Source organism: Lactuca virosa, chromosome 4, assembly GCF_052849685.1.
Source record: "Lactuca virosa cultivar CGN04683 chromosome 4, Lactuca_virosa_CGN04683_v6, whole genome shotgun sequence".
Taxonomy (NCBI): Eukaryota; Viridiplantae; Streptophyta; class Magnoliopsida; order Asterales; family Asteraceae; genus Lactuca; species Lactuca virosa.
Window position 1 is genome coordinate 185,974,504 of NC_136429.1, and position 72,089 is coordinate 186,046,592.

The 72,089-nt window shown below is 39.0% G+C and overlaps 4 protein-coding genes and 1 long non-coding RNA gene across 7 annotated transcripts; 2 read left to right on the forward strand and 3 right to left on the reverse strand.

Annotated features, from left to right (window-relative positions):
- The first annotated feature begins 22,510 nt into the window (after positions 1-22,510).
- LOC145107830 (putative CCR4-associated factor 1 homolog 7) lies at positions 22,511-23,996 on the forward strand. Of its 2 annotated transcripts, XM_079044787.1 has the most exons (3): positions 22,511-22,571; positions 22,697-22,855; positions 22,941-23,996. In XM_079044787.1, the coding sequence occupies exon 3, from the start codon at positions 23,031-23,033 to the stop codon at positions 23,838-23,840; it is 810 nt and encodes a 269-aa protein (XP_078900913.1). In that variant the 5' UTR covers positions 22,511-22,571; positions 22,697-22,855; positions 22,941-23,030; the 3' UTR covers positions 23,841-23,996. The 2 variants fall into 2 exon arrangements, with proteins under 2 accessions (XP_078900913.1, XP_078900912.1); XM_079044786.1 differs by lacking the exon at positions 22,511-22,571 and having other exon boundaries at positions 22,595-22,855.
- A 3,097-nt stretch (positions 23,997-27,093) lies between these two features.
- On the forward strand, positions 27,094-29,935 carry LOC145168654 (uncharacterized). Its single transcript, XR_013741988.1, has 2 exons — positions 27,094-27,226; positions 29,766-29,935. It is a non-coding gene; the product is annotated as an uncharacterized LOC145168654 (long non-coding RNA).
- A 2,080-nt stretch (positions 29,936-32,015) lies between these two features.
- Positions 32,016-32,962, reverse strand: LOC145168655 (uncharacterized). Its single transcript, XM_079087408.1, has one exon. It carries the CDS (start codon positions 32,901-32,903, stop codon positions 32,556-32,558), a length of 348 nt encoding a protein of 115 aa, XP_078943534.1. The 5' UTR covers positions 32,904-32,962; the 3' UTR covers positions 32,016-32,555.
- Positions 32,963-36,055: 3,093 nt separating this feature from the next.
- LOC145168656 (large ribosomal subunit protein uL30z-like) lies at positions 36,056-37,728 on the reverse strand. Its single transcript, XM_079087409.1, has 6 exons — positions 37,641-37,728; positions 37,080-37,291; positions 36,858-36,955; positions 36,626-36,763; positions 36,438-36,522; positions 36,056-36,360 (listed from the first exon to the last, which is right to left on the reverse strand). The coding sequence occupies exons 2-6, from the start codon at positions 37,260-37,262 to the stop codon at positions 36,145-36,147; spliced, it is 720 nt and encodes a 239-aa protein (XP_078943535.1). The 5' UTR covers positions 37,263-37,291; positions 37,641-37,728; the 3' UTR covers positions 36,056-36,144.
- A 250-nt stretch (positions 37,729-37,978) lies between these two features.
- Positions 37,979-40,208, reverse strand: LOC145107832 (uncharacterized). Of its 2 annotated transcripts, none has more exons than XM_079044789.1 (5): positions 39,905-40,208; positions 38,937-39,290; positions 38,801-38,850; positions 38,633-38,685; positions 37,979-38,567 (listed from the first exon to the last, which is right to left on the reverse strand). In XM_079044789.1, the coding sequence occupies exons 2-5, from the start codon at positions 39,182-39,184 to the stop codon at positions 38,289-38,291; spliced, it is 630 nt and encodes a 209-aa protein (XP_078900915.1). In that variant the 5' UTR covers positions 39,185-39,290; positions 39,905-40,208; the 3' UTR covers positions 37,979-38,288. The 2 variants fall into 2 exon arrangements, with proteins under 2 accessions (XP_078900915.1, XP_078900914.1); XM_079044788.1 differs by having other exon boundaries at positions 39,855-40,208.
- Between the last annotated feature and the right edge of the window lie 31,881 nt (positions 40,209-72,089).

Genomic DNA, 72,089 nt, shown 5'->3' on the forward strand with positions numbered 1-72,089 from the left:
CAGGTACATAAGGAATCTTCGTAGATCCTTAGTCCTAATCTAGCATGCAATTATCATACACATATAATAGGCATATAAGGCATCCATCCTAGATCCTTAGCCCTAATCTAGCATCCATTTATCATAATCATATCATATCGTAACATAACATGTATGAGTATCTTGGGAAAACTTACTTGAGATCGGCCGGTTGCACGCATCACACACCTTGTTCTTTCACAAAACTTTCTATTTTAAATTTTTGGAAAATTATTTTCTTGTAAAAATCTTTTAAACTCTCGATTTGAGTCGAGACACCCCTGAAGGTGTGTCTGAATCCCTCAAACCAAGGCTCTGATACCAACTTGTAACATCCCAAAAATCATGACCAAAGATTTTGTTTTTAATTAAGTAACTTATAAAACCGTTTACTAAAAAACACCATCGATAGCATATCAACCCATAAACCCATAAGTCAAATGTAATAAAACATGTCATGGAATAATAATAATGTCAGAGTACAATCCCAAGAACATCATAATGCGGAAATCATGTGTGTGTGTGATGCGCTGCTACCGTGCCGGCTCCTTCCCCTTCGATGAAGAGGTACCTGAAAACAAAATTGTAAACTGTAAGCACGAAGCTTAGTGAGTTCCCCCCATCATACCACATACCACATAACAAGTATACTGCCAGACAATTCTGGGGTGCCTGACCTACCCATGTCGAGCCATTCTGGGGTGCTCGACTTACCTTCCCAGGCCATTCTGGGGTGCCCGGCCTACCCGCAGGTTTATCTCAACTAGCTATGGGGACTATTTTACCCCTACTACTACCACATAATATCATAGCATAAATATACTGCCAGGCAATTCTGGGGTGCCCGACCTACCCTTCGGTCCTTACGACCGTGACACGGGGACTATTCCCCTCATACTACTATCACATATCATCATATCATGCTAACACATAAAACATATCAGGTAGCAGAAAACCTAGATAATTATCACAAAGACAATCATCTAGCAACAACTCCTATTAGTGGGCCGGAATTGTGGCCGTAGACCCACTTCTACTGGAAGGTAACTCACCTCAGTGTCGTGCAGTAACTGAACTGTCCTCGGTGCTGGAATCGACTCCTCTCAAACTCTTACACATAACAACCTTCCTTAATTACCCTTTCATACTCATAACCCTTTCAAGGGTCAACTCAGGTCAAAGTCATAGTCAAGGTCAACACCTTGGTCAAAGTCAACTTTTGGTCAGAGTCAACATCTGGTTGACTCAACTCGCCGAGTTGGTCCACCAACTCGTCGAGTTCCATAATCCACAAAACACTGGAACTTCGATCCTACTCGTCGAGTCTTTCAGGAACTCGTCGAGTTCTCCTTCATACAGAATCATGACCTTTTTGCTTTTGACTCGCCGAGCTCATCCATGAACTCGTCGAGTCCTTCTTCATGCAAGTTGAAGTGTTTAGCCCTTGACTCGTCGAGTTCTTCCTTGAACTCGTCGAGTTATTCTTCATATAAGTTGGGACATTGCCTTGAACTCGCCGAGTTCATCCTTGAACTCGTCGAGTTCTTTGATCTTCAAGTCCTTATTCACGTTCATCTTGTTGAGTCCTCTTCTAGACTCAACCAGATCGATCAAAAACAGAAAAGGTTGGGGAACCAATACACGACTCGCCGAGTCCCATGAATGACTCGTCGAGTCCCCCAAAGTCTATGTCTATCCAGTCGATTTCAGTTGAGCTTAATGCATCCAGAACGTAGATCTGACCTCCTAGGGTCGATATAGCACATAAAGTCACGAACTTTACGTCCATGCATGGGTCTTCAAGCTCAAAATTCCCAAAAATGTAGTCTACAAGATGCATGGGGCTCTCATGGCCATAAAGTTAGCACCTTTATGCCATGAGAACCCTCCAAGGTCCAAGATCTGAAGTCATCACTCTCCTATACAATCTACACCCGAATGTAACTTAGAAATGCCCTAAAAATGACAAGATTCAAGCCCTAAAGAAGATCTAACAAATGGGAAGTCAAGGTTGAAGCTTTTTACCTCAGACAAGCTGGAAATGTAGCCAAGACTCTGGATCTACTGCCTTCTTCTTGAACCTCTAAGCCTTTCCTTCCTTCTCCAAGCTTCAAATCACAAAAATGGCACCAAAGTAGCTCAAGAACACTCACAACTGATTAGGGTTTCGAGAATGGGGTCTAAGGGTGATGGAGGCTGGAGTGGAGGCCACTTAATGTGTTTAGATAGCGTGCAAACCCTCAAATTTAGGGTTTCATCCAGACATGTCTACTCGTCGAGTCGGGGCTTCCGACTCGGTGAGTAGACTCTTCCACCCGCGTTCAATCCTTCGCATCTACTCGACGATTTGGGCCTCCATCTCGTCGAGTCCCAGAGAAAAATAGAAAAACTTATAATAAAGAATAGATACCGAGAACCGGGTGTTACACTATACTTGTGGGTCGAAGGCACCAATGCCGGCCCATAGGATTATGTATCATGGTATATTGAATTGATGTTATGTTGGTTCTGTATTAAACTGGTAGATCTGTATGATTACATGTGCTCACTGAGTATGCGTTAGACTGGTAGGTCTATATGATTACCTGTGTTCACTAAGTATGCGTTAGATTGGTAAATCTGTATGATTACCTGTACTTGTTGGTTATTGATTGTTATTGTATATGTCGACATGTTATGGTTTGTTAGGTTGAGGTGGTCGGGCTTTGTGCTGAAGGCCAAGAAACCCAGGGTGGTCCGAATAGATTGAAGGCCCGAGAGTCGGTCTAGTCAGGTCGAAGGCCCAAAGAGTGGTCCAAATAGGTTGTAGGCCCTGCGAGGCGGTCTAGTCTGGATGAAGGATCATATTATGCATGATGTTATCCGTTTGGTTGTGTGTGGTACTTTAAGGGAACTCATTAAGCTTTGGCTTACAGTTTCTTGGTTATGGTTATAGGTACTTCAGAGGATAGGGGCAAAGCGAATGCTTAATCGTGCATATCCTTCGGATTTTTTGATATTGGATTTTAGGAAACCCTGATTTGGGATTTTGACTATTGGAAACTATGTTTGTAAACAATTATGGTTTTGGGTATGGTTTTGAAAAATAAAAAATTTACCTTGATTTTTACGATGATATAAAACTCCGTTTTCGACGTTCTTTATATTCACGCGTTCATATCGACGACTAATAAAACTTTCATGTTGAGCACTTTGGCTAAAAGGCAATATATTTTCACTTTTATTTTTAGAAACAAATGCTTATATTTATTAACTGTTATAAGTGAAAATAGGTGTTACAAAGACACTTTGGCTAAAAAAACAATACATTTTCACTTTTATTTTTAGAAACAAAGGCTTATATTTATTAACTGTTACAAGTAAAAATAGGTGTGACAGAGACACACGTGTACCGATACCAAATGGAAGATGTATCATTCTACCGAAGGTTTTTCCTTCGGCTATATGATTTGTCACCTCCATTTTTTCAGTTTAGTTTCATGACTCTCTAACCCCTTGATGTAATGTAATGTAATGTGTTGTACTTGAAAACTAACCCATATATAAAATCGTGTATATTCATACTCTCTATCCAATATCAAAATTAACTGAAATCATTGTTGCCACTAATATCATATACAATTTGCATATAAAATGCCGTGTTTAAGCTGACATTTTTTCCAAACATTCCACAACATGTATTTTTTTAATCATTATTTAGCAATGAGAAATCTCCGGTAAAATATTAATATTTCATGTTAGCTTACGGTGTAATCCTAAATTAAATTTTGTTTACAAAAAAACTAGTAACTGGCTAAAACATTAGAATAACGTTTTTTTGCTGGTTTCGCAGATTTAACCAGTATCCTGTCTTTTTTTTAATTCGGTCAAAATATTAGGATTTTTTTTAAATATTATGTTATTTTTAACCAATAACAAAAATATTGAGATATTTATGAAAATTACTTTTGAACTAATGAAACATCCCAAAAATACGGTCCAAAATTTTCGCTTTAAAAGTCATTTAAAAAAATCATAATTCATCATCATCACAATAAAGATCAAAGGTTATGTATCTCAAATCATCATAACAAGTACTGTATCAAAATCATGTCTTAAAATATCAGAGTCTAAATATCCTAGGTTGAATAATAGTGTGTGCACTGCAATCATCCCGAGCTCTTTCTTTTGCTACCGGAAGTACCTGAAATCAAAACTGAAAACTGTAAGCACGAAGCTTAGTGAGTCTCCCCAAACTACCCCATACCATACACATAGCATATAACATGCAACTAGGAGATACGAGCCTCACCCACACTCAAGGAGATACGGGCTCCCACCCACACTCGACTAACTATGAGATACAGACCTCGCCCACACTCAGCTATCTCAGAGATATGGGCCTCGCCCACACTCTGCTAAATAAGAGATACGGGCCTCGCCCACACTCTGCTATCCGGGAGATACGGTCCCCCGCCCACACTCCGCTAACTAAACATACATAACAATATCACGCAGACAACAAGTATATCATAATCTACCAGTTCATAAACATACTCAGGTAATACTAAGATACGGGCCCTGCCCACACTTAGCTACTAATCATAAAAAAGTCTAAGGTACGGGCCCAACCCATACTTAGCTACTAACATAATGGTTATAAGATACGGGCCCAACTCACACTTAGCTACTCTACACGGGACGGTATTGGTGCCTTAGACCCGTTCCTACTTAAGGCAACTCACCTCTCAAGATGACTGATGAAATCTCGTGTGAGGAATCTCCAACTGCTGCTCCAACGACTTCCCCGACTATCATTTACATTAATTACTTAGTGAGAACCTGAGAATCCTTCTAAGGGTAAAATGACCATTTTACCCCTGGTCAAAGTCAACATTATGGTCAAATTCAACATTCTAAGCTGACCCAACTCGCCGAGTTGATCTATCAACTCGTCGAGTTCTATAACTCAAAGGTCCTGAAATCGCGATCCAAATTGCCAAGTCACCATCCTGACTCGCCGAGTTCCCCGGTAGCTTATAGTCGTGATTTGGCGAATCAACTCGTCGAGTTCTACCTTGAGCTGAAACGAGGCAACACGACTAACTCGTCGAGTTCTTCTATGGACTCGACGAGTTCCTCTGTCTGTTAGGGCCATCTTAACAGATTATGCCTCTACTCTCCAGATCCAAAGTCCATACTTCATCTACACACTGGAAATGCCTTTTTAAGGGTAATGTTTCCAACTTTACCTGCCAATAATCCTACTTAGTGGGTTTAGCTAAAACCCTAGTTCCTTAAGACATAGATCTTTGTCCAAAAGCCTTATTACTCCAACCCAAAGCATGAAAATCGAGATCTAGGTCCAAGACACCAAATGAATACGTAAAGTCTCGGACTTTACTTCAATGCATGGCCTTTTTGGGGCTTAAAAGGCCATACTAACGTCTTTAAGCTTGCATGGGGCTTCCATGGTCACAAAGTTTGCACCTTTATGCCATGAAACCCCTTCTAGATCCCAGATCTGAAAGGTAAGCCACTTGGTGTTGGATTAGGTGTCTAAGTTCATAACTATTTCTGGGATGTACTTGACCCGGTTGGCATGGTCCATTTGGGTTGCATGGCATCATGCATTTGGATAGACTAAAATGAGAGAAATAACACTTAAGGTTTATTAATATATTATAAGTTCTAATATATTAATAATATTATTTAATTAGTATTGCTCAAGAATTAATTTGAAATTAATTAAGTGATCAAAAGAAGACTAATTAAATATGTGGGTTGATTGTGTAAATCACCCATACTTGTATAGTGGGCTAATGCTCCATGGATTATCAAGTTGGGCTAAAACCCATAGGATGCTCCATGGTGTCTTTGAACCCATGGATCATGGAAATGAAGAGCTATGTCAAGTTAGGGTTTACATGGTGTAACCCTACCTATGACACACTATAAAAGGAATATGTGAACAACCAAAATCGGCACTAGTGTGAGAACAAGAGGGCATAGCCGATTATAGAAGTGTTCTATTTCTCTCAAGGTTATTTCAAGTGTATTTGGTGTTGTGTGAGACATTTGAGGCATCACACTTGAGGTGCTAGGCTCACAAGGTTCTCAAGGAATCAAAGCAACTAAAGTAAAACATAGAACCAAGGTTTCTAGGGTTTCATGTACACCTTAGGAGTATTAGAATGCTCAAAACCCAACAGTGGCATCAGAGGCTAGGCTTGTTTGTTTGATACTTGATGCAAAATTGTGAAAAAAAACTCAGTTTTTTTTGCACTCTGCAGCATGAACTCGCCGAGTCCATGGGGGGACTCAATGAGTCCATGAGTAAACTCATCCTACTCGTCGAGTAGGTTCATACACTCGACGAGTAGGAGCCCCAGAATGCAGTTTTTCGACTTTTGCTGCTGGAAATGGACTAGAAACATTACCCTAAACTGTTTTGGTCTTATAAAACTTGTTTTAGATGGTGTAATGGTTATGCTAATCCATTTTCAATAGCTATTATCAAAATTTCAAGTTTTATATGGTTAATTTTATGATTCTTGAAATTGTTAATATGCATGTTCATGAACTTATGAGTTTAGAAGATCATAGGAATTATTTGTAACTTGCTTGTTAGTTTAATTCTTGATCATTATGTGTTTTAATGGAATCCATAATTTGTCCTCAAGTTATGGATTACCAAAAGTCATTCTTTTAAAGTCCATTAAAGAAACACATAGGTTACATAAAATGAAAAGTCTCTCATTTTAATAAACCATTTAACTCATAAGTTATGAAAGATGAAAAGTTTTGAAAGTTACAAAACTTGCCCTCAAGTTTTGGAACATGTAAAGTCTCTTTAAAAACTTTAGTTCCAACCCCTAGAATTTTAAAAGTTAAAATTCAACCCTTATACTTTATAATATTATAAGTTAATAATAATTATATATGTATAAGAACAAGTCGTTTTACCGTTATTAGGCCTCATTCATGAAGCCGGTCTATAAGGGGGGGGGTATAAGGTTGCTGCCTATAAAATGGCAGTTTAATGGGTGTCCACTCTCACCCACCGCTTCCTTGTTCGGTGGAGGGTCGTTAGCCGAACGGGTAAGACAAGGACTTTAAATCTTCATTAAAAGTATGATGATCATAAAGTAACTAAATGTTTTTATAAATTCTCAATCTTAGTTACTTTAGGAAAAATGTGAATAAGGTGCTAACCCATGAAATTACACTTTGCACTTTGCTTAAGTCGGTTAGTGGAGCGCGTGTGGTTAATCGGCACACTAGCTGGACTTAACAAGGTAGGAAAAGGGTAACTTAATGTTTATCGTAGTATCGATGGAGCGCGTGTGGTTAACCGGCACATCGATGGAGGGGTAAACATTAAGGGTACCAAGTAATTTGCATGGTTACTTCACACCTTGTTTTGTGATCCTCGGCATCCCAGTCACAAAATCTGAAGGGCACACTCGAGATTGAAACATGCCATTGAAATTTCAATGAATCTCAAAAGATCTAGGAGTTTCAAATCCAATTAAAACCTAATAATTTATTTCGTTTTTCATGGTGGAAATTGGTGAATCGTCATTCACCTACCTTCAAATATTTTATAGCTTGGATTACGGCATCCCTCTTCCAAGTTATAAAATATTGTGTTGGGTCCTAGCCTTAATATTTCATATTGGGTGTTATATTAAGGACTTTAAATCAACTATCTTGAATATCTCCCAAAAGATGTCTGGTTCAGACAATTATGATCTTCCCAAAACTCTTGGAACAAGCTTTCCTAATGAAGATGATGTCTCGAAAATCATTCTTCACTCCCTCCACCTCCTCCAATAATTCTCCCTAACCCACAAGTTCAAGATCACTCAAGCCCTATTGGCAAACAAGGTCTATGTGTGATCACATCTTGGAGATGAAGTCACATATTGACAAGCCGGGAGAGTTGGGTGTCAAAGTCTTGAGAAAGTTGGTTGTTCAATCACTTTCTAAGTCTCATAGTGAGTGTCCTTTTGGGACTACTATGTAGAAGACTATGACATGACCCTTAACGATCTTATCTATTTGCTTGGTGCTGCTCAATCAGCAATGATTTGGAGCATTGGTAGAGCAAATTTGATTAAGAAGATCAACTTCCCAGACTTCAATGGACATTGACAATTGGTAACATTGGATATCCAGAAAAGCTTTCTCTTCCCAATGGAAAGGGATCGGCCATAGTCAACTCGGTTGACCAAATGGTAAAAAGAAAGGGAAGTCTGAGATAGTCCAGTGCACCATTCCCAAAGGGTCCATATGTTTCTGTTGCCAAAGGAAGGGGCATTGGTTGCGAAGCTGCCTTAACTACCTGAAAGATATGAGAGAAGGTCTAGTCAAAAAGCTTGACTCTGCTTCAGGTAAGTACACTATCTAACTCTCTTAAGTTCCTATTTGAAGATTCTTAATACATTTTTAATGTATGGTAGGATCAAGCAAAGGGAAGGGAACTTAGAGAAAAAGTATGTTGAATCTGATCGCGAAGATGGATTTCAATCGCATGGTTCGAAGATCGGATTCTTGAGCTACTACTTAGAGAGTTATGATAGATTGCTAGGAAATATGTAATAGCATAGTTTCCATTTAAAGTTGCTTTGTAAGGAATGTTTTTCCGCATTTGATAAATAAATAAAATTTTGTTTTATTTTATATGTCCTTACAATGGCACTTATGGAAAATTGATGTTTGTATATTTCTAGCAATAATGGAAATATGAATTTGATTCTTTCATTTGTGGTAGTGTCTAAATTTACCAAATAAGGAAAGATTCTCATCACCCAAGTTTTCAGTTGGATAGAAACTTGGAATCATACAAGTTGTATAGTATGATGAATGAGAATTTTCATATTTGGAAAATTAAGACTAATTCCTTGTTCACATTTATATGTGAGTCAAGTGAAGGACTAAGGGATCGAGTACACATTCTTGTGCACTGGTCAAGTCCACTACAAAAGATCGATAAGACTATTCGTCATGATTTACTAAATTTTAGTAAATATGGTTATACTTACCAGTTTAAGTATAATTCTGAAACATTGGGAAAGTTTTCAATGTTTTGCAGGACGAATGAGAAGAATCAAATTAGGCAGAAAGATAAAATTTTCTCAAATCTGAAAAGATGGGAGAGTACTTTAGTATCATGTTTTGTGATCATCTTAATGATTAAGAAACCATATCACAATTGGTCCTCTAAGGACATCTTAGTGCATTCTTATGGCTAAGAAGAGGAATCATGAATTGTTGAAGTGGTTAAATCAAGAAGATGAGTCATACTTTGTTCCAAAACAAATCTTAGAGTCATACTCCAAGATTGTAACTTGAGTGACATATCTTAAAGAAAGGTTTATAACACTTGTCAAATGTAAGAGTAAAATGTGTCCTACTCTTGTACATTTGAAATTGGTAAGTTGTGATGTTTTGGATAAAACAAAGACCAACTAAGGCCAATTGTGTGAAGTGTTTAAAGAATCCGCAATATCTCTTGAATATTTGGCAAGTGAGTCTTATATGTCAAGAGGACAGTGAGAGTCTTAAAGATCTTGAAAAAGCTTCTAGATCTAATCAAGAAGAAAAACCTATAGTTTATCACTAGCACACAACTTGAGGTTTATAACCTATCGTGTTGACATATTCCTATTTTTGTGCCCATTCCAGTTAAAGTTGGCTTTGCATATGAGTTCTGAGAGTTCTCAATTGGTTGCATAACAACTTGGAAGCAATGGCAGGCCCTTGTGCTGCCAGGTGGCAAGAAGTTAAGACTGCACAAGTTCAATCCATAAGAGTTTGGATTTATCACTAACCTTGTCTTGTGATTATGGTTTTGACAAATTCACATGGATAGGAACACATACACCATAAAATCTAAGTGTCATAAGGTTTCTCTCCGATTCATGAAAATGATGGTGAGGAAACACTTTCACTAAGTAGATTTTAAGTAGATAACAATTGTGATATTTGCATTCTCAAAGTCGTTAGTGGAGCGTGTGTGGTTAACCGACACACTAACATGGACTTGTGAGAAATGGCAAAGGTCTAAATAATTGAGACTATGATTACGGCATCCATTTTCATAGTTCTGAAATTGTTTAGACACACATGTGTGCTATCTAAGGAAAGGTGTATGATTTTAATAAAGTTTTATCAAAGCATCTTGTGTCAGAAATATGAACTTTGGTAAGAAGGTCAATAAAGTATTGACTTCTAGAAGTCCAGTTGATTCCTGAGTACATGTCAAAACTAGTGGGAGCATAAGTGTTATGCTAATAATCATCATGCAAGTGGGAGCATGATAATTATAATAAGTGTTGCAAGTTAGCAATGTTAATTATAGAAAAACAAAGGGTTTCAATTGGGAAAAAGTTGTTTTGCTATAATTAAGGGAGAGGAAACTATACTTCATTTCAATTCTAAAAGCTTAGATAGAGGTTTTAATCATCTTTAGTCAAGGATATATATATATATATATATATATATATATATATATATATATATATATGAATTTTATGTTGGAATGGCTCAACATAAAGAAATTCTATATATGGGTCCATTATTTGCGTTCTAAAATTCGATTATGATTATGGCATCCCTTTTCATAATCTGAATTATGAGAACTTGGCAAATAGAAATAGAAATATTATAGCAAAAGACAGGTCTAGTATCATGTCTTTATGAATCGTGTCCCATATGCTTCGGATATAGGATCTATTGCATGTGCTATAGTATTCACCTGTTCTAAATTTTTCCAAATGCCTAGTGAATTAAGAGGGAAAAATTACTAAGAACTGGATATGACTAATTTGATTAAGAAATTGTTGAGGACAATCTGAGGTTTACCAAAGATTGGTTGTTCAGGGACAGTTGGAAGTATAGTGTTAATTTTGGAAGGACCATATTGACATATTCTGGAAAGAGGAAACTCTTGTTCAGGAGTAATAGTCAAAAGGGGAATATGGAAATATTCCCATAGGTGGAAGTTATTCATTAAATCTGTGTAAGATTAGGAAACTTAATGCAAGAAGAATGTTCAAAGGCAATGAACTTTGAATATGAGACTTCTGTTCCACGGAGTTAATCTCCATTGGAACACTCTGTAATGTCTGTTGACAAGTCTTTGTGACTTTGTTCATAATCATTACAAGAGGACCAATGCATATAAGTTTAGAATCTAACAGATTTAGGTAAATGGCAGGAATTTGGAATTCTTGCATTTGCGGTAAGGATTTGGGATTGTGAAATGAGTATCATTGGAATTATGTTCAATCGGTCTAGTTCACAGAGTAAATATCATAGACAAAATTAGTGTGCATACTTGTTGTATGGCATAACTAATGTTTGGAAAAACATAGTGTGCATACTTGGTGTATGTCATGACTAGTGTTTAGAAAAACATAGTGTACATGCTTGGAGCATGGGACAACTATTGTTTTTAAATTCAAGTATAAAGTTGATAGTTTGAAACAGTATGCAATGAATGATAGGTAATCAATATGGTGATAAATAAAAGATGTTTTATTTATATTCATAAGTTCTGAGACCATATTGGATTTGATTATTCTTGTGTTTCACTTTGCATGTTTTGACTTCCAGAATAACTAAGTCGCTCTTCCTGAATGACTAAGTTATTCAAACCATCCACAGTCGGTCATATGTTGGAAGTAGATATGAATCAAGATTGTCATGAAGTTGGATTGTAGATGTCCAAGGTATGGGACATAACAACGATTGCTGCAACATTCATGAGTGCTCATAAGTTCTGAGTATTAGATTCAACCCACGCTCACTGGTATCACTTCATGGAATTTATCTCGAGTGATCATGAGATGGTAATATCATATAAGTCTTCAAACCTAGAGATATGACTTGTTGCCTATGAGTTGGTTATACATTGATTGTACGTAAATGCATTGGTAACTCGATGTTATGAAACGTGCATTTGTGTATGATTCAACAAGTAGTAAAACAAGCATATGAGTCGAAGTTTATCTGTTCCTTCTTGGATTAGAAGCGATATCTGGGCCCCTCGATGATTTTGTGTTGACCCATGTACCGGGCCCAGTCAGAACTAAGTTGATGTGTTCAAATAAGTTCTATGTCAAACAAATCGGAAATCGGGAAACAAACTGCTGGAAAATAAGTAAGACATTGTTCCATGTATTTGTCCGGCTGATATCTAGAACAGAGGATTATATGATCGCTTATCTTAAATGGAGTATCATCATCATCTCAGTTCCGCGAGACCTTCAAAGAGCTAAGATTGTTGATCGGTTCCTGAAGTTATTCTTGCAGATATAGTTATTAGACTTATACAAGTGGGAGACTGTTGGATTAGGTGTCTAAGTTCATAACTATTTCTGGGATGTACTTGACCCGGTTGGCATGGTCCATTTGGGTTGCATGGCATCATGCATTTGGATAGACTAAAATGAGAGAAATAACACTTAAGGTTTATTAATATATTATGAGTTCTAATATATTAATAATATTAGTTAATTAGTATTGATCAAGAATTAATTTGAAATTAATTAAGTGATCAAAAGAAGACTAATTAAATATGTGGGTTGATTGTGTAAATCACCCATACTTGTATAGTGGGCTAATGCTCCATGGATTATCAAGTTGGGCTAAAACCCATAGGATGCTCCATGGTGTCTTTGAACCCATGGATCATGGAAATGAAGAGCCATGTCAAGTTAGGGTTTACATGGTGTAACCCTACATATGACACACTATAAAAGGAATATGTGAGCAACCAAAATCGGCACTAGTGTGAGAACAAGAGGGCATAGCCGATTTTAGAAGTGTTCTATTTCTCTCAAGGTTATTCCAAGTGTATTTGGTGTTGTGTGAGACATTTGAGGCATCACACTTGAGGTGCTAGGCTCACAAGGTTCTCAAGGAATCCAAGCAACTAAAGTAAAACATAGATCCAAGGTTTCTAGGGTTGCATGTACACCTTAGGAGTGTTAGAATGCTCAAAACCCATCACTTGGGACGTCCAAATCCAAAAGATCAAGATTCTTGAACCAAAACCCTCATAAAATGGAAGTAAGAGGATCTAATGAACTAATAGCCCAGCTAGAAACTTGATTACAAGAAAATTAAAAGGATGGAAGGAAGTCTCTAGATCTACTATCTTCTCCTTGAACCTTCTAGCTCCTTCTTCTTCTTCAAGCTTCAATAACACATAAAGGTTACTCAAGAATGGATCACATACTCACAAAATGCTATAGGGTTTCATGGATTACGCTTTAGGACTTGGAGGCTGGAAATGAGGCCATAAGGTGGGGATTAAGATGCTTAAATAAGGTGCAAAATCCCGAAATTAGGGTTTCATTCTGGCAGACCTACTCGCCGAGTTGAGGGTCCCAACTCGTCGAGTAGATTGCTTAAAACCCGCGTCCCTTCTAGTCTCTACTCGACTAGTTTGGGGGTACCAACTTGTCAAGTTGCCTTGTAAAAATGAGAGATTTAATAATTAATGCGTACCAGGAACCACGTGTTACAATTCTTCCCCACTTGTCTTAGACTTCGTCCTCAAAGTCTGTTGCGCCGGGAAACAACTATGGGTAGTGCTCCCTCATCTCCTCTTCGGGCTCCCAAGTACACTCGGAAGCCTTGCGGTGCTGCCATTGCACCTTCATGAGTTGAACAACCTTGTTCCTCAAGGTTTTCGTCTTGCGATCCAGAATCGCCATCGGCCTCTCAATGTAGTTTAGGCTTTTGTCAAACTGAATATCCTCTAAGGGTACAATTGCTGAATCATCCACTATGCACTTCCGTAACTGAGAAACATGAAAAGTGTTGTGGATCTGGTTGAGCTCTGCTGGAAGATCCAATCGGTATTCCACCTTGCCCACCCGGGCTATAACCCTGAAAGGACCGATGTACATGGGGCCCAACTTGCCCCGCTTCCGGTACCAGATGACACATTTCCAAGGTGAGACCTTCAGGAGGACCATATCGCCCACCTGAAACTCCATGTCTGAACGCCGCTTGTCGGCGTAGCTCTTCTGCCGACTCTGAGCAGTCTGGAGCCTGCTCCGGACCTGTTGGATCTGCTCTGTAGTCTTGAGTACTACCTTAGTACTACCCATGACTCTCTGAACGACTTCTCCCCAACAGATTGGGGTCCTATATTTCCTCCCGTAGAGCATCTTGAAGAGAGGTCGGTCTATGCTGGCGTGGAAGCTGTTGTTATACGAAAATTCCGCTAACGGAAGATACGTATCCCAACTGCCACCGAAATCCAAAACACATGCACTAAGCATGTCCTCAAGAGTCTGGATTGTCCTCTCGCTCTGTCCGTCCGTCTGGGGGTGGAAAGTGCTGCTGAAATGGAGACGAGTACCCATCTTGTCGTGGAACCGCTTCCAAAATCTGGAAGTAAAACGGACATCTCGGTCTGACACCACCGAGACAGACACTCCATGTCGTGCCACTATCTCACGCACGTAAATCTCAGCCCACTTCTCGGCTGATATGCTCTCCTGGATCGGAATAAAATGAGCACTCTTGGTCAATCGATCCACGATGACCCATATCGAATCAACTCCATGTGCGGTCCTGGGAAGCTTAGTGATGAAATCCATCGTGATATCTTCCCATTTCCACACGAGAATGTCTAGCGGATACATCTTTCCGTGTGGTCTCTGGTGCTCGGCCTTAACCTTCCTGCAGGTCAAGCACCGCTCTACATACCATGCTACGTCCCGCTTCATGCAGGGCCACCAGTAATCAGGGAGAAGATCCCGATACATCTTCGTCGCCCCGGGATGGATGGAGAACCTCGACTTGTGGGCCTCATCCATCAGAACTTGTCGTACTCCGCCCCAGTACGGAACCCAGACCCTCCCATGCAGGGTCAACAACCCACGACTATCATAATCAAATGAGGCCACCCGACCTACGATCCGTCCGCACTTCTGACGCTCTTCCTTCAGGCCCTCGACCTGCGCCTCTCTGATCTGCTCCAACAATGGAGTAATCACTATCATCCTTAGACAGACGTCTCAAATCGGGGCCGCTACCGCCTTGCGGCTCAGGGCATCGGCCACCACATTGGCCTTGCCCGGGTGGTAAAGGATCTCATAGTCGTAGTCATTCACCATGTCTAACCACCGACGCTGCCTCATGTTCAGATTCGGCTGATCCATGAGGTACCTCAAATTCTTGTGATCCGTGAAAATAGTACAACGGACTCCATAGAGGTGATGCCGCCAAATATTGAGGGCGAAAACCATAGCTCCCAGCTCTAAATTGTGCGTCAGATAGTTAGCCTCGTGAGGCTTCAACTTCCTAGAAGTGTATGCTATCACATGACCCCGATGCATCAATACCGCACCCATGCCTGTGATCGAAGCGTCAAAGTAAACCACAAAGTCATCGACTCCCTCCGGCAAAGTCAAAATCAGTGCCTCACGTAACTGTTGTTTGAGAATCTCGAAAGCTGCCTGCAGCTCAGGCCCCCAGCGGAAATTCACTGACTTCTTGGTCAGTCGGGTCAAAGGAACAGCGATCTTGGCGAAATCCTGGATGAATCTCCGATAATAACCCACCAGACCAAGAAAACTCTGAATCTTAGTTGGAGACCTCAGAATCTCCCAATGCATCACGACCTCTATCTTGGCCGGATCGACTAGAATACCCTTCTGGTTGACAAGGTGCCCCAGAAACTGCACCTCGCACAACCAGAACTCGCACTTGGAGATCTTTGCGAAAAGTCTATCCCTCCTCAATGTCTCCAGCACATCCCTCAGGTGCTCCTCATGCCGCTCCTGAGTCTTGGAGTAAACCAAGATGTCGTCGATGAAGACTATCATAGACCAATCAAACATCAGTCTGCACACGCGGTTCATGAGGTCCATGAACGCGACTGGAGCATAGGTGAGCCCAAACGGCATCACCACAAACTCATAGTGACCATAGCGAGTCCTAAAAGTTGTCTTCTGCACATCCTCGTCTCTGACTCGCATCTGATGATAACCCGATCGCAAATCAATCTTGGAGAACCAAGATACACCTTGTAGCTGGTCAAGCAAGTCATCGATCATCGGGAGGGGATAACGGTTCTTCACCGTTACCTTATTCAACTCCCGGTAGTCTATGCACATCCGGTGTGACCCGTCCTTCTTCTTCACAAATAGGATCAGGGCTCCCCATGGTGAACTACTCCATTTGATAAATCCCTTGTCTAGCAGCTCTTGCAGCTGCATAGATAACTCCTGCATCTCGGGAGGAGCCAACCGATATGGTGCCTTGGCTATCGGAGCCGCACCAGGGACTAGGTCAATCCTGAACTCAACCTGTCTCTCCGGAGGTATCCCAGGGAATTCCTCCGGGAATACATCCGAGTACTCTCGCTCTACCGGTACATCATCCACTGTCGCCTTACCCTTATCCCGTGTATCCATCACATAGGCGACATAACCCATGCAACCCTACTGAAGGTAGTGCCTCGCTCTCGCTGCTGAGCATAGAGTCAATCCACACTGCGACCTCTCGCCCTGAATCACTAACCCTCCCCTACTAGGATTCCGAACCCTTACTAGCTGTTGGTCGCAGTCGATCACTGCCCCATTGGGTCTCAACCAATCCATACCAACTATAACCTTATTCCCTCTCATGGGAATAGGGACTAGATATACAGAAAACTGGTCATCAAATAACTGCAGTGTACATCCTCGGTGAACTCTCGCAACTTTGATGGTCTTATCGTCTGGTATCTCCACATCAAGTGGGCAATCCAGCTCCCCGGAGCCCCTGTGAATCGCTTGCTAAGGGCGAGAGACACAAAAGATCAGGTAGCACCCGAATCAAACAGTACCAAAGATGATATACCGTTCATTAAGAACGAACCTGTCACCACGTCGGGAGCTGCTCGTGCCTCCTCTGCTGTCAACTGGAAGGCCCTGCTCTTCCCCACAGGCGCCTCACCCCGGCCCTGACGGTCGTCTGTAATCCTCAATGTAGCAGGAGCGGGTGCTGCCACCTGTCCTGCTGCTGCTAAACTCGGGCACTGGGACCGGTTGTGTCCCCTCTGATAGCACTGGAAGCAAATCAGGTCTGATACTATGGTGGTGGTGTTAGTAGTCGTACAATCTCTGCTCAAATGTCCAGTTCGGCCGCACTTGAAGCAACCCGAACTACCTGCCCTGCATACCCCATCATGTGTCCTACCATACTTGCCACAACGGCCTCGGCCTTGCTGGCCCTTCCCTCGGGAATCTACCTTGGGCTTCTTGCCCGCACACCCTGACTGAACCCCCTTTAGTTTCCTCTTCCTCTCCATTTCTAAATCCAAATCCCTCTTTCGAGCCCTAGCAATCATATCTTCCAGCGTCTTGCAGCTGGACCGGCTCACAAACTGGCGGATATCACTCCACATCATATCATGATATCGGGAATTTTTCATCTCCTCGTCCGCAACGTACTGTGGAACGAGAAGGGCCCTCTCTCTGAATATAGCGGTGATCTCGGTCACCGTCTCCGTAGTCTGCTGGAGATCCTGGAACTCCCTAGCAAGCTGCTGCACCTCAATCACAGGTGCGAACTCGGCTCTGAACCTGGCCGAAAAATCACTCCAGGTCATCGCATCTAGAACTGCGTCATCTCCAATGGCTCGTCCGACCTCCTCCCACCAATCTCGTGCCATGTCCTTTAGAAGACAGGATGCAAGTCGAACCTTGTCCCACTCGGGACATTTGCTGGTGCGGAATGCGTTGGCGACATCAGCCAACCATCTAGTGCTCGCAATGGGGTCCCGAGCCCCATGGTAATCGGAAGCTCCAAAAGCTCTGAACTCCCTGAATGTCAGTGTGTGTGACCCCATCATGGCCGACACCTCTGTGCGAAAGCACTCAATCTCTCATCCATAAGCTCCAAAATACCCTCCTTGATCATGTCGAAGATCACATGAGTCTGATCCAAAATACTGTGTGTGATCTCAGAGGAGATGAACTCCCTCGTCTGGTCATCTAGCTGCCAGAATCCAGAGCCCGAGCCTGATCCCTCACCGGCGCCTGAACTGCGAACTGGTCTAGTGCGTAATACCACCATTCTGTAAACACATCATAACAAACACCAAAATACTAATCATATCTCGAGGGATCACATATACTACAAGTTCCCTGGATTCATATCAGCCTTCCTTGATTCGAGTACGGATCATCTGCTTTTAGTATTACTGGCCCATACTACCTTCCACATCTACCCATACTTTCCTCAAGAACTGCCTTGACTTCACTAAGTCCCTTCTACTACTACTGCTTCATGCGCTACTCTCATCGTAGGCTTGCCCTAGGGTAATCACCAACCCATTCTCCGCCATCAGCTGCATAAGAAGCTCATGTCACCTCCCCCTAACTAACTCGCGAATATCATTACATATCACTAAGACTAGATAATTCTTCGAATGAGAGGTTCTACCCTACAACGGTTGGAATCAGACAAGAGCTGCGAAATAGAGCTAGAATAACCTTCTGAAATTATTTAGTCCTCTTAATATGTAACTTAACATATTCGTTTACTAGATAGTTAAATAAAATAGGACTCCTAAAAGCACAAAGCAAGCCGCATTCGAGCATTGAGTAACCATAATCATGCATATCCTATTCAGGCCATCATATTACTGACTAATCAGTTCTAGCATACAGTTCAATAAGCTCATACAGCAGGCATATAAGGCATCCTTCCTAGATCCTTAGCCCAAAACTTGCATGCAGTTCTTATACGCATATAACAGGCACACAAGGCATCATTCCTAGATCCTTAGCCCTAATCTAGCATGTTGTTCTCATAATCATATCATAACATAAACTTGTATGGGTAATTTGGGAGTACTTACTTGAGCTCGGCTGATTGCATGCACCACACCCTTTACTCTTTTCAAAGTTCTTTTTCTCTTTTTAAAGTTCTTTTGATAAAAAAATGATTTTTCTTTTGAAAATTTTCATACCAATTCCATAGTTTGAGTTCAGACACACCCGAGAGCATGCCCGAATCCCTCAAACCAAGGATCTGATACCAACTTGAAACATCCCAAAGATACGGTCCAAATATTTCGCTTTAAAAATCATTTAAGAAAATCATAATTCATCATTATCACAATAAAGATCAAAGGTTATGTATCTCAAATCATCATAACAAGTATTGTATCAAAATCATCTCTCAAAATATCAGAGTCTAAATATCCCAGACTGAATAATGGTGTGTGCACTGCAATCATACCGAGCTCTTCCTTTTGCTACCGGAAGTACCTGAAATCAAAATTGAAAACTGTAAGCACGAAGCTTAGTGAGTCACCCCAAACTACCCCATACCATACACATAACATATAACATGCAGCTAGGAGCTACGGGCCTCGCCCACACTCAAGGAGATACGGTCCCCTGCCCCACACTCGACTAACTATGAGATACGGGCCTCGCCCACACTCAGCTATCTTAGAGATACGAGCCTCACCCACACTCTGCTAAATAAGAGATACGGGCCTCGCCCACACTCAACTGGCTAGGAGGTACAGACCTCGCCCACGCTCCGGTATCCGTGAGATACGGGCCCCCGCCCACACTCCGCTAACTAAACATACATACCAGTATCACGCAGAAAACAAGTATAACATAATCTACCAGTTCATAAACATACTCATGTAATACTAAGATACATGCCCTGCCCACACTTAGCCACTAATCATAAACAAGTCTAAGGTACGGGTCCAGTCGACACTTAGCTACTAACATAATGGTTCTAAGATACGGGCCCTGCCCACACTTAGCTACTCTACACAGGCTGACATTGGTGCCTTAGACCCGTTCCTAATGAAGGCAACTCACCTCTCAAGCTGACTGATGAAATCTCGTGTGATGAATCTCCAACTGCTGCTCCAACGACTTCCCCGGATATCATTCACATTATTACTTAGTCAGAAACTGATAATCCTTCTAAGGGTAAAATGACCATTTTAACCTTGTTCAAACTCAACATTCTAGTCAAAGTCAACATTCTAAGTTGACCCAACTCGCCGAGTTCTATAACTCAAAGGTCCTAAAATCGCGATCCAACTCGCCGAGTCACCGTCCTGACTCGCCGAGTTCCCTGGCAGCTTATAGTCGCGATTTGGAGAATCAACTCGTCGAGTCCCTTCACAGACTCGTTGAGTTCTACCTTGAGCTGAAACGAGACAACACGACCTAACTCGTCGAGTTCCTCTGTCTGTTACGGCCAGCTTAACAAATTAAGCCTCTACTCTCCAGATCCAAAGTCCATACTTCATTTACACACTGGAAATGCCATTTTTAAGGGTAAAGTTTCCAACTTTACCCGCTAATAATCCTATTTAGTGGGTTTAGCTAAAACCCTAGTTCCTTAAGACATAGATCTTTGTCCAAAAGCCTTATTACTCCAACCCAAAGCATGAAAACCGAGATCTAGGTCCTAGACACCAAATGAACACGTAAAGTCTCAGACTTTACTTCAATGCATGGCCTTTTGGGGATTAAAAGGCCATAATAACGTCTTTAAGCTTGCATGGGGCTTCCATGGTCATAAAGTTTGCACCTTGATGCCATGAAACCCCTTCTAGATCCCAGATCTGAAAGGTAAGCCACTTGGGACGTCCAAATCCCAAAGATTAAGATTCTTGAACCAAAACCCTCATAAAATGGAAGTAAGAAGATCTAATGAACTAATAGCCAAGCTAGAAACTTGATTACCAGAAAATGAAAAGGATGGAAGGAAGTCTCTGGATCTACTATCTTCTCCTTGAACCTTCTAGCTCCTTGTTCTTCTTCAAGCTTCAAGAACACACAAAAGTTACTCAAGAATGGCTCACACACTCACAAAATGCTCTAGGGTTTCGTAGATTAGGGTTTAGAACTTGGAGGCTGGAAATGAGGCCATAAGGTGGGGATTAAGATGCTTAAATAGGGTGCAAAACCCCAAAATTAGGGTTTCATTCTGGCAGACCTACTCGCCGAGTTGAGGGTCCCAACTCGTCGAGTAGATTGCTTAAAACCCGCGTCCCTTATAGTCTCTACTCGACGAGTTTGGGCTACCAACTCGTCGAGTTGCCTTGTAAAAATGAGAGATTTAATAATTAATGCGCATCAGGAACCAGGTGTTACAACTAATGTTTATTGTTAATAACAAATCATTTATAAACATAACACATTTTTTATTATAAACAAAAGAAATACAGTTGTTGCTAATTTCTAAGAATGGAAATGTAGATTAACTACCTTCCTCCATATTGCTTGCCGACAACTTCAAACCCTCTACATTCCTCTTATGTTTCGTTGTGGATGTCATGGTGAGATTCACTATGTGGGTGTTATTCTGATATTGGTATTCCTCTTATGTTCTTTAACCCAACTGCCATCCAATCTCCATAATAACGATCAGATAAGACACATCCATCGAGAGTGAAAAGTCAACCTTGAATGACAGTTAAAGTTTAGAGGTTAGGTGACAGTTAAGTTAAATAACACAAGAGAAACACCAACATCAAAGAAACACCCATATAATGCATCCCACCGTGACACCTACAACGATAGTTTGAAGTTGAAGTAAACAATAAGAGGGAGAGCACTTAGTCCACATTTTCATTTTTAGAAATTAGAAACGAATGTATTTCTTTTGTTTATAATAAAAAAATATGTTATGTTTATAAATGATTTGTTAATAAAAATATACATTAGTTCAAGGGTAATATTAAAAAAAAATCAAAATATTTTGATTATTGGTTAAAAATAACACAATCTTCAAAAAAAATCCTAATATTTTGATCGAGTTAACGAAAAAAGACACAATACCGACTAACTTTGTGAAAAACCAACCAAAAATATTATTTCAAAGTTTTTGCTGTTATTTTGTTTTTTTTATAAACACAATTTAATTTTAAGATTACACTTTAAACTAAGCGAAAATATAATAAAATATAACGACTTTATCGAAAATTTCAAAGTTTTAAGATTACACTGTAAACTAATATAAATTAAAACTAACCTAATATTTTGACAGAGTTAACCGAAAAAAAAAAACGGAATATTGATTAAATCTATGAAAAACCAACCAAAAAAATTATTTCAAAGTTTTAGCTATTATTATGTGCAAAATTTACTTTTAAAATTACACTTTTAAAATTACACCGTAAACTAACCTACATTATTACAATTTTATCGAAAATTTCTTTTTAAAAATATATAAACTAACCTAAAATATAACGACTTTATCAAAAATTTCTTTTTTAAAATATATCTTACGAAACTAATCATAGTACATAACAATTGACACACAGGTCGACGATTTGTTTTGATTTCATAGAAAATGATAGATTTATTCTATTCGTAATAAATAAATAAATAAATAAATAAAAAAAAAAAAAAAGAGAGATTTGAAGGGACATTGAATTTGTTACATGTTCCGAAATTAGGCCCTAAATATCTGCAATATAAAATAAATAATTCAAAGATAAAGGCGGTGGGCGTATGTTTATTTTTAGCATGGCCACAAAATTTCTGCAAGTCCATATCAATTTACAACTGGTACTCACTATCTCCTTCCCTTTTCTCTCTCTCTCTCTCTCTCTCTCTTCCCCCTTCCCCCCTTTAAAATTTCTCCATTTTCAGTCTCTAATGGTGCTGTCTTTTCTCCTTCTCTCTTTCTGTAGATCGTAGTGAAGGAGGTGAGGACAGAGAAAAGGCTAACGCTCCTCTCACCGCCGTTCAATAACAAACCCTAAGTAATCTCCGTTCATACCTAATTGCCTTGCCGCTTGATATTATTTCAATATCAATCCATTACATCTCCGTTTCGCAACCATTTTCCGGTAACTATCTCATCTCCATATCTCCTTTTTTTGCTTTTGAATTACGAGCGGATGATGATCTTTGTTGTTGTGTAATATGTTCTAGATCTGGATCGATTTCGAAGGCCTTTTTTCGTAACGTAGGTTGTATTCCTACAATCGACCTTGAGAAATAATTCGATAATTGTGTCGAGAGATGTCGCTTTTAGCAAAAAGCGATTCGATTCAGATTCGAGAGGTGTGGAATGACAATCTGGAAGAAGAATTCGCATTGATTCGTAATATCGTTGATGATTTTCCTTACATAGCAATGGACACCGAGTTTCCTGGAATCGTTCTTCGTCCGGTTGGTAATTTCAAAAACAGCAACGATTATCATTACCAGACATTAAAAGACAACGTCGACATGCTGAAATTGATTCAACTAGGGCTAACGTTCTCCGACGAAGAAGGTAATTTACCAACCTGCGGAACGGATAAACAGTGTATATGGCAATTCAATTTCCGGGAATTCAATGTGAATGAAGATGTTTTTGCAAACGATTCCGTTGAGCTTTTGAGAGAGAGCGGCATAGATTTCAAGAAAAACAACGAAACGGGAATCAATGCACGGAGATTCGGGGAACTGTTGATGTCGTCAGGCATTGTTTTGAATGATAGTGTGTATTGGGTAACCTTCCACTCTGGTTATGATTTTGGTTATTTGTTGAAGGTGTTGACATGCAAGAATCTTCCCGATACACAATCAGGGTTCTTCAATTTGATTAATATGTATTTTCCAACCATATACGACATCAAGCATTTGATGAAGTTCTGTAACAGTCTTCATGGAGGTTTGAACAAGCTTGCTGAACTATTGGAGGTTGAAAGAATTGGGATTTGTCATCAAGCAGGTTCAGATAGTTTGCTTACTTCTTCTACTTTCAGGAAGCTTAAAGAGAACTTCTTTAGTGGTTCTTTGGAGAAATATGCTGGTGTTTTATATGGTTTAGGTGTTGAGAATTGACAGCGCTATGGAATTTGTTTAAAAATTAAAATAAAATAAATAAATAAAAAAAAGAAAGAAAATATGGTAGTTGTATGTTAAGTTACAATTTGTGTTGTAATTCATGGCACAATACAGTTTGTACACTTCTTGAGGTTAAGAAAGGTTAATTTTTTATTTCTTGATGTTTGGTTTCTTCTAGGTTTTATTTAGGTTTGATAATTGCTTTTATTTCCTTGCTTTTTTTTTTTTTTTTTTTTTTTTTTTTTTTTTTTTTGCAGGTAAAACAAGGAGGATTAGAATCTCCAATAAAAAGGTATTCTTCCGTTTGTTGTTGAATTTTATTTATGTTTCTTATTAGAAACTTCTTTTCTTTCTTATAACAATAAAAAGGTATTCTTGGACTTGTCGAGGTTAAGGCATCCTACTCGGCAGATTTTTGCCACATCCACCCTCTACCCTTCTCCTCCATTATTTTTTCTGTCCGTTTTTACCTTTAAAAGTTCAAATTTTTACCTATTTTTCTTCTAAAAGGGCTTCTATTTCAACAGTATTAAGTGTTCGCCCTCTCTTTTTGAGGTCGAGGGTTCGAGCCCGTTGTGGACATTGGAATTAAGGAGCAAATTAAAACCTATTTTCATCCGATATAAATAAACCCGACCAACACTATTTTTTACAATTCTCAATTCCGTTCCTCTTAAAACCATATATTTACCGAAAACAACCCAAATCATTCACCATTTTATAGACCACAAATGGATCGACCACATTATTTATCTCCGATGTACCATTATGGTGGTATGAGAGGATATTATGCGCCATATCCAACTATCCAATCCAATTCCAATTCCAATCCCAAACCCGACCTGACGCCTGAAAAGGGGAAAAGGGCCATCTTAGACCTTGACGAAAGAGACGGCGTTTGCCTTGGCATGTGTCGAGGACAGGAAGGTCAGCAACAACTAAAATGGGCCAACTTTTTGTCGAAAAGTAACAAAACGCTTCCTTGTTGAAATGAAAAAAAAAAAAAAAAAGATCAACTCTACATTAATTGGAGGAATATGGACAAAGTTGTTATGGAATTTAAAAGCTTTGTTAACAACTTGAAGTGAGATTGGCGTAGTGGTAAGGTGAAAACGATGTAACCATTTTGGGTAAGGCACTTGATATCCGTCGCGGACACTAGGAAAGGTTTTAAATTTGCCAAGAGTTGGAACATTAAAATGGCGTGTGAAGTCCACACATACAACTATATGAGTGGTTTGAAAAGAAACAAAACATCTGATATTTCTTACACATCGTTAGATAGTTATATCGTGTTGGACCTCAACATTGATGACAACCTAATCATGATTATGCCAATGGGAAGAGAAAGCGAAAATAAAAGGTAAAAATATCTGCGAAATTCTGACAATATTAAAGGTTTGAAGGAGATGCCCGGGATAAATAAAAATCTTGAAAATTACTTGGTATTTGCCAAGGAATAGAGCTCAACAGTAAAAGCCCATAATATGAAACTTCTATTTTAAGACGTGACTCACACCGGAGAAGGATGTGTCGTGGCTTTGATAGTGAAAGCCGAACATTTGTAAGTTTTACTTTTCTTTTTTTATTAGTAAGTTCATTGTTATAATTATGTTTTTAATAGGTGTTTTTTTAATGTATTTCTATCTTCAATTAATGAAATTTTTTGATTTTTATTTAAATTAAGTTGTTTAAAAAATGTGTCATGGCAACCTATTCCCCTGCAAAAAAGACGTGGAGTGTGGCAAAAAGCTAAGTGTGACGTTGTGTTATGTTGATAGGAATTTCAGAACGAGTAATCAAGAGAATTGAAAGCAAGATATGACAAACTTAATATAACTCCCACCAGTTTTGTATAAATTTCAGAACTAATAATCAAGACAACCGGAAAATCCTTAAGCTGATAATTTATTTTCTGTCTACACATACACGATCGGGTGATATGCATTTATATATTAAAAGCATTAAGTTTGTCAATTGATTTATGCATTCAATATGTTTGTTAAAATGTCTAATAAAAAGAATATAGAAGCTTGTTAAAATGCCTCGAAAAAAAGAATATAGAAGATCGATCATGTTATCAGATAATTTACATAAACTTTTTGTCTTCTTTAAAGAATTGCTCCTCTTTATGTGTTTTTATTAACTTTGCTAATTCTTATAGAAAAAAGGCTCATTTGAAAAAAAATCATGGACAACAACATGACCTGGAGACTTGAACCCTCGGGGATGTATAGATGTATACTGTGGCCTTTCTTAGGAGATTCATTGACGAAACACTATTGCCAAAAACACCGGCTGGTGCTTGGCAGTGGAATAACCTAGTCCCCGGAAAAGTGAATATCCTAGCATGACGAGTTTGTCATAGAAGGCTACCTGCCAGAGTGAATCTAAACAACATTTGTATCAGATCTTTGACCACCTGCCCATTATGTAACATTGCTGCGGAATCAGAATCACATCACTATTGCCAAAAACACCGGCTGGTGCTTGGCAGTGGAATAACCTAGTCCCCGGAAAAGTGAATATCCTAGCATGGCGAGTTTGTCATAGAAGGCTACCTGCCAGAGTGAATCTAAACAACATTGGTATTAGATCTTTGACCACCTGCCCATTATGTAACATTGTTGCGGAATCAGAATCACATCTATTAACTGAATGCTCAATCTCACAAGAAGTTTGGCGTGGTGTGCAGAAATAGTGGTATATGTTTCCATTATCTTTTGGTTCATTGAATGAAATGATTCAGTGTAGGAATTTAGCACCAGACAGTGATAACCTCGATCAAAATTCAGGAAGCAGTTGTGTTGATATACATTTGGGTGATCTGGAAATTCAGAAATGACAGAATCCACTCGAACACAATCAAATCATATAAAATTCTAGCAAATGAAGTACAAGTACTGAGCCATTTGTGGATCAACTCTAGAAGCAAGCATAAAAAATTTAGGTGGGTGGAATGGTGTTGTGATCCGATAGCTGAATGCAAAAGATGAGAAAAAAAATTAAAATAAAATGTAATAAAAATTAATTACCGCCGACGTGCGTTTGGGGGTGGGGTCATGGGTTTCTTTATGGGTGAATTTGGGGTCTTGGTGATGTGCCTAATTACAGCCGGCGTGCGTTTGGTGTGAGTCTCTTTCATAGGGTAGACATATGTTAGGAATTAGCTGTAATTAAGTTCATTTCGTGGTGTTTCCTTTCGTGTGGAAATCGGGTTGTGGGGTGGGGGGGGGGATGTCATAAAAAACTCTTGGTGTGCGTTTTTCTTTTTTCTGGTGTTACATCTTTACTTTACAGGTGATGAAGAATATAGGAGATTGAAGTTGCTTAAAGATATCATAGATGTCGCTGATTGAAGCCACTCAAAGATGTCACTGATGGTACTTTTATTACAAATATAAGTTCAAATTTATGCTGGCTAATGTGACAACCCGTTATTTTCTTCTTGAAAAGTCCACCCTAGTCAATCAAAGTCAAACTTGGGTCAACTAAAATCAACTTAAATCTTAGTCTATCTTAAATGGATTAGATTAATGTTTTATAAATATGTACACCTTGTATTCAAGGTGTTATATGTTTAAGAGGTGATAGCTTGAAGTCCGAAGACCATTCTTTCTTTCCCTTCAGACAACAACCTCACAACCGAGAACAGTGGACTTCGGCCGTGAACGAGGGCCGCAAACCCTCGGACCGTGAACGTTTCTCGGCCACAGCCGCCTTCGGACCGCAAACGAGGTTCACGACCGTGAACCCTTCGGACCGTGAACCCTCGCATATATATAGGGGTGTTGCCATTTTTCTCCTCATTTTCACATCTTCCAGCCGTGAATCACCCCATTCTCTCCCAAGTATCATCAACCATGAACCCTCCTTTCTCCTCAAAAGTGTAAGAAACACTTCCCTTTGCTTGTTGTTCTTGTGAAACCCTCTTATTCCATCCTTGATTCAAGACTTCTTTTCATGATCTTCATGATCTTCAAGAGTTCACGGCCGTGAACCCTTCAAACTTGGCTGTGAACCCCTCATATGTTCTTGGGCCGTGAACCATCCCAAGGCCGTGAACCCTTCACTCTTGGCCGTGATCATCATTCAGCCTCTCATTTTTAGTTCTAACACTTCATTGTAAGTGTTCCCTACTTCCTAAGGCTGTTTCCTATACACTTTAGTTGTTATAAACACTAATCGTATACCTATATATATATATATATATATATATATATATATATATATATATATATATATATATATATTGTATGCTAAATAGGATCCGTTTGTGCTCGGGACTTCACTCGTGAAACTTATCATCCTATACCATATCTTCAATCGAATCACCAACATAAGGTGAGTTCATACCCCTATAATCTACCTTTTAAATGATTTTTAAATGCTTTTTAGGGGGGGGGGGGGTACAAGTTGAACACAATCTAATTGTGTTAGTACATACTTGTGATATCAATCACATAAAGATTTCCTTATGCTTTGAATTATTATTTTTACAATAAAAGATTTCCCAATACTTCCATAATGACTTAAAGTCATGTAAATTCTTATTAAGATCACATAAACTCTTTTAGAATACCGATTAACTCTTTAAAATGTATTTGTTAAAATCATGTTCATATATGTACAAGTATATAAATAAGACTTAAAGGGCTTAGGACTAATGAGTTGCCTTATTTCCTTTTCCTTGTTTGGATGTGGGCTTAAGGTGAGGTTATTTGTCCGAAAGTCGTTTCTTTCTTAATTATATATATTATACATATGAGAATATAAAATGTTACTTTAGTCGTTATCATTACCTTTGTATCATGCTGAGCAAATGGTTACTTTTAGGAGAGATCATGCTAATCAGATAGAACGTATAAATTATAATAGGTATAATTTATGAAACAAACGAGAAATCTATTTTCTAGATAAGTATACGAGGTCTAAACTACTTTGTCAAGAAAAGGGTATAATTCGATCTTTACTCAAACTAAAATGTGATGGTACGTGTTCAAGACATATCAATATGCTTGCTATGTTACATTCTTGTAACCAGAGTCTCCTGGAGGGAGAGCGGGCATTGTGTGTATAGATCTATACGAGACTGACAATTCCACATCCCGATTGTTAGCTACAGTCCGACAGACCAGTCATGGGGTGACAAATGTCACATATTCAGTTTCGACGCCAATAGGTCGTCGTGTTCATTCTAGTCCAGCATGGTTACAACTTTATCACATTTTAAACCATGATTAACCAGGTTAATATTAGGGTAGTTATTCTTCAGTAGTTTATTTTTAAGAAATACTACTGTATTAATCACTTTCCATAAACAAAACGGAACGGTTTTATGAGGATTTAAAACTACTTTTCACCAACAAAAAGGAAAACATTCTTCTTATAATTTTATGGATAGTTAAAATTATGTTAAACTTTATTATAAGTACAATAATACTTAAATAGAACGGTTTTATGAGATTAAAACTACTTATCTGTTGTAAAGCAGAAAATATAGGATTTTCTGGAACGTAATCAGGCACTTTCTCAAAACTAGTATAACATAAAGGACCTTTAATGGTTAATTCTATAATTCCTTAGTTTATACATCATAGTTATATATAAGTAATATCCAATAGGCAGTGGAATGTGTGACTTCCGCCTTACTTCCTGTTCCTTATTTGGTTGTGAGCTTATGACAGATTCACACATTTAACTTGTCCGTTCGATATTAGGTTATATATAACTACTATAAACTAAGTAATTGTAGAGGGAACTATTGTGGTTATCATTTTATCACATCAGAAAATATAGGATTTTCTGGAGGAACCGACGAACTTTTCCAAGAACTTAGAGTATACTTTATATAACTAAAATACTTATGAACTCACCAGCTTAAATGCTGATCTACTCTTTCAAAATAACTTGTATTCTCAGGAATCCAGTAGACCGGTACACTCCCGAAGCTTTTGAGAAGATAGCTCAGTACCGTGCTGCGTCTTTTGTCTTTTACCATATCTACTTTGATGTTTGAATATGTAATGTTTAAACACTCATGTAAAACTTATACTTATTAATGCAATGAATGGTTGTTTGTACTTTGATTACTATAATGCATGTGTTGTGATACTTGACATGACGTCTTCCGCCCCCGAACGTTTCCGCCGTCCTGGTTTGGGGGTGTGACAGCTAAAAGGCAATAGGGCTGGTAAAATGAAAAAAAAAAACAGAAGTTCCCGTGGGTGAGGGTATTATGGACGAATCTACCCTTGTCCTAAAAATGGCTGGTTTGGAGAGCTCTACAATTCATTTTGACTGCGATTTGGATGAAGCTGATGGTCCAGAAAAATCTGAAATGGAGGAAAATCAAAAAATGGAGTTACTTGCCCGTTGCAAGTTTTTGGACGATTTTACCCCCAGAATATCTTAGAAGCTTAGTGGCACCACATTGTCTCTTGGTGGATCGCTCTATCAATCAATCAATATACTACTCCTCATGGGCATAGATGTGGAATGAAGTTTGAAATGGATTGAAGTACAAAGTTATGTGTTTCCCATTTGGTCTGGTGCCTTGGACTGGTGCCTTACAATTCTGTAGTCTATCTTAGACCTTATAACTATTTCTATTCTTGTCTCATTTTGTACAATTTCGCGCTGGATTTTAATTTATATCTAAATATATTGCCGTTTCAATATATATATATATATATATATATATATATATATATATATATATATATATATATATGCCATCTATTAGTGCTCAATAATTATCGCAAAAAAGTGGATTGCAGTTGTGGCTGTTGTGTTGTTTATTATTCTCTCCGTCTCATATTTAATATCTGATTTTGATTTTTAAAGTCTTTATTTTTCAATTTCAACCTTAAATATTTTTATTTTGGATATGTAATACCTGATGCAAAATATATAAATGGATCGTGTTTTAAATACCTTTTTATTTTTATAAGTTTATCAAGTAATTTATAACACAAATAAAAATATTTAAATTTTAAGGTAAAAATTGGATAATAAAAACTTCAAAAATAAAAAATCGGCAATAAATATGGAAAGGAGGAAATATATGCGATAAAAATAAAACAATTTCTATAGAATAGATTAGTATTTTCCAGGTTGAACGTTATGTTATTCTTGTGTTAATATTGTAAAACCCCTTGTATTTTCGATTTGTTTCATGTTTAAATTAAAAAAAAAAAAAGCTTCTTTTTTTCTTTAAATTTTTTTTCTTCTAAAAGACCTCTACATTTTTTTTAATATTTTCTTGTTTGGGAAAACTGTTAATTTTTTTAATAGAAAAAACCCTCATATTTTATAAACTTTTCAGTTAGGCTGATAATTCTTTTGTTATTGTTCTTTGTTTATGGTTAAATTTGAAGTGAAAATTAAATTGTTTTCGGAAAAATAGAAAGGCTGTTGAGTACTTATATCCAATTCTTGTTAGACAAAATGCATATGTCAAAATTTATTTGCATGCACTCCAAAGATTGCTGTGGGTGAAGGACAAAAATCTAGATCGACATATCAACTTAAATTGTTTTTAAAATCAAACATAAAGACAACACTTGAACTTCAATCTATTTTTGTAAGCCCAAATTCAGTTCTTATATTCAGTAATAATAACATAAAATTTCTTTAAGACTCTTTTCATCATTAATAATCTTCTTCTTCATCTTCATATTCTTCATTCTTCATATATATATATATATATATATATATATATATATATATATATATATATATATATATATATATATATATATATTCTAATAAAAAAATAGTTTTATTTTTCTTTTGACATGTGTCATCATATTAGGCTTTTCTAATTAATGCATATTTTATTATTTTTTTTTTCATATGTCATCATATTATGTCTTCTAATTAATGCATGCCACTTGTCAACCTATTGATTTTCCATTTTAAATTTTAAATTTTAAATTTTCCTCTAATTACATTAAATTAATAATATTAGAATAAAAATTAAAATAAATTAATACAAATTATAAAATGATATAATTTTACATATTTATTTAAATCAATGATTATAATTTTATATAACTAAAAAAAATCTCTTAATTAATAATTTATTTAAAATAAATGATTAGTAATTTTGAGTTTTTAATATAAAAGTTTAATTAATTTTATAACCGTATCATTGCATTGGTATTGGCATTGGTATTGGTATTGGTATTGGTATTGGTATTGGTATTACACAAAGCCATTTATCATACAATCGGATCCAAAACAACACAGAACCTTGAGTCTTCAGACTAACAGACACAGAACCATTTGTAATCCAAGGTAGCAGAAATAGAACCTTCGGTTGCCAAATTAAGAGCATATACGATCAGACATTCGTCTTCCTCCCTCCTTAACAGTAACACCATACAATCTCATCTAAGTTACCACCATTCATTTGTCCTATGAACACTCTCGAGTTAATTGCAAGTTTCAGACCAATATTAGTGTACTACATCGCCCTACTTTGCAATGGGGAGAATTAAATCAAGTTAGTTCTCCTCAATTGGAAAGGTTGAATATCCCAACTGCAATAATCATATTCTGCCTCCATTTTTTCTGATTAATACAGATATACAGATCTACCAATTAAATCACCCCAAAAAGCGATGCACATTCAGGGATGAAAACGAAGTGAGAACCTGAATGATGGATGGATAAATTGGGAGTAACGATGCCTTATCAATATCTGAATCAAACCATTTCGGTTCCTCGTGTTTGCCCTTGTGTCACGGATCTATCGCGGCGGAAGCAAAAGACGTTACAAAGAGAAAGAACGAGAGCTGCAACAATAACGCCAACGATGTCGGCGACGGCGTCTTTGGCGGAGGCGCCGGCTGATTTGAAGAAACCGAGCTCGTCAGCGACCTCTTTGGCGGCGCCAACGAGGAGTGATAGGATGCAACCTAGTGAAATGCTCCGGCGACGTAGGAGAGGGTATGGTGTCCGGGATGCGAGGGAGGAGGAAATGAAGGTGATGGAGAAGCAGAGAAGGAAGTGTTGGAGCTTGTCGTAGGCTAACCAATCGTCCCCATTTTCCATCTCCGCTACAATTTAGGGCAAACTGCAATTTCTAACTAAAGTGTTTGACTTTAACTTCCATTCTTCAAATTTACACGTCAGCGTTTTGACGCAGATACTAAAAGTCTCGAATTCATGGCTCACCAACACCACAAATTTGAAGGTTGGATCTGATTGACTATTGCTATTATTATTATTTTTTTCTTCCAAAACAAAACTTATTAAAATCACCCGATACCACTTCCTGTATTTTTCAATATATGCATGCTAATTGCGACAAGAGTTTTAACACTCCCTCTAACATTATATTTTTATATTTTATTTAGGGTTGATGGTATGACCGGTAGATGAATGTGTCAAAGAGGATTGACAACTTTTTGTAATACCACTTGGTGGAAAAGAAAAGACAAAAGTGCAAGTCTTTTTCTCTATCTCATGTAGTCGGTTGTAAACCACCTCACGACTACATAAAGATGAAATGATGTTCACGTGTAGAGTTGATTGCCACATCACTCTTACACGACTCATACCCGATGACCTTATAAATAGAAGGAAAAAAACTTATATCATCTTGCCATCTTTGATATGAGTTTTTGACTTTTTGTATGTTTGTAAAATGTCATTCACTAACATATATCACTAAAGTGTATTTTAATTAGGTAATTTTATCATATCGGATCTTACCATGGGCACAATATCAGTATGTGTCATGTCAAACACATCTAAATAAAAAACTATGTCATAGTAAATGTCAAGAAGTCATGTAGGATCAAATACCAATTTATCCACTGAAATATACTCGAGTGGTGTAATAAGAGCAAAAAAAAATTGATGACCAATTGAAACAAAATAAAAGATAAGGGACCTAAGGAAAAACCTACATACGACATTTACAGTTTTCTAGATATGAAGACAAGTTTATATAAATGGTTTCTATAGTTTACAAAAGTTCATAGGTTTAGTCTCAAACTTTTTTTATTTTTATATATCTAGCTTGGATTCCATTCAACAAGCCAGATCGTTTACAAAATTCTAACCTAGAAGACATAAATCGAATCATACATTCTTGATGAACTAGAAACCGATTTCCTCACTTGCTTTGGATGATTTGAAGGTCCAAATCAGCACTTCTCTATTATGATGGCACCAAAGACCATGATCTAGCAAAAGAGAACTCTTCTTTCTTGATGCCAAAAATCAAGCCCAAAAAATGTTGGTGTCCAGCAAAAAGAAGCATGGTTTCCAGAGCCTAAAGAGATAATCTCGATAATCCAATCTAAAACAATGTTAGAAACCATTGTCCAAAAATCAAGACCATCTGACTTTTGGATTTTCAAGAATTGACCCGACAATGCAACGAGGTCTTGAAATGAGAGAGAGAGAGAGAGAGAGAGAGAGAGAGAGAGAGAGAGAGAGAGAGAGAGAGAGAGAGAGAGAGAGAGAGAAGACCAGTTGCTTAAATTGCAATGTTTTACTAACCAGTTTGAACTGGCTGGTCCGGGAACCGGGAACTGAGGGAGGAAGCGGTTCAACTATCACCGGTTTTACGTCGATTTCTAAACCAAACTGAACCGGCTGGTTTTTAGAAAAACCCGGTGGAACTGGTTAAAATAAACCGATTGAACCGGTTAAACCGAATAAAAACACATGGAAAAGAACCATTTGTGCAATAAATTTTGGTGATTTTTTTTTTTCAAATCTATTTAGTTTTCTTTAAAACAAAACATATGGTAAATATTATAAACATTTTTGATGTGTTTGTTTTCATCTAAAACTATATTTTATTTCGGTATTATACTTTATTTTCTTTTTGACGTATATGGATTGATGTAAAACACTAAAACTTATGGTTGTTTGTTATTTTAATGCATTTGGATTGATCTACAACTTATTTTTATGTGTATTTTTAATGTTTGAACTTGTAAACGTCAAATTTGTGATTTATATATAGAAAAAAAATATAGAAACCAGTTGACCCGACGGTCGAACCGGTTAAACTGATTGAACCAGGAACCGGTCACCATACCGGTTCAACTAAAATACCAGTTTTTAAAACATTGATAAATTGTTTAGGCTAGGTTTTTGGAGCTTCTAAGGTATTATCTTTTAACTAGTACAATTATCCCTTTAATAAAGAGATAATTACTACTAATTCAAATTAAGAACTTCTATACCTAGACCCCCCTTAAACATTTTTGTTTCTAGTTAATACAACAATCATATGATGAATTAACAAACTAGTCCCTAATCATGCTCTTGTCTTGCATGTAACCCAATGGAAAACCACTAACTTGTTATGACCATGGATATATTTCCAAGATATGGAAGGATCAATGTAAGGGTTGGATGATTGTGTCGATGATCCCTCTTCCTCCACTCACCTTTTCGTCTTCATCATAGTGATTCATATGATTTTTTGAGATGAAACAAGAAGCCTCCGACCACTGATCTGATAAAATAGTACGATAACCCATGTAAACGGCCAAGATTTGATATTGTCGTCAATGTATGGTGATTCAACGATCTGGAAGAGTATGTTGATTCACTGATTCCCAAATCTTCGAGAAAAATCAAAAAATTACATTTTGGGACCTTCTCCCTTACTTCAACGCAACATATTTACACCTTCACACCTCCATTAGCTCTCACTTGATGAGCATGAGCGATAACCCATGTAAACTGCCAAGATTTGATATTGTCGTCATCAGGGTTTCAAAAATCCAGTCAATTCCAATCAGAGGATACAGGGAGGATGTTGACATGCGTGCGGTTTCATGTGAGGGGTTTATCTTTTAAAAGAATAATAATAATAGGACAAAGTTACATAAATCTAATAAAATAGTACGATAAAAATCAAATAAAAAAGTGACAAAATTAAAGAGGGGTATATTCATGAAAATACATGTTCCATAGTGGATACTACAACATGCAAAATTAATGTTAATTTCATTAGAAGATATATCATTGGTTATATTGTATGTTTCACCCATATTTTTTCCTATATATGTCAACAAACATCAAAAGATATGTCCATCTAAAAATTATAATATAACATCTAAACTTTTTTTTTTCAAATTAAGGAGTGTCAACAATGGACACATGCTCTTGTCAAATAACCTCTTTTTCTGATCAACACTACAACTTGAATGAAAAAATACCAACATTATTCAAAATTGCAAAGAAAACTTTTCAATTCAACATTTCACTTAAGATTAACAACAAAAAGATTCATCTATCTTAAATTTAAACCTATAATAATTAATTAATTCATTTTACTAATCAAGTCGTTAATTTGATCCTCACGGTTTCCAGAATCACCACCATCCTTAAACGCCTTTTTCTTACCCTGCAAAGCCTTTTCCGGCTTATTCAAATTGAAAGGACACAAAAAACTGCAAACCTCCTTGAAATGTGGGCCCACATTTGCAATCTCATTTACAATATCTTCTATGCATATAATTCCATGATCACTCATTGCCTAAAACAAAAATTATATACTAATTTATATTTTTGAAATTTTTAAAAAATTCAAAAAAAAAAAAAAAAAAAACATACTTGTTCAATGATGTTATTGTCTGTCAACGGAAATATCTGCTTGTTAACTTTTGCCAAACCCTTCTTGTATATCAACTCATTCACACTTTTAAGGTTAGGATACGTTCAACAAGTAAAAAAAAAAAACAAATATTTTATTAAAAAACAAAAAACAATAAATGGAATTACAATTCTATTTTACTACTTACCCGTATGTGACATATGGTTCAACTTTCTGTAGAATTTCCAAGATTCTATCATTTGTCTTAACAAAAACACCAGTGAACATTCTCCTTAATCTCAAAGAGTATAAAAGTTTCCTTGTTTGTGGATGCATATCACTTTTACTGATAATAAGTGATAACCATAGAATGTAAGCAAAAAATAGATGAAATAAAGAATAAAAAGTTGACATTTGTCACATATGACATACATACATACCCTTGTATGCGAATGATGAAAAGGAGCTTTGATTGGGTAAATTTGGATGCTTTTATTGGTTGTTGTCCACGATATTTCATTTTGATAAGATCGGCCTCCTGGATAAAATCATAAAAAAATTCTGTTGATTCAATTAAAATTGGGAAGAATTTGAGCAAAGAAAGGATCAGTGAGGTGAAATTAATCAATTATGAGTATTTTAATTGGAAAAAAAATGTTTACTTTATCACGGAATTCTCTGATAAACTGTTCGGGCTTCTTGATAACGAAATTATCGCTTTTAGATTTCTTCACCCTTTGCTCCAGTTGTTCTTTCCTTCTATTTGCCCAATCCTCATTGCTTTTCCTTTTCTTCAATACAATCTCTGATACGTAATTCAGAGGCTTTGGTTCCTCATCACCCATGGTGGTTGATAGTTGATACTTGATACTACCTAATAAAAGCATAAATCCATATAAGAGATTTCACATGTGTCCACTAATATACAATGGAGTAGAACTGAGAACGAGACTCAAAATTGTGAATTGTTATTTCTAAATTGCGACATAAAACTGCGTAAAATTCTTTCTTAACGAAAAGAGGTATAATTCCACTTCCAAATCGTAACAAAATAGAGTTACGAACTAAACATGATATGCATGAACAACTTCATTAATCAAGCAAACAAAAATCAGTGTATTCATCGTCTCTCTTGCTATTGTAATTTGGGATTAGGGTCACGAAAATTTCAACATAATTGACGGAAATAGAACAGATTAGGTTGAAAGGTAAGAAAAGCTTACCACAAGGTGATGATGAAGCAGAATGAGAAAGCACGAATTGAAGAAATTGAGAGAAGTGAGTTCGTAGGTTGAAGATGAAAGAGGGAACATGTTTAGATTGTTTGCAAATTGCAAAGTTAAAATAATATACGATGGAGCAAAACAGCCCAAATTTAAAGTCCGGCCCAATTTAATCCAACCTGACCCATAAGAAAAATTAGTAATCAAATCAAAAGTATTTTTTCGACATAAAATATATTCCGGATTTAGGACAACAAATTCGGAATTTCAAGGCTGAAATTCGATAAACAACTCCGAAAATTTGAATTTAACAAATTTCACATGATTGAGATCATAAATAGACCAACAAGCAAAACTCAACATCAAAATAAAAAATAATGGATGAAAACAAACACAATTTGTGATTACATCCATATTCTCCCAAATTCCCCAAAACCAAACACCCAAACACATATCATGTAATGAAATCGTGAAATCCCCAATAAATTCCCTCTGAATGTCTCAACTCACAAAAGTTACTCCTTGAAATAAGGATAAAATATAAAAACCCTCCTCTCCTAGGGTGCATAAATAATTACAACAGTAACTAAAACTTTACTCCTTAACATTAACAATCAAAACCCAAAATCAGAGAAATTGGCCTCTACTCTACTTCTCATTGCTTCCACCTTTTGCCACCTTCTGATTAATATTAATATTATCACCACCATTTCTTTCTTTTTTCTCATCCGCCATTTTCTTCTGTGGTATTTCACCTTCAACTTTTACACTTCGTTGGAATTTTGATTCCATTACAATTTCCTTAACAGTTTTTTCCAAGCTATCAAGTCTCTCTTTCACCTCCATTAACTGTGGATTAGACTTTAACACTTCCCCTTCTTTCTCCTTCATCTTCTTCGCCTCTTCTATCTGTCTCCTCTCCAATTCCTGCAATTCATTTTCATAATATTAATTATAAAACAGAGTGAAAGAAAAAAGGGGAGTTGACTTACTGCATCCATTTTCTTCATTTCATGACGTGCATATTGTGCAACCAAATAGACAGCTAATTAATACACACACACACACACACACAAAAAGAGAAGAGCATTTAGATGGAAATAAATTAATTAATAATATGTCATTTTGAAGTTAATGAGATAAGATATATGTATAAGTACCAAGTGAAGGTAAGCAAACGAAAAAGAGTTGAACCAGATGAAAATCAACCCTGAGAGAATATCAGAAAGATAATAATAATCATGTAAGATCAAATATTATTATAACTTAAGTGTATAAAAGTAGAAAAAATGATACCCGAATTTCTTCTGTTTAGGTGGAGTGGTGAAAAGAATCTTGGCAGCAGTCATGAAATCAAGCTTCTCAAGGTCTCGATACGAGTCATGGTGAGTTAAAGATCCATCACTCTTTTTTTCTCCATTATTGTTTGCTTCAATGCTCACTTGTTTGTTGTTTGTGGAGTACAAGTGTTTGTTGCATAAAAGTTTAAATCTTTTTGATGATGTTCCACTTTGTATTCTTCCAGCAATCTTTCTCAGCATCATTTTTTAAAAATAATGTGGATGAAGCAGCAGAAGAGAGATTGAATCAGAAGATTCATGAATTCCTTTCATGTATTAACTCTTTTGTGACTAAATGCAATGATGCCACCTAACACCAAAGCATTTTTCTAGATGTTATAGTCCATATTGTCACATATGTAGTTACAGACACTGTAGATGTAGTTAAGAACCACATAACAATATAACATGGATCATAAAAGGGTAAAACATATAAAAAAGCATCAGCTATTATAGAAATGAAGTATGAAGGGGATGAAGATCTGGTTCATGTCCTTTTTAGGGTTGGCTATCTAGCAATTATCCTTCTAGTCTGATCATCACGAATCAGCTCTTATATCTTTTACTACTAATTCATTTGTTGATTGCTTCAGATTAGTTTGACCTCGATAATTACATAATCATAATCACCAAATCTCTTGTTGCTTAGAATCATAATTCGTTAGAGGCACAGTAGTTAAGAACTATTGATAGACACCATTGATTATGAAAAAAAGTATCGCAATCAAATAATATAAACCCCAAACCAAGTTGAAATATGATCAAAACGACCATCAACGAACATACAACATCATATTATAAACAATTAACCAAGGATTTGAAAAACTAATATCCACTCGATGAAATCACGAGGGGCAGATCGAGAGAGAGATACCAGAGGATGTGGGGAAGGAGGAGGAGGCGTCGGTCAGTGGGAGGACGAACCTTACCACCGGCGGCTCTGTTTCCCCTTTTGTGCTTTCACTGCAAGTAAGCAGTGGCGACCGCGGCGATGAGAAGGCAGACGGTGGCAAGGGTGGTCGTGAGTGAGGCGTCCGTTTCAGGGAAGAAGGAAGACGACGGCGGTGGGTGTGAAGTGCGCCGATGAGAAATCCGCCTATGTCCGGTTAGCGAGAGTCGTGTCCTGCAGTATGCTCATCGAGGAATCATGGAGATTGCAGAATGACCAAAAGAGAAGAAGGCTGCTTTTGGGCTTGAAGTTTGGGCTTGACGTTTGAAAGAGTAAATTGGAATTTATCAGGGTAAATTACAAACAGGGCTCCATATGTTTTTCATGCCCCGGACAAAAACACTTATCGATGCCCCTATATTTGCACAGAACCCGTATACAACGTAGAGTAATAAAACCAAAATAAAAATCATTTTTATATATAAAAATTTTGTATACATACAAACAAAAACTTGCTAACATCACCTAAATTGATGTCTTTGTGTTGGTCTATTCTTTGTTGCAAAAATATCAATTATGCTTAACAATTCAATCTTTCTTACGCCATTTAGTCTGCATATATAACCTCTACAATTTTTAAATTTTAAAAACTTCTTTGTTACGGTATACAATGAATGGACAAAGCTTCGGATTGCAACAAGTAGATTTGTTTCCTGTGATATGTAAAATATATTTTCAATCCTTCTAATAAACATGTATATTATTGGATAAAGGCACAAAGCATACTGTACTAAACATAAATAGTAATCAACTCAAAATCAAACAAATTATCATTAAAATACTCTAATAAACAATGTAAAAACTCTATCGCATGTTAACAAATTGTTGTTTTATTAAAACCAAAATTAGCACACTTTAATAAACATCTAAATACTCTAATCCTATTCAAACAAACTCACACGAAACTACTCTCTAATGAACAATTGAACATCCAAATTCTATTAACTAGTGTTGGTTCATTGTGAGAGCAATTAGACAAATCATTTAATTACTCAAACAATATGACTATTTCTTAATTAATGACGACAGATTAAATCGTTTATAAATTATAAAACAACAACAAAATTTGTACTTAAACTTTATACAACAAAATTATTCACCATCAAGAAAACTGTCACAGACAGTCTTGTTTAGGGATGAGCAAATGAACTGACCCGGCTGGAACCGGCCCGGGAACCGAAGTTGGCCGAAATTAAGAATCGAATTGGACCGCCGGTTCTCCCGGTTCCCGGTTCCTCTTGCCGTGTCTTCAATGTTGGCATCGGTCCTCGAGAATTAGCAACATACGGTTCCAGTTTTTGCCGGTTCTACCGGTTTTTGTCGGTTCCACTGGTTCCGGTTCCCGGTTCCAAAAATCCACAAGAATATCGTTTCGGTCCCGACCCGATCGGTTCTATCCGGTACTAGTTCAGGTTCTGGTACCGGTTTCACCCGGTTCCCCGGTCCAAATGCTCATCCCTAGTATTGTTACAAAAATATATCCATTATATCTGCCAACAATCTAATGAGTGGTCAGGGTAAAACGTTTTCTTTTAGGTAGAATACGTATGAAAAAAAAAAGTTTGATAACTTGGAAAAATGAAAGAAAGAAAAATCATTTATGACCTAAATGCTCTAATCGTCACGTGCCACTCATGCCAACTCAAATTTTCGGTTAAATCGATCAAGAAGTTAAAGTTTGCGTGTGATGTGTTCTTTTTGCAAGTGCAATGACTTGTTATGCACAAAAGATTCGATAACATAAAGTGATTCAAGTGATAAAAACATGTTATCATATGACATTGATCTAAACAAATAAGACAACTTTTACTCATTTTGTCTTAAAAGAGGGTAACATTGTTTTTGCGTAAAATTATAAAGTTCTTTTACATTCAACATTCAGGTGACGTTATAAATTTACTTGAGGTTAACTTTTAACTTATTTAAACGATGTGATTCTTGTAGGCAGGATAGTGAAATATTTTAATTTTTATCACATTATGTAAAAAACATCATAATTTAAATTTCATTATTCGATATCCCAGCAAAAAAAAAAAGATCGTTGCCTAATAGTAAAATATGCATTTAACCCTTTATATATTATTAGTTGAAATGAAAAGCATTACTTGTTAACTTTTAAAATATTTAATCCACCGTTTAATAATAGTTTCATCAATTTATATTTTTTAAACAAGTTTTTTAATTAAATCACAGGTCATCATATTATACTCTATTATTAATCAAAGCCACTTAGTTCCCACCTTGCCATGATTAACAACACACTTCTCCACTATACATAATAATGAATGTTTTACCTTTTGCTAAAAACCCACATTTTGTTTGATTATCTGTATTTCATTTCCTTTACAAAATTTCCAAACGAAATTATACTTACCGTTTCAAAATTGTTATACATATGCTTTTATTTTTCTATAAAACAATTTGGAATTAAATTTGCATTCTAAATTAGAGTAAATCTTTTAGGTAAACAAGGATGTGTCATGAAATGTAAATGGTTCTCGAAAATATAAAATCTAAGGACATCAATTAACTAATTCCTATAAACAAAACTTTTAACAAAATAACACTTTTTTTTGTTTTTGTAAAATAATCGTTTACTCTCTTTGTAACATCGTATTCTGAAATCAAGTTCAAATTCCGAAGTTGTATTTTTTGTAACAAGTTTCTACCTACCATTTTATTATCACATCAACACTCACATAACTTATGATTTCTCACATACCATTAAAAATCATTCGATTTATCACCTACCTCTATATTTAAAATCTATTTAAATTAGTTGAGATTCTAACATAATTCACATCAAAAGCCATTAAGTCATTCTCTAAAATGTCTTTCGATTGATCGAAATTCAATCTCAATGCTAATTGTTTACCAAGAACAATGAGCTAAGCCTTGGGACATATTTGAATCTACATCTACAAGGAAGATAATAGAAGACAAAGAAGTAGAGTATGAAAAACTCAAAGTGAAATCTAAGAAACTCACGCAACAAATACATGGTAAGCTCTGAGTCATTGAAGATAAAAAAATGGATAGTAGACACAAAGAAAGAAATCAAAGCCATTGAACGTTGGATAAAGAAAATCGAACATGGTCGTGAGATTGTAGATGATGAGTTTTGGCAAATTTGTGGGACAATTGATCGAATGAAAGCATAGGTTGATAACAAAAAAGCGAAATTCCCATACGACTATTCGAAATTTCATTTCATAATAAAAGATAGATGATTTTCTGTTTTTATGTTTTTTATGGCCCTTACTCTTAATGGTCATCTTTGTTTTGTTTATGACTTATTTAATAATAGATTGTGGTTTGATAAACTCTAATTATATGATTATAGGTCAAATAATTTCATATTTTCCGCATCAACCAAACAATGAATAGTAAAAAAAAGTATTCACATATGACTAAATAATTATAACCCGACTAAATGGACCACTATTTTTGATGTTTATCCCATGTTATACATGAAAATCACCTCCGATATGCATCAACCTAGTTAATAGTGCAACCATCAATCCTCACTAAGTAGTGGTCAACCTCTAGGAACCAACATACAAAACCCCAAAGTCCCATCTCTTACAAGACTATTAAGGTACGTTTGTGGCTTTCACAAGTTTAAGTATGAAACTCTTTAGGTGGATTACATCGGTGGGTTGGGTACCCCAATACCGGATAGACACCAAAATTTTAAGGATACATGTTCGCATCGCTTGTAAACGCGGGCGTGATTTCTGAACAATAATTGCAACACCAGGAAATATCATAGATTGTTAGCTTAAACGACCAAAAATCCAAAACCCCCAAAAATCAATGGGCATCCTTTATATTTATTGGAATGTATTACTTCACAATAGGTTGGAAATAGCATATATTATTAGAGTATATTTCATTATAAGTGACTAATAATTATGTAATGTAACTAAAATGTACATATATCGTATCGCATTCAGACCAAGTTGAGTAAAGACTTCAATCAGCCATGTCAGGCCAATCCTTTACATCATTGTTGAAAGTTGATGATATAAATGTCCACTGAGCATAATTTGGCCTTCAATTTAGAAGCAAGGATACCCATAACATAATCTTATCAATAAACACATGCATAAAAAAATAGTAAATAACCTAACTAAATGTTTACTGTATAATGATAACACGAAAACATATAAAACTTACATCATAGTCTAACCAACTGTCGTCAGTGTCTCTATATAGAAGCATCTAAAACTCCATCACCGCCCGACAAACAATATAACATTAATCAAACAATATCAAATCAATGTCCTTCTCATACAGGTTGCCAACATTATCGTCCATGAAATCGTCCAAAGGGGTACTTCCTTTTTTCATCAATACCCATGGAGACTTCAACCAAAAAAAAAAAATTTCTCTCATTGTAACGTCTAAAAATCCCATGCTAAATTTTTCGTTTTTAACATAATATAAAATCCATTTTTAATAAATTTACATTTAGGATAAATCATTTGTCCATAAACCATTATTTAGAAATCAGAGTTATAACGAAGACAATGCAGAATCTCGAATCATAAAGTTGCTGATGTGTGTGTACAGTCACGCCTTCGCAGTACGATAAGTACCTACAAAATATTTAATCCACAACTATAAGCACAAATCTTAGCGAGTTCCCCAAAATATATCATACAACACATCATAACAATCAACTATATGTTATCAACAACCCTGGGGAGCAGTCCCAATGGACTAACAATACACCCTGTGGATTAAGAGCACACCACCAGGGTTATTAGCAACCCTGGGGACTATCAGCAGTCCCATGGACTTTCAGCAGTCCAGGAGTTATCAACAACTCAGTTCACATATAGTAATAATCAATAGATAAGACCCAACTGGTCAACATGCACATACTATCACACATGCAATTATAGTGAGAGGACTCACCTCGTAAGTAGCAAGTAAACACCACATCTCTCACCCAAAAAGGACTAGTCCTATATGGAACCGAACAACAATAAAGAGTACCCTCTCAGTCTACATACGAAAACCCTTATGTAACATTCCTAATTTCGAGTCCAAAATTTTCATTTTAATTAACTGATTATAAAAGCATTCATAAGAAAACCACATAAAATATATCATTCCGTAAATCAGTATATCATGTCTGAAAAACCAAGTCATAAAATAGCATCATGTCAGAGTACAATCCCAGAATATCTCAAGTGCGGAAAATCAATGCGAGTGTGTATGATGTGCTGCTACCGCGCCAGCTCCTTCCCCTTCGCTGAAGAGGTACCTGAAACCAAAACTACAAACTGTAAGCACGAAGCTTAGTGAGTTTCCCCCATCGTACCTCATACCTTATAATCATATAGCATACATACTGTCGGGCAATTCTGGGGTGCCCGACCTACCCGGTACAGCCATTCTGGGGTGCCGACCTACCCGTGTCAAGCCATTCTGGGGTGCCGACCTACCCGTGTCAAGCCGTTCTGGGGTGCTGACCTACCCATCGGTCCTAACAACCGTACCTGGGGACTATTCCCTTCCTACTACCACTATCACATATAACAAATCATGCCAACATATCAACATATCATCACATACTGTCAGACATATATGGGGTGCCTGACCTACCCTTCGGTCCTAACAATCGAACTCTACTACTATCACATATAACATATCATGCTAGCATATAACATATCAGGTAGTAGCAAACCTGGATGATATCACAAAGACAATCATCCACATACAAATCCTACTGGTGGGCCGGCATTGTGGCCGTAGACCCACCGCTACTGGAAGGTAACTCACCTCGTACAAGTAGCTGCTGATAATCTGTGCGGGAAATCTCTGTCTGCTGCTGCTCCGGAAATCCTCCGGCTATAATCCCCACAAAACACTCAGTCAGAAACTGATATCTACTCTTGGGGTAAAATGACTATTTTACCCCTGACCAAGTCCAAGTCAAAGTCAAAGTCAAAGTCAACTTCCAGTTGACCTGACTCGCCGAGTTGGGCCGTCAACTCGTCGAGTCCCTATCCTTTTAACTGTCCTCATCCACGTCTCTACTCGTCGAGTTTAGAAATGACTCGACGAGTTCTCCTTCTATACGAGCATCGAATGAACCTTCATCCGACTCGTCGAGTTGTATGAACAACTCGTCGAGTTCATCCTCATCCTAAAAACCAGTCCTGTCCTCGACTCGCCGAGTTGTATGAACAACTCGTCGAGTTCATCTTCAAGAGTTGGGAGATTGCCTTGGACTCGCCGAGTCTGTTCATGCACTCGTCGAGTCCTATGAACTCCAGGACTATGGCTTAGCCCAATACGCTGGGTCACTCCCCTGGACCCTCTAAAAACCTTTCCAGCACTCCACTGGGTCTCTTTGACCCATAACAGAAAAGGGAAGTCTAGCCTCGGACTCGCCGAGTCCCAAGAACGACTCGCCGAGTCGATACAGTCCAAGTCTTATTTCTTCGATTTCTGGTGTACAACTCTTGTCCAAATGATAGATCTAGGTCCCTAAACTCTATCTAGCACGTAAAGTTACGAACTTTACGTGCATGCATGGGACTTTGAGTAAAAAAGGTTCTAAAAGAGACTCTTGGGTTGCATGGGGGCTTCCATGGGTGCAAAAGCAACCCTTTTCTGCCTTGTAACTCCTTCATGGACCTAGATCCGAAGCCTCAACCCCCAACCATGCTTGCAATCATGGTTGGTTACCAAGAATGGCTTATAAAAGCCCTAAATCTCCCCAAAAAGGGATCTAGCAAAAGAACAAGCAAGGTATCGACTTTATACCTTCTGTGAACTGCAAATGGTGCACAAACTTGAACTCCCTTGGTCTCCTCTTGATTCCTCTAGGCTTTTCCTTCTCCTTTGAGTTCAAAATCACCAAGAAGCATCACAAAAGCCTTAGCTCTTATACAAACGGCTAGGGTTTGCTATGGGGGGTTTTCTGGAAGCAATAGGGACGAAGGGTGGCTGAATGAGACGTTTAAATAGGGTGCAAACCCTTAGATTAGGGGTTTTGTCCAGTCAGAGCCTACTCGACGAGTCCGTCATTTAAATCCCGAGTCAAATCCGTTTCTACTCGACGAGTTGGTCCTTCAACTCGCCGAGTCCCAGGCCAAAAATGAAAAATACTCAAATAAAATACATAGCAGGAACCAGGTGCTACAAATATCCCCCACTTATTTTAGACTTCGTCCTCGAAGTATGCTGCTCGTTCCTGGAAAAGCTCTGGGTAATGCTCCATCATCTCACCCACCAGCTCCCAAGTCCATTCCGAGCCCTTCCGGTGCTGCCATTGCACCTTCACCAGCTCGACCCTCTTGTTCCTCAGATCCTTCGACTTCCGGTCGAGGATTGCTACAGGTCGCTCAATGTAATTCAGGCTGTCATCGACCTGAATATCCTCTAAGGGTACCACTGCTGAGTCGTCCACCAGGCACTTCCGCAGCTGGGAGACGTGGAATGTGTTGTGGATCTGACTGAGCTCGGCTGGCAGGTTCAGCCTATACGCCACTTTGCCCACCCCGGCTATAACCCTGAAGGGTCCAATATACCTGGGGCCCAACTTGCCCCGCTTCCTGAATCGGATGACGCCCTTCCATGGTGACACCTTCAGGAGAACCATATCCCCGACCTGAAACTCCAGGTCTGATCGGCGCTTGTCGGCATAACTTTTCTGCCGACTCTGAGCAATCTGAAGCCTGCTCCGAACCTGCTGAATCCTCTATGTCGTCTTGAGCACCACTTCGGTGCTCCCCATGACTCTCTGGTCAACCTCACCCCAACATATCGGGGTCCTGCACTTCCTCCCGTATAACATCTCGAAGGGAGGACGGTCAATACTCGCGTGGTAGCTGTTGTTGTACGAGAACTCAGCCAATGGGAGGTAAGTATCCCAACTACCACCGAAGTCCAATACGCATGCCCGCAGCATATCCTCAAGTGTCTGGATGGTCCGCTCGCTCTGCCCATCCGTCTGCGGGTGAAAAGCGGTGCTAAAGTGTAGTCGAGTACCCAACTCGTCGTGGAATTTCTTCCAAAATCTGGAAGTAAACCGTACATCCCTGTCAGAAATCACGGAGACTGGCACTCCATGCCGAGCCACCACCTCCCGAATGTAGATGTCAGCCAGCTTCTCGGCGGATATACTCTCCTGGATCGGTATAAAATGGGCACTCTTGGTCAACTGATCCACGATGACCCATATAGAATCCACTCCCCACGCGGTCCTGGGAAGTTTGGTGATGAAGTCCATAGTGATATCTTCCCACTTCCACAGGGAAATATCCAACGGCTGCATCTTGCCATGTGGCCTCTGGTGCTCGGCCTTGACCTTCCTGCAGGTCAAGCACCGCTCCACATACCATGCTACATCCCGCTTCATGCAGGGCCACCAATAGTCAAGACGAAGGTCTCTATACATCTTCGTCGCCCCAGGATGAATGGAGAATCGGGATTTGTACGCCTTCTCCATCAGAACCTGGCGCACACCCCCGTGGTATGGAACCCACACCCTGCGGTGTAGTGTCAATAACCCTCGGCTATCATAGTCGAAGGAGGAAACCTGACCCACTATACGCTCGCTCTTCCGATGTTCCTCCTTCATAGCCTCCTGCTGGGCCTCTCGGATCTGCTCCAGCAGCGGAGTCACCACGGTCATCCGCATGCAGATATCCCTGATCGGCGCCGCCCTGCGGCTAAGCACGTCTGCCACCACATTGACCTTCCCCGGGTGGTAAAGGATCTCGCAATCATAATCCTTCACCACGTCCAACCACTGACGCTGCCTCATGCTCAGATTCGGCTGATCCATGAGGTACCTCAAACTCTTGTGGTCCGTGTAAATGGTACAACGGACCCCATATAGGTAATGACGCCAAATCTTGAGGGCGAACACAACAGCCCCCAACTCCAAATCATGCGTCGGATAATTCGCCTCGTGAGGCTTCAGCTGCGTTGAAGCGTAGGCGATGACATGCCCCCTCTGCATCAATACCGCGTCCAAACCCAAAATAGACGCGTCGCAGTACACAACAAAATCCTCTATGCCCTCTGGCAGGGCTAATATTGGCGCCTCGCACAACCTCTGTCTCAGTGACTCGAACGCCGCCTGCTGCTCAGGCCCCCAACGGAAAACTACGGCTTTCTTCGTCAGCCGTGTCAAAGGTACGGCTATCTTGGAGAAGTCCTGGATGAATCTTCGATAATAGCCGGCTAATCCCAGGAAACTCCGAATCTCGGATGGAGACTTCGGAACCTCTCATCACGGCCTCTACCTTGGCCTGGTCGGCCAGAATACCGTTCTGGTTGACAAGGTGCCCAAGGAACTGCACCTCACGCAACCAGAACTCGCACTTAGAGAACTTGGCGTACAAGCTCTCCCTCCGTAGAGTCTCCAACACCTCTCGCAGATTCTCCTCATGCTCCTCCTGCGTCTTGGAGTAAACCAAGATATCATCGATGAAAACTATCACTGACCGATCCAGCATCGGTCTACACACGTGGTTCATGAGGTCCATGAACGCGGCAGGAGCATTGGTGAGCCCGAAAGGCATCACCACGAACTCATAGTGGCCATAACGCGTCCGAAACGCAGTCTTCTGCACATCCTCCTCTCTGACCCTCATCTGATGATACCCTGAACGCAAATCAATCTTGGAGAACTAAGATGCTCCCTGCAGCAGGTCAAAGAGGTCATCAATCCTAGGGAGTGGGTAACGGTTCTTCAACGTTACCTTATTCAGCTCCCTATAATCTATACACATCCGACGCGACCCGTCCTTCTTTTTCACGAACAGAATCGGGGCTCCCCACGGTGAACTGCTCGGTCTAATGAATCCCTTGTCTAACAGCTCCTGCAGCTGTGTAGACAACTCCTGCATCTCGGGAGGAGCCAACCGATACGGTGCCCTGGCTATTGGAGCCGCACCAGGGACAAAGTCGATCCTGAACTCCACCTTCCGCTCCGGGGGTATCCCAGGAAGCTCCACTGGGAACACATCTGCGTAGTCTCGCACCACTGGAACATCACTCACCGTCACCTTACCCGCCTCCCGGGTATCCATGACATAGGCGACATACCCAGCACAACCCTGCTGAAGGTAGCGCCTAGCCCTTGCTGCTGAACACACGGTGGGTCCACGTTGCGGTCTCTCGCCGTAGATCACCAACTCTCCCCCACCTGGGGTCCTGACCCGCACTAACTGTTGTGCACAATCTATCACCGCCCCATTAGGGCTCAACCAGTCCATGCCTATAATCACCTTGTTCCCACGCAACGGAATGGGAATCAAGTCTACCAGGTATCTCTCCTCGAATAACCTCAGCACACAATCTCGGAAAACTGCTGATGCTCGCACCGATCGATCATCGGCAATCTCTACCTCTAAAGGGCAATCCAACCTGCTCGAAGACTCAAAAAACCCCTTGCTGAGTGCAAGAGAAACAAAAGATCGAGTGGCACCTGAATCAAACAACACCTGTACCGGAATACCGTTCACATGGAACGATCCTAACATGTACATACAGAGCATATATCAATATCATAAACATCATATAAATAGATCAGCGGGAAAGAATCATACCCGTCACCACATCGGGTGCGGCGCGTGCCTCCTCGGTAGTCAACTGGAAAGCCCGGCTCCTCACCACTGGAGCCTCTGCCTTGCCCTGCCGGCCATCAGTAATCTGCAGGGTCGCTGGAGCTGGCGCCTTCACTGGCACTGCTGCTGTCAACTGGGGGCAATTGGCCTTCTTGTGGCCCCTCTGGTTGCAGTGGAAACACAACAACTCAGATGTCGGAATAGTAGGTGTAGGGGCGGTACAATCCCTGTTGAAGTGCCTCGTCTTGCCGCACTTGTAGCAGCCCGACGATCCCAACCTACACGCCCCCTCGTGCGGCCTGCCGCATTTCTTGCAGCGGCCCTGTCCTGATTGGCCTTTCGGCCTACCATCTGATCCCTTGGGCTTCTTCCCCGAAGCCCCAGTCGTCTGTCCCTCCTCTACCTTCCTCTTCCGGATATGCTCCAGATCAATCTCCCTCTCCCTTTCCCTGGCAATCATGGAATCCAGGGTAGGGCAAGCTGAAAAACTAACATGCTCCCAAATGTCAGCTCGTAGCATGTCATGGTAGCGGGTCCTCCTCATATCCTCATCTCCCGCATACTGGGGCACCAGCAACCCCCTCTCCCGGAACTTGGCGGTGATCTCCGCCACAGTCTCCGTAGTCTGTCTCATATCCAAAAACTCCCTGGTCTTGCCTCAGCCTTCCTCGATTCAAGTACGGATCCTCTGCTTTCAGTAGTACGGGCCCATACTACCTTCCACATCTATCCGTACTCTCCTTAAGAACCTCCTCGACTCCACGAAGTCCCTTCTACTACTACTGATCTCTGCTACTCTCATCCTAGTCTTGCCCTAGGGAAATCTCTGACTCTACCCAAACCAGTCCTCAGCTGCTGAAGGCCTCCTCGTAATGCCAATTAGTCATCACCTGAATACCATCACATGTGAGGAGGCTCAGATAATCCTTCGAGTAAAAGACTCGCCCCTACAACGGTTAGACTCAGACTAGAGCTGCGCAATAGGGCCAAATCTAGCACTCTGAGATTATTCAACCCTGATCACATGTGACGTGACGTATCCACCTAATGGCTAACTCCCATCACTCAGAGTCCCACATAGCACAAAGCGTGCAGCATTCAGACAAAGGGAACGATTCTCAAGAAATCCTATCCTCATAACAGGAAACTGTACTAGCATACAATGCTAAGCTCATACTATCAGGTATAACCTAAACAGGCTATCCTACTGCTGTCTACTCAATACTAGCATGCAATTCTCATAAGCTGAAACACATAAAGCAGACACATAAAGCAGGCACATAAAGTATGAACAACTCGTCGAGTTCATCCTCATCCTAAAAACCAGTCCTGTCCTCGACTCGCCGAGTTGTATGAACAACTCGTCGAGTTCATCTTCAAGAGTTGGGAGATTGCCTTGGACTCGCCGAGTCTGTTCATGCACTCGCCGAGTCCTATGAACTCCAGGACTATGGCTTAGCCCAATACGCAGGGTCACTCCCCTGGACCCTCTAAAAACCTTTCCAGCACTCCACTGGGTCTCTTTGACCCATAACAGAAAAGGGAAGTCTAGCCTCGGACTCGCCGAGTCCCAAGAACGACTCGCCGAGTCGATACAGTCCAAGTCTTATTTCTTCGATCTCTGGTGTACAACTCTTGTCCAAATGATAGATTTAGGTCCCTAAACTCGATCTAGCACGTAAAGTTACGAACTTTACGTGCATGCATGGGACTTTGAGTCAAAAAGGCTCTAAAAGAGACTCTTGGGTTGCATGGGGGCTTCCATGGGTGCAAAAGCAACCCTTTTCTGCCTTGTAACTCCTTCATGGACCTAGATCCGAAGCCTCAACCCCCAACCATGCTTGCAATCATGGTTGGTTACCAAGAATTGCTTATAAAAGCCCTAAATCTCCCCAAAAAGGGATCTATCAAAAGAACAAGCAAGGTATCGACTTTATACCTTCTGTGAACTGCAAATGGTGCACAAACTTGAACTCCCTTGGTCTCCTCTTGATTCCTCTAGGCTTTTCCTTCTCCTTTGAGTTCAAAATCACCAAGAAGCACCACAAAAGCCTTAGCTCTTATACAAACGGCTAGGGTTTGCTATGGGGGGTTTTCTGGAAGCAATAGGGACGAAGGGTGGCTGAATGAGACGTTTAAATAGGGTGCAAACCCTTAGATTAGGGTTTTTGTCCAGTCAGAGCCTACTCGTCGAGTCTGCAGCCGACTCGACGAGTCCGTCATTTAAATCCCGAGTCAAATCCGTTTCTACTCGACGAGTTGGTCCTTCAACTCGCCGAGTCCCAGGACAAAAATGAAAAATACTCAAATAAAATACATACCAGGAACCAGGTGCTACACCTTAGTTAAACCAAAAGTCATGATAAGTTTTGAGCATAACAAACAATCCCTATGTGAGCATGCAACCCTAATTTGTAGGATCTAGGTTTTCCCTAATTGAACATACAAGTATTGAACACAAAAGAATAAAACCTAGGATCTACCTACTATTTTCGAAATTCATATTAAGAGATAGTAGACATACCTTTGATTGTTATGTAGTAATAACAATGTGGATCCAAGAGTTTTTGAAGCTTGAAAGCAAGTGTCACAAGTGTCACACCTCTAATGGCTCACAAACACACTTAGCAAGAGGATGATATGAGAGAGGAGGAGGCTTGAAATTTTTGGATCTTTGTATGGTTAGGAGTCGCCGAAATCTCAAAGGGGTATAGCCCTTTATATAGTTGTCGGTAGCTTAGAGCCAAAGCTAGGGTTTCAAGGAGGAAACCCTAATTCCTTAGCTTAAGGCCTAAGCAGCCCAAGAACCTCATCCAAAAGGCCCTTGGACAAAATTTATAGGGTATTCCTAGAAGATTTCGTCCAACCTATTTAGGACGGTTCTAGAGCCCAATTCTATAACTATCAATAAATTGCCAAACAACCCTTGCACCTTTAATTAATTCATTTAATTCCAAAATTAATTCCAAATTAATTTTTGATTAAATATTAATTAAATAATATTATTTTTAATTAATATATTATTTTCATAATACATTAATAAATCATTTATTTCAGTTTATTAATCAAATAATAATTTCATCCTCTTTCTCTAAAAGTCATCCTGTCTAGTTGCTAGGATGAAGGCAACCCAAAAGGACTTTGCTACTATCAGTTTAAGTACATACTAATTATAGTTATGGGCTTAGACACCTAATCCAACAGTCTCCCACTTGGATAAGTCTAATAACTATATTTGCAAGTATAACTTAAAAAATTGATTAGCAAATTGTAGCTCTGAAAGTTGTTGTCGAACTCTAACCCAGTCAGTTACGTGTCCTTAGATAAGTGATCATATATTCCTCCATTCTACAAGATATCATAGACATGAGACATGGATTATAATCAATCTCTTTGTCTAATATTTGTTTCCCGATTTCTGATTTATGACGACTGAAATCAGACTACTAATTGAACACATCAATTCAGTCCAGGCTTAGACAAGCGCTTAAGATGTCATCATCAAATCATCGAGGGGACCACATATATCGCTTTTCCCATTAGGGAAAAAAGAACAGATAAACTTCGACTCATATGCTTGCACTATTCACTCATCAAATCAATCACAACAATACGTTTTATAACATCAAGTTACTGATGCGTTTACGTATTATCAATGCACAACTGACTCGTAAACAACAACTCATATATCTCCGTTCAATAATATAAGATATTATCGTCTCAAAATTACTTGTGATAATATCCATGAAGTAATTCTCTGAGCGTGAGTTAATCCAATACTCAAAATCCCCATTTCCAAGTACTCATGAACATTGTAGCAAACCATTGCTATGTCTAATCTCCATAGATAATCTACAATTCAATTCATGACAACCTTAATTCGCTACTTACTTCCAAAGTATGAGCGACTGTGGATGTTTGAATAATCCAATTATTCGGGAAGTAAAACATGCGAAGTGAAACACAATAATAACCTAATCAACTATGGTCTCAAAACTATTGAATATAAATAAAAATTCTTATTATTTAATCACCATACTAATTAGACTTTATTTATTGTATAATGTTTCGAGTAATCAACTAAACACTCGAATTAAACATCAGTCATGCCATGTTATAAACATGCATACTATGTTTCTCTATGGTCCTTCCTTTGTGAACATATCGATTGGACACTATTCCAATGATGCTCACTTTACAATTTCAAATTCTTGTTACTACTAAATGTGTTAGAATTCAACTTTACATGCAATGGTTATCTGTGATGTCGAGGCTTCAAAGTCACAGAGACTGAGCCAATGATATTATGGAACGTTCCATTGGAACTTTGTTACTTAAAACAATTCCATGGTAACGAAGTTTTAAATTCAGGGTACACTCCTTGAACAACTTCCTTGCATTAAAGTTCCTAAGTCCATGTAAATTTCAATAACCAAGTCCCACTATGGAAATATTTCCATAGTCTTATATGACTATCTTTTCTGAACAAGAGTTAGCTCCACTCATAATTATGTTAATATGGTCCATCCAAAAACTATACTTTCAACTATCTTACAAGCAACCAATCTTTAGTAAACCTTAGAGTGTTCTTGACAGTTGTTTTACAGCTTTAATCACACCATGTTTTAGTCCTTTTTCCTTCTCAATGCCCTAGGCATTTGAAAAAATTAGAGCAAGTGAATATTATAGCATATATGATCAACCCTATATCCCAAGCATATGGGACTTGATTCATAACGTCTTATACAAAGACCTGGTATCTGTTCACTCTCTTGCTATAATATTTCCATATATCGAATTTCCTATGTTGAAGCATTTCAACATGATATTTATATATGTCTAATACTAAGTTCTATAAAAACGGGATGGAGGCTGAAGATAAGAGGGTTTGAAGTTGAGTTAAGGTCACTAAATAGGGTCCAAGACCCTAAATTAGGGTTTTCATATGGCTGGAGTACACCCAACATACTCCTGGTACACTCAACGTACTCTAATGGGCACCTGCGATCAACCTGCCTAGTACGCCCAACATATTCCTATGTACGCCCATCGTACTAGGATTATCCTTAAAGCCACCAAACTTCTGAAAGCCATAACTTCTTCGTTCTAAGTCCGATTCCGACTATCCTTATATCCACGGAAAGGTAATGAGAAGCTCTACACTATTATCAACTCACTCTTGCCTTCAAACTTGTTAGAACAAAGTTCTATTAGGATCGATAGATTCTATGCAGGCAAACAATTAAGGACGTAATTATGAACACAAGAATGGCTTTAAAGATGTCGTATGATTAAAACTTTAACACCTCAGAAGAGCTCGATTAAGAACTTCGACTGTAGAGGTGCTTAGGGTTACAAAACAATAATGAATGATAATCAAGAACGTTAGTAATGCATACATGCATGCACTATTTATACTATAACCCTACTAGATAATCACGGATGGACAGGCCCAATCCGGATATACAAAACAAGCCCATGACGCAACACAATAATACCCAACAATCTCCCCCTTTGCGTCAATGGAGCCGAAAGCTCAGTTCGGTTGAGCTGCAGAAGACTTCTTGACCGTCTTGAACACCTTCGGTATGATGGCCAATAGATGATGACGAAAATTAATGTACCACCGAAGCATGTCCGTGAAGTTCTTCTTGTCTGCTTCTGAATTTTGCTTGCACCGATGAATGATACTGATAATGTGCTCTAAGCAGTCTGTTGAGAACAGATGTTTATCAACAAGAGCGAACAAAAAACGATTGGCTTCGCCTCTTGTGAACATTACAGTTAGATGTGTAGAATCGATTTGGCCCATCCTCATTTTGTTTACATCTCCTGGTTTCGCGGTTGGCTTGACAGTCGGTTTCTTATTCATCACTTTTGCTATCTCCTGATCCATAGCAGCAACCTCATGGATGTAAGAGGCCAACATCCTCTTCAAATGATCCAGTATCGGCTCATATTCTTTTGGATTGGTGAGCAGAATGTTAAACAGCAGGATCCAGTCATGAGGATTTAAATTTGGAAGATCTGCCAGGGAAATAATCGACACCGAGTTTGCTGATCCTCGGGTGATTTTGAAATTAACATTTATGAATTTCCCGGCAGGCGAAGGTTTTAGTACCTTGACAGTAACTATCTTCTGTGCACTCCATGTCAAGTACTGCGGTTGACCAAACTTCAAATAAAAATCAATTAGTTCGCGATCAACTTTCGGATGAGGGAAAGGAACTTCAACAGTCGAATCAAAACAATGAAATGTATATGCCTTCCATGTTATCGGCATATCGAACTGTGAATCCTTTGAATTATCACAATCAAAAGAAGCGACAGGTTCCAGCCAGTAGACGCTTGGAAACTCTATTGCCTCCTTGATGAGTATTTCCCTTGTCCAGAGAGGAAACAAGGCCTTTTTGCAGTTTAAGGCATCTTGTTCTTCCTTGTTCCTTCTCTCCCTTTCCTCAGCCTCCTTCGCAACCCTTAAGGTTTCATCCAATTCTGTGTCCCTCTTCTTTCTTTTAAGGGCCTCAGTAATAGTCTCTTCTTCTTCTCCGTCACTGTCATCATCAATCCCCTTCTTCTTAGCCTGAGAACCAGAACCCAAAGCTTCATTACCCTTCGGTTCGGTTGTAACTTTGACTTTCGGTTGAGCAGATTCGGTTTCGGTTTTCACAGTAACCTTCGGTTGAGCACCTTCTCCCCCTTGTTTTGGAGGTACGAATCTCTCCGAAACACCCTTCATCTCATGTAACAATGCAAGGGCAGGAAGAAGTTTTGAAGTCAGATGATTCCTTATAGTGAGAGTAAGGATAGGATCATGAGCACCAAGAAGGTTGGTAAGCATATCCTTGACATTTCCAGCACAACTTCTGAATACTGCACGCTCAGTTTTCAATAATGAGATCTCCTTTTCAGCCTGAGCCAACTGCACCTTCTGAACTTCAATTGTTGAAGCTTGGCGGGCAAGATCTTCCTTTAGAGCACTCTCCTTTGCTAAATCAGCTTGGAGAGATTCAAGCCGAGAATTCACAGAAATGATAAGGGAAGTATTCTCTGCTTGCATTGAAGAACGAACAGCCTCAAACTTAGTTTGCTCTTCTTGAAGGGACTTGGATAAGGAATCCATAGAGGTGGTCACTTTGGCTGCATTGGAATCAGCATGCCCTTTGAGTGATTCGAGAAAGATCTGAGTACTGTGAACAATTTCTGTAACATCAGCAGTAGCTTTCTTGCAAGAAGAAGTAGAAGCGTTAACAGCCTTCGTGGATTTGTCAATAGCCCCAGTATATTGCTCAAGAGCAGTATCCATAAAAGCTTTGAGCACAACATCATTGTATGACTGGTTGGCATCAAGCAATTTATGAAGTTTCTCATCAATGCTCCGCAATTGTTGACGTGTGACTGTAGTAGGTAGAATCAAATTCATCATTATCACCACCGAGAGTGGCACCGGAATCGGTTGAAGGTGAGGGTGAAAGAGGTTTAGAAGTAACTGGAGGTTCGATTTCAGTAGTCGCCCCCGTATCAGATACGTTGACTCTTACTGTTGGTTCGGGGATAGTGGTGGAAGTTGATTGTGAAATAATAGGAGGAGGGATTGGAGTTGTAGAAATAGGAATGGTACTAACTGGTGGTGGTGGTGGTATAGAAGTTGTTGTTTGAGACGTGGTAGGGGGTGGAATTGGAGCAACCGAAACTGGAACAGTCGTTTTCGGTGATGGAGGTGGTGTTGGAATATTGTCATGATGAGGTTCGGTTGGAGTTGGTGATCGAGGAGGTGTGTTACCTCTCGGTGATTCATGATGCTGAATTTCCTCGTCTTCATCCTCCTTATCGTTGTCCGAGCTTGAAGGGGAAGGACTCTTAGGTTTCTTCGCCATTTTCTTAATCTTCTTTGGCTTAGAGGAATCACCCTTTGCAGACTTTCGCTTCCTAGACTTGGTAGGCTTAGACGAGTCATCTTCGGTTGTTTCTTTCTTGGTAGTAGCCCTCTTGCATCGGTTTGCAGGCCTCTCCACAGCATCCAAAGCGGCTTGCTGTTCAGGAGATAGTACTCTCGGTTCCTTGGGAGGAATCTTGCGATAATCAGCCATGACCTTACTCTCGGCTGAGACACACCTGTACTTCGTCTCAGGTATGGAGCCATTGTGAGAGAACTTTGTAGGATCAGCAATGATAATTTTCTTGGTGTGAAACGTAGCCACAGACGCGAGTAGGGAAGCCTTCATTACCGGAATCTGCAAAGTATCAATCGCCCTTCGTGTAATGAGAGTCCAGAATGGACCACAAGAAATTTCAGAGTACCTCGTTGAAGTGTTGAGGCTTTGCACCACTTGTGACCAGATAATCGACCTATAGTCGAGATTTATACCATTGTAAAGACCGTATAGAAGGGTCAGAAAACCCTTGCTGGTACCATCAGACCTACCACTCCTCTCCGCCAAACTCTTGATGAGAAGAGTAAGCAATCCATTCCATTGGGGTGGTAAGCATGATTTCTTAACTTTTGTAACCGTGGTAAGTACATCAGTGTAGCCCATCGCGTAGAGCATCGAGAACAGTTGAGTAGTGGTGATGAAGTCCGGTGAGATCACAGACGAATCCACAGCAAGTTGTAACAGTGAACAAAATCTCCCTTTTGAAATCGAAGCCTTGTGAGAGAAGATTTGGAAGTAGATCCTTTCCTTGTTCTTATCATATGAAGCAGTAGTGTAGACTTGCGATAGAAGTGACATTGGAACGGATTCCACCTGTGTTAGGGCTAGAACCAGAGGTGAATACTTCAAACACTCAACCACTTGTAGCATATACGAATCGTACAGAAAAGGATTGAGATGAATGATCATGTTCTGGTTTGGCTTGATCGAGAGTAATGTGGACGAAGCAGTTTGATCGTGAGCCGATGAAGAAGTTTCCATTGTTGAGTGAAGGAAGAAGATGAATAGTTGCAAAACGCCTTGTATATTGAGAGAGGTTTGTTGCTGGTAAAAGAGATAAATGTAATTGAAAACCCTTTATATACCGTTGCCAGGAGAGAGAAAAAAATCATCATGATAATGACGCGATCACTGAAACGTCACCTGAAAAGCGCGATGTGACAGGTTGGTTTCTCCCAGGTATACGTCAGCACGCGTGGGTATCGGAACCGTTCAAATTCACGCGCCCAAAAGCTTATCCTCAATTCGTCGTTTGAAATTCAGCTTCGCTCCAAAAATTAGGATAACCCCTGTTGTTCAATAAAGTAAACGAACCAACAACAACCAGAATGTTGGAAAATCACAAAGAATTTTCATGCAATAGTGTGACAAAAGATAAAGAAATAAAGCAAAATGTGTATAGGATGTGAGTGATGTCTATTTGAAGACATAAAACAGATGATTCTGGGCAAGAATCGCTTCCTTCAAAGTCAAGAGAGACTTGAAGTGCTTGCTTGGTTTCCTGAGAAAATACGATCGAATGCTTGTAGAGAAACATTGAAAGGCTTCTTTTAATGTATAGGCTAAGCGTGGCTTATCTTCAACCGAACGTCGATTCTTAACATAAGACCGAACGTTGGAAGAAGTACTTGTGAGACCAATGTGGTCTGTTGAACAAGTAGGTTGGATATAATATGTTGTAACTAAAGATGTGATAGAAATCTCAAAAACAAAAACAAACTGAATCTTTTTGGGTAGAAATGTCGTGGTGTTAGACAATTTCATAAAAGACCACTCAAAAATAAAATGAGATTTCATTAGGTAACCAGTAAAATCTTGAATACAATGATTCACCGTTAATTCTTTGTTGGTGTTGGATTGTGGGTTTCACTCAGCACGTGGTGTACGTATCTAAGATCACAAACACAAATTTTATGCAACCATAAACCTCAGTGGTAAAGACCGAGAGTCTCAAGGGTTACCGTAGTGAACCGAAAGTTGATGGAGAATGTAAGGAGGGTGGTTAAAGAACCGAAAGTACCTCTGCTATATAAACATGACAAAGCAGAAAACTCTTAACTCATTTGAGAAGAGTAAGGTAGCTCTTGACTTGAGATGATTTCAACAGCCTGATTGGGAAGAAACGATAGGTATAGATCGAATCATTAAGGCCTTGCTCTTAGTCTTAGAGGCTTCAGTCGACATGCAGCAGCATGCTTCTAGGGACTCTTAACTAGTTCAGATGTAGAGAATCATACCTGCTTTAGCTCCAAATTCGGTTGCACTGATATACTTGGAACCTAATGAAAAGAACAAGCAAACAAACACACCACACAAACAAAAACAAACAAACAAACCAAACAAAACAAAAAAAACGTTTAGAAAAATATTTTTGGAATTTTGAGATTTTCTAAAAAATAATAAAAACAGAAAGATAAATTTACAGAAAACACTCTTAAAAAAAATAAGAAAAACACGTAAAAGAAGAATCAAAGTGTACAACCGAAACTAAATCTTAAAAGAATGAAGCGAAATAAGCCGAGCGTTCGGTTCATTTCGGTTCCTTAAAATTCCGGAGCCGAAATAGACCGAGCGTTCGGTTCATTTCGGTTCCCAAAAATTACGGAGCCGAAATAGACCGAGCGTTCGGTTCATTTCGGTTCCCGAAAAATCCGGAACCGAAATAGACCGAGCGTTCGCTCTATTTCGCTTGTCTAATTTTTAGAGAGAGATTTGAGGATTCGGTACCGACTCTGCTTCCATCATACCCAAACCTTGTAATATTTTATTGAAGCTTGCTTCCGGTAAGGCTTTAGTGAATATGTCAGCCAGTTGATCATAGGACCGAACGAAATGTACTTCCACGTTCCCATCTTCTACATGGTCCTTGATGAAATGATGTCTAAGTACAATATGCTTAGTCTTTGAGTGTTGCGCTGGATTGTGACATATTCTTATCGCACTTTCTGAGTCACAATAGAGAGGAATCTTCTTCATACTTAGCCCATAGTCTCTTAGTTGGCTTTGTATCCATATTACTTGAGAGGTACAGGATGCTGCAGCTATATACTCAGCTTCGGCTGTGGAAAGTGACACACAGGTTTGCTTCTTGGACTGGCAGCTAACAAGTTTACCGTCAAGGAATTGGCATCCACCAGTTGTGCTCTTTTGGTCCAGACCATATCCTCCAAGATCAGCATCAGAAAAAGCTTGAATAAAAAATCCAGATCTAGCAGGGTACCAGAGACCGAGAGACGAGGTTCGCTTCAGGTAACGGAAAATATTTTTCACTACCACCATGTGAGGTTCTCTTGGATTTGCTTGAAACCTGGCACAATAACAAACAGAAAACATAATGTTCGGTCTACTAGCTGTTAGATACATAAGTGAACCAATCATTTGACGATATAGTGTTATGTGAACAACAGGTTTTTTCAGAGAATGTGTTAACTTAGTGCCAAATGCCATAGGAACCTTCACTTTCGAATCTCCCATCATACCAAACTTTGCCAGTAAGTTCTTTGTGTAGGCCTCCTGGTTGATAAAAATACCTTCTGGTCCCTGTCTAATATTCAAACCAAGGAAAAAATTAATCGGACCCATTGCGCTCATTTCAAATTTAGTCTCCATCAACTTCCTAAATTCAGCCGTTAAGCTAGGATTCGTGGAGCCGAAGATGATGTCATCGACATAAATCTGAACTATCATTAGATGTTCGCCTACTTTCTTTCGGAAGAAGGTTGGGTCAACCGAACCTTGTTTAAATTTCGACATTTTCAGAAAGCGAGTTAAAGTTTCATATCAGGCCCTCGGTGCTTGCTTCAAACCATATACAGCTTTATCCAGCACATAGCAATGATCAGGGAATTTCTCGTTCACGAACCCAGGTGGTTGCTCAACATACACCGTTTCTTCTAGTTCTCCATTCAAGAAAGCACATTTTACATCCATTTGGAAAACTTCAAAGTTTTTATGAGCAGCATATGCCAGAAAAATTCTAACTGATTCCAACCTTGCTACAGGAGCGAAGGTTTCCTCATAATCTGTCCCTTCCTCTTGGCAATATCCTTTCACCACCAACCGAGCCTTGTTTCGAATAACGTTCCCCTCTTTGTCCAATTTATTCCTGAAGACCCATTTCAAGCCAACCACTGAAGCATCCTTTGGTGTGGGAATCAGCCTCCAAACTCGATTTCGTTCGAACTCATGGAGCTCATCTTGCATTGCTTGAACCCAATCAGAATGATCAAGTGCATCATTAACTATTTTTGGTTCGACTTTGGAGACAAACGAATTAAACATACATAATTCAACATTAGAGAATAATGCAGTTTGTTTCGCTTTTAATTGAGAGCGTGTTAGAACTTTCTCAGATGATTCACCAATTATTTGTGTTTTTGGATGGTCCTTAGTCCATTTCGTTAAAGGAGGGTAATTCGGATCATAAGCTGGATCTAACTCTGCGTTTACCTCTTCTTCAAGCTCTGATTGATCACATTCGTCAGTTGTGTTCTCTTTCTCCCCCTCAAATGGCGAAGTGTATCCCTTGTCAGGTTCAGAGTTTTCCTCTTCTATGGGAGTTGGATTCTCCCCCTCGATTGGACTATCATTGGGTGGTGTTGGAGTTGGATTCTCCCCCTCGGCTGGACCTTTACGGGTTGGGGATGGTGTTGGCTTCTCCCCCTCGAAAGACATTTCGGTTGTCTTTGGTGCAGATGAACTCTCCCCCTTGAACATTGAGTTGTTGTTTCGAGAGTCGGTTGAGGGTTGACCACCAGTCGGTTTAGGAGGTGCATTTGCCATATCTTTTGCAGCTTCATCTATGATCTTTTTGAGATTGTCGATTTTGTTGTCTGCTGCCTTCGCCTCTGAGTGTGCAGCTTTCTATGGTTCATCAAATAGCCGAATGTACTCTTCAAAAAAGTTGGATATAGGAACCGAGACTTGTCCTGATTCAGGAAATATTTCCCCCAAGGCACTTTCGCTCCTTTGAACTTTCTTCATGTAATTATCGTCAAAGGTTACATAATATGTTTCTTCAATTCGTTTGGAGTGTTTGTTCAAAACTCTGTATGCCTTTGAAGTAAGTGAATAACCAAGAAAAATTCCCTCATCAGCTTTGACGTCAAACTTGTTTCGGTTCTCTTTTGAATTAAAGATGAAACACCTTGAACCGAACACGTGGAAAAATTTGACGTTGGGCTTTCGATTGTTCAGAATCTCATATGGAGTGATTGAAAATCTTTTGTTGAGCAAGGATCGGTTCTGAGTGTAGTACGCGGTTGCAACTGCATCAGCCCAGAAGTATAGCAGTAGAGAAGCGAAGCTGAGCATGGTTCTGGCTGCCTCACATAACGAACAGTTTCGTCTTTCAACAATTCCGTTCTGCTGTGGTGTATAGGGGGCCGAAAAGTTGTGAGATATCCCCTTGTCAGCCAGAAAATCCTCAAAATCTTTATTCTTGAATTCCAGCCCATTGTCGCTTCTGATATTCCTTACTGTCTTTCGCAGCTGCACTTCCACTTGCTTGATGAAAGTCTTCAACTTGGGAGTTGCATCTGATTTCTGTTTAAGAAAGAAAACCCAGGTGAAGCGTGAAAAATCATCTACTATGACAAGAATCAACTTACTACCACCGAAGCTTTCGATAGCCGAAGGTCCACATAAGTCAATGTGCAGAAGTTCAAGAGCTTCAACAATCTTTGTATTGATTCGTGTAGGATGGCTCTTTCTGCTTTGTTTGCCCATCTCACACGCTGCACACAGATGTTCCTTATCAAACTTGAGAAGAGGAAGGCCTCGCACGTGATCACCAAGCACCAGCTTATTAATGTCTTTGAAGTTTAGGTGCGATAGACGTCGATGCCATAACCAGCTTTCATCAGTGTTCGCCTTTGATAGTAGGCATATCGCTGGTTTTCCTTTAATTGGGTTGAGATTTAAAGGATACATCTCTCCCTTGCGTTCAGACTTCAATAGAACCTTTTTAGATTGCTTCTCAATTATTTCTGAGCCCTCGTCATCGAATGAAACCTTCAATCCTGTTCCCACAACTAATTGTGATACACTGATGAGGTTATGCTGCAACCCTTCCACATAAGCTACTTTTCGAATCGAGAAGTCTCTATTGGTTATCATGCCATATCCTTTGATTGTGCCATACGAGTTATTGCCATACTTCACACATCCACCATCCTTTAGGGACCGAAACTCCCTCAGCTCTTCCTTCCTTCCTGTCATGTGACGCGAGCAGCCACTGTCTATATACCATTCATCATCGAACTGCTCGTCACTTATCACCTGCAAATTCAAGCAGATTTAGGAACCCAAAGTTTCTTGGGTCCTGGTGAGTCTTTCACAGAAAAAGGAATTGTAGTAGAAATATCAACCAAATAAGTTCTTTTTATTAGAGTGGATTGATCTTTTCTTTTGATGGTGTACACCTTGATTTTAGTTTTATCTTGTTTAACTTTTGGTGTATTAGATAGTGTGTTGTTAGATGGTTTTGGTGTTTTCTTTTGAATCCTAGGGTTAGCTGACTTTTTCTTATTATCAAAATTAGAATCAAGCTTTCCCTTTCATTTGATGTCCTTCACTGAATTTGATTTTCTTTGGGAGTTGGAAGGACCAAAACTAGACTTGGGACCGAAACTTGACTTTCGGTTCTGAGCGTTGGTGTTGGAACCGAAAGTAGACGTTTGATTGTTAGCCTTGACGATTGGACAGAAACTAAACGTTCGGTTCTGCGCACTAGTTTTGGAACCGAAAGTCGACGTTCGGTTCTGAGCTTTGGAATAATCGTCGCACCCTTCAACATTGTCTTTGTCAACCAAGATTTTCAATTCTGCCGTTTGTTTTGCAGTGAGCCCTGTAACAGCATAGACCTGATTCGGTACAGTTTGAATCTTATGATAAACCATTGCTTTCTCTTTGAGTTTCTGTGGCTTGTCCTTTGACAGGCGAGCGTATTCAACCGAATTTTCAGAAATGAGGGGTTTCTCATTCTTGGTTTCGCTCTTCATACACTCTGAGCAATCAACCACGTCTTCTACTGAGATTTCGCTCATCTCACTTTCCTCATCAAATTCAGACGTATTTTCTATGTTCATTTTATTTTCTGAAATTAATTTGGCGTTAGACGAATCAAACGATTGAATAGTTTCGGACTTAATTTTTAACCTATCATTTTCATCTAAAAGATCTTTGAGCATACATTTATGTTCCTTAGAGTCGATGAAGGTTTCTATTTTGTCCAGTCCGATTTTGTAATGGATGGATGTCTCTTCTGAGGACACAATTGATTCACATTCAGCTATGACTTCATCCTCCTTAAATTCAAGGAAGGGTAAAATCATTTTATGAATCTTTTTCCCTATTTCACAATTTAAATGCAATTGAGTAATATTAGTATATAAGCGCTTTGCAATTAAACAAAAAACATTCCTTTGTTTCAAAAAATTTAAATTATCTCGTTGCAAATAAATACTTTCATCCCTAGCCCTATTTAACTCTGAATCCTTCAGCTCAATCCACATCCTTCTCTCCTCACTCTTTGAAGACACCCTGCTGAGTTGGTCAGTTAGGTTAGAATTCGCTAAGCGAGTTTGCATGAGATTTCCACTTAAGTTAGAAAATTTAAATTTTAATTCGTTTAATTCTTCTTCATAATTTGTTACTGGAACTTTAAGTGATTCAAGGATGGATTGTACCTTTTTGATCAGCCGATCACAGTCATCGATCTTCTCGCTCATGGGCTTGGCTGCAAAGCACTTGTCCTCAGTTAGGTTCGACTCCTTACTTGCACTTTCGGTTGATCCACCAGCTGTGACCATCAAACATCTTCCAGCCGAACCTACATCCTTGGCCACATAAGCTCTTCCATGAGTGGGATTTCTCACCTCTTCATCCTCAGAATCGGTTGACCAGACTTCAACGCCACCGAACTCATCTTCATCTGCATTCTCCTGCACAATCAAGGCATTCATTGAACTGTTAGATGCCTTCTTTTTCTTGATCTCTTCCAACTTTCGCATGTAGTACGCCTCATCGTCTTCACCATCTCTTTTCTCAGCCATCTTCCTCAGCATGCAATCTTTGGCAAAGTGGTTCTTGCCATGACAGTAATTGCAGTCAAACCCAGAGTCTCCTGCAAGCTTGCTCTCCTTCTTTTCGTCATCCTTTTGAGAAGTAACTTTTGGTTCATCTTTCACCTTCTCAGAACTGTAACTTCCCTGCCAGTTTCGGTTCTTATTGACAGGAAATTTCCTTCTGGCAAACTTCTTTGGATTGGTGACCATCATAGCGTATTCTTCGCTTGTAAGGTCACACTCAGACATATCCGACTCCTCTTCTTCTTCTGCAATACTTTTTCCTTTTGAGACAAGGGCCAACGATCCCACACCCGAAACTACCTTCGCCTCCTTGGTTACCACATTCTCATGGGACTTAAGTATTCCCACAAGTTTCGCTAGTGAGTAAGATTTAAACTGTTCATGTGCTTTCACTGTTGAAACCACAACCATCCATTCCGGTCTCAGACCGTTCATGAAGGTTACCTTCTGCTCGATCAACTTTCTTTCTATTCCATGCTTGATCATCTTACTTAGGAGATGATTGAATCGATTGAAAGTTTGTATAAGTTTTTCTTCAGGTTTCTGTTCGAAAACTCCAAATTCTGAAAGCAGTAAGGTTTGAAAGTAGTAAAGTTCTTTCAACCTATCCCAGATTTCTTTGGCTGTCGTGCATGAACCAACTAACCGAAAAGTGTCAGATTGCAAGGCGAATCTGATCATTCTCATGGCCTTCACATTACACAACAATTTGTCATTCTCATCCCATGGCATCTTATCTACGTCCGCCACCAGCTTGTTATATTCTTTTTGGGTCTTGACAGCCGTGTTCGTTCCAGAATGAACAAACGGCCCAAGCGTGATGGCTTCCCAGATGAGATAACCATTATCTTCAAATCCGACCACATAATCTTCAAAGTGATGCGCCCATACTTCATAGTCTTGAGTGTAAAGAATGGGAATCCTGGTAGTGGATCCAATGCTGTTAGAGATGTTGATGGGATTTGTTTGAGAATCTTCGTGAGACATGGTGAGCCGCTAGAATCAGACCTGTAAACTTGAGATTAGGGTTTTATTAGAAACAAGAGTTACCGTCGACAGGAAGAAGACGACTTCCATATATTCGATAAAAGTGGAAACCCTAAAGAATTCTTAACACAGAAGGAATGTGTATTGATCACACAGTCTCCTGCTCTAATACCAATTGTTAGAACAAAGTTCTATTAGGATCGATAGATTCTATGCAGGCAAACAATTAAGGACGTGATTATGAACATAAGAATGGCTTTAAAGATGTCGTACGATTAAAACTTTAACACCTCAGAAGAGATCGATTAAGAACTTCGATTGTAGAGGTGCTTAGGGTTACAAAACAATAATGAATGATAATCAAGAACGTTAGTAATGCATACATGCATGCACTATTTATACTATAACCCTACTAGATAATCACGGATGGACAGGCCCAATCCGGATATACAAAACAAGCCCATGACGCAACACAATAATACCCAACAGAACTTAAATCCAAAATTCATAAAAGGTCTGAACTACCACTTTAAGGTTATACCCTTGGTTTCCAAAACACAAACCGAACTATCGGATTACCTAATCTACATTATCCCCACCCAAAGGTTTCTAATTTTATCTTACCCAAAGGCCCTAAGGCTTATGATAACTGATATTCACGTCACAACCCCGAATTAGGAAACGATTCGGAACAGGGTGTTACAGTACTTGTAGTCTAGTTTTGACCTTTTTCCTTGTGTATTTCAGTATGGTGTATACCCGAGGTTTAGGCTCCGAAATTTCAGAGAGGTAGGATATCAATGATGATGAGATTCGCAAGATCATTGCTGCGGAGGTGGCCGCAGCGGTTAGGGAGGTTATCTATGAGGTTTTTAGGTCTATAAAGACTGTGATGATCGAGATGTTTGATGAGCTCTATGCTGCTGTCTACGAGGCTACTACTGTTGCAGCCATTGTAGCTATCTTCGCTGCGATGTCTCACGGGGGTGATTCGATGTTGTACCGAGAGTTGAACAACATGAAGCCCTTAAAGTTTGATGGAGACCAGGATCTAATTGCTGCTATGAGGTGGATCACTGATGTTGAGGAGTGATTTCATACCTATTCCTGTCCGGATGATTTGAGGGTTCGCTTTACGCTGAACCTACTTCGCTTGGGGATGAAGGACTGGTGGAAGTTCGTTAATGTTGATTTATCACCTGCAGAGAAGGTCGCAATTACTTGGGACCAATTTATTGAGATGTTTCGAGAGGAGTATGTTCCTTTGGTGGAGAGGGAGTGATAGATGCCATTTTATGCATCTTTTAGGGTAGTTTTTATTAACATTTAGCATCATATTTTACACATTTGCATGTCATTAGTTGAAATAATGTTCAACTTATTTCATTCGTTAGAATTCCCGTAGTACTGATGTTTTTATGTTGTTTTCAGATAATTCGAGTGTAGTAGTACTTTGAGAGCAGCTTTGGATGCGTTTAAAGGAGAATTGGAGTTAATAGGAGCTTGGAACTAATGAAGGATTCTGAGGGATGATTGAAGCAATTTTGATCAAGAAAAATTTGATTGAATTAATTCTACGAAGATAGATTGCTACATTCTAAAGCCTAAAGGATATTGCTGGTAGCTTTGACCCCTTGTCAGTATTTTGAGCATATCCCATGACTCATAAATCCGATTGGCGAGATTCAAAATGTTCCGGAAACTCCACAAATTTTTGGATGAATTTCGTTTTTGCAAAAAAGCAAAAATGAGATCAAAATTTTGCCAATCTACGATCGCATTTGTTGGTCAAGCTTTTAAAGGGTCGAAAAATATAAGATGGGAAAACAGTTTTGAGAAATGTGATCATATGGGAAAAATGCAAACGCAGAAATGATAAAATTTTTGTGATGAGGTTCAAAAAGGTCTAAAACAACATCGTACTTCATTAAATGACAATTGGGGAAAATTTGAGAAAAAATGCGATCGAAATTTCTATATATATATATATATATATATATATATATATATATATATATATATATGCGATTGCATTTTTTGTAATCTTGCTTTGGAAGTTACCTGCTTGCATATAAATACAACCCCTCTGATTAACTTGAAGCCTAGTTGATTCCTGAAGCTCCAGACAACGAAAAAGACAATTTCTGAGGCAATTTCTCTTCAATTTCAGCGATTTCTGAAGATTTGAAAGCTGAGGATCATCTCCTACATTTAGTTAGCAAGTTTAATCAATTAGTTTATCTTTTTATTAACTTTAATTTGTTTTTAGCCATGTATGGCTAAAGCCCTAGTTTTCAGTTCTTCATTGGACTAGTACTTTTCATGTGATCAGTTATCATATTTGGTTTTCATTGTGTGCCTCTATCTAGTTGTTTCAGTTTTGAGCTTAATGAATGTTTGGTTTTTAATTCTTGTTAGTCTGATCACCTAGCAAGGGTTTAATCATTCCAGTTAATCAATTAATAGAATCTATAATTGTTCTTGTCAACTGGTAATAAGTAACAAGTATCTAATTACTTCTATGTTAGGAATTTAACTCTGATATAAACTGAACTTTCATACCTTTATGCTTTCGAGCTTGTGAGAAGTATTGGACTATTGGGTATTGCTGGGAATTTTACACAGATCTTAATGCAACTTTTCTGATCTTAATAATAGTTTGTTTAATTAGACAATAAAGATTTAGGGTCAACTGAAGAGCTTGTTTTGGTTAATTTAACTAGGTAAAAGAGATTATACTAGAGTTTGTTAGTTTTTCTCAGTACCAACTTAGATAGAATGCATTTTAAGTAACTAGATCTAGGCTGATTACGTGAATAGGAAAATCATAGCAGAAAATAATTTGTTTTTATTACTGATTTTATTTAGTTTATTTCATTGCTAGTTTAATTTTAGTTTTAAATCAAAACCCCCTTTTTATATTTTTTGTTTTGACTAGTATGTGCCTTACACAATGAGGCATTGACCATTAGGCTGTGTCCTTTCCCTATGCCATCCTTTAATGCAACCAAGCAGTGAAAATATTATTTGATTAAATCGTGTGCGACAACGGTTTAACTAGTTAGCGCCATTGTCGGGGCACGATGCTTCTAATAGTTTGTATGCCAATAAATTTTCGTACAGGTACACCTCTATTTTATGATCCAAAAATTGAGAAAACTGCATGAAAATTGAAGTAAGAAGCAGCAAAACAGAAACCGTCAACTAGTTTCTTTGGTTCATCATCTTCCTTACCTCTAGAGATCACCACACCAAAAGGCAGTCCCCTGTGGAACGAACCAGAAATTATTGTCTCGTCCTTCCTAAAAGCACCCCCATCTTCTCCTTCTAGCAACCCCTTTAAAAAAATACCCATCAGCACCCTCTAAAATTTCAGAAACACCAGAATCTTCATAACCCAACTCCCAAAAATCAGCCATGAGTGGAGAAAGACACATAAAAGACTCTTAGAGAATGGGCAACACAAGTGGTTAATGAGCAGCCTCTCTGCATCACTTTCCCTGAAGCCCAAAACTTCGAACTGAAATATAGGCGGATACACCTTCTTCCTACATTTAGGGGCTTAGAAAACAAAGACCCACATAAATTCCTTAAGGAATTTCATGTGGTATGTTCTGGAATGAAGCCACATGCCATTATTGAAGACCAGATAAAGCTATGAGCATCCCCTTCTCACTTCAATACCGAGCGAGAGAATGGCTATACGAGCTCCCATCTGGGTTAATAACCACGTGGACAGAACTCACAGAATTATTAGACAAATATTTTCTAGAAACGTGAGTTTTGATTCTTCGCAAGGAAATTCTTCGTATCAAACAAGGAAGAAGAGAAGCTCTACACACCTACTGGGAGAGATTTAAAATGTTGTTGGTTTGTTTGCCCCAAAATGTGATAAGCGATTATTAGTTGTACAACTATTTTTGTGAAGGACTAACACCAAAGGAGAGACGCCTGATAAATGCTTCAAGTGGTCGATCTTTAGGCGATATGACACCAACGGAAATCCGGGAGTTGATAGAGAAGCTGACTATTGAGTCAAAACATTCTGGAAACAAAGACGAGTGGTATACTAATCAGCCAAGAGGAGTCAAAGAACTCAGCTCACATCATATGGAAGCTCAAATATCTGAATTAATGAAAGTTGTTCCTTTTCCGACGAAGGAAAAAACAGTTAAGAAAAAAAACAACGTGGAATATGCTTGAAGACGGACCATCCTATTGATACATGCCCATTAATGAAAGAAGACACTGTTGCGGTAAAAGCTATTGGATGGTATAAATAGAAAAAAATTTATCAGCAAAATAATCAAGGAAGGAATGGTAATTTTCAGCAGAAACAACAATTTCAGCATCCACTTGGATTTCAGCAGCAGTAAAATTTTCAGCATCAACATAATTTTCTGAATCAGAGTTCGCATTAGCAATATGGTAGCTCCAACATGGCCTTGGAAGACATAGTAAAGAGCCCAGCCACCAGCACCCACGCATTCCAGAACGAAACTAGAGCTAGCATAAAAATCTGGAGTAACAGATGTCTCAACTTGCCATCTC

Coding starts and splice junctions, on each gene's coding strand:
- LOC145107830 (XM_079044787.1), top strand. CDS start 23,031: ATGTCGCTTTTAGCAAAAAGCGATTCGATTCAGATTCGAGAGGTGTGG.
- LOC145168655 (XM_079087408.1), bottom strand. CDS start 32,903: ATGGAAAATGGGGACGATTGGTTAGCCTACGACAAGCTCCAACACTTC.
- LOC145168656 (XM_079087409.1), bottom strand. CDS start 37,262: ATGGGTGATGAGGAACCAAAGCCTCTGAATTACGTATCAGAGATTGTA. Junction 36,956..37,079: donor TCAGAGAATTCCGTGATAAA/GTAAACATTTTT, acceptor GATTTTATCCAG/GAGGCCGATCTTATCAAAAT. Junction 36,764..36,857: donor TTCATCATTCGCATACAAGG/GTATGTATGTAT, acceptor ACTTATTATCAG/TAAAAGTGATATGCATCCAC.
- LOC145107832 (XM_079044789.1), bottom strand. CDS start 39,184: ATGATGCTGAGAAAGATTGCTGGAAGAATACAAAGTGGAACATCATCA. Junction 38,851..38,936: donor CCTAAACAGAAGAAATTCGG/GTATCATTTTTT, acceptor ATATTCTCTCAG/GGTTGATTTTCATCTGGTTC. Junction 38,568..38,632: donor AAATGAAGAAAATGGATGCA/GTAAGTCAACTC, acceptor AATGAATTGCAG/GAATTGGAGAGGAGACAGAT.